The 72,089-nt window shown below is 32.7% G+C and overlaps 1 long non-coding RNA gene across 1 annotated transcript; it reads left to right on the top strand.

The window, feature by feature from the left end:
* Nucleotides 1-56,902: 56,902 nt before the first annotated feature.
* On the top strand, nucleotides 56,903-57,835 carry LOC133039061 (uncharacterized). Its single transcript, XR_009688593.1, has 2 exons — nucleotides 56,903-57,244; nucleotides 57,434-57,835. It is a non-coding gene; the product is annotated as an uncharacterized LOC133039061 (long non-coding RNA).
* The last annotated feature ends 14,254 nt before the right edge of the window (nucleotides 57,836-72,089 follow it).

Raw genomic sequence — 72,089 nt, 5'->3', positions numbered from 1 at the left:
AAGATAAATCAAATAAGAGAGTGACTATGTTTTATGGAACGAGAAGAAACCCAAAAAATTTTCTATGATTTACGGATTTTGAAAAATCATCAAAAATTATTTTTAATAATTTTTTAACTGCATAATTATCATTAAAATAATAATAATTATTAAACGGAGTCAAAAAATTAATTAAAAATCATAGAAAAATCAGAAATTTAATTTTAAGCACGATGCAAAAAAAAAAACGTCGAAAAACGACACCCGACGGTGCCGCACGCGCCCCCACGCGCGGGCTGTGCGAGTGGGCATCGCTGGCTGGGAGTCATCTTCTTCCTCCAGCATGGGTGAAACGGGTCGAGCCCGACCCGGTTGCAGGCGGTCGGGTCTGGACGTGAAATTCCGGCGAAAACCGACGGAAAACTTTGGGATTTTGAGGGGTTTCGATCGGTATTGGATTTCTAGTCCATCTAGACTACTAATTTCGAGTTTTTTAAGGCTCAATGTCTAGATCTCATGGCAAAAACAATCCGAAAAATTAAGAACAAAAAACAATCCGATTTTACAATGTGTGTTATCCAATTCGCAAAATTAAATGGGTAGAAACATTGTAAATTAGTTGGTAATGAGATTTGTACTACCAATTTTAATGTATAAACAATAGAATCAAAAATCCCAAATTGAATTTCATAAAGAAAAAATACATAAACCCTAAAAAAAATTAATCTTAAAATTCTCCTAATTTACTCAATGATTTTATGCAAGTAATATATCAAAAGAAAGAGAATTTAATGAGGAATAAAACCCCTAAACTTTTAAGATCGAAAAATAAAAAATTCAACATAAAATAATAACGAAATTAATATGTAATTGGAAAAAAAAATAACATATACATATTAATTGTTATAAAAATTATAGGTTCTAAATCATATACAATAGGCAATCTGATACCACATGTTAGAAAAATTAATAATGAACCCAAGATCTATTTGTATATAACATAGAACACAATAGTAATATATAATAATTAGGTATGTGTACCTGATTGATCTACCTGATTGATCCATAGCAATTATCTCTGTTTGATCCACAGCAGTTACTCCACTTTGATAGTGCAATACTATCAACTAAGTCTTCCTCCCTAGATCTCTAAATCAGAAGCAGTTTTATTTATCTGATTATCAAAAGGTATACAATTGTGATGAGACAATATGTATTTATAGAGTTGGGGAGGGGACTTAGCTACAAAACCCTAGTTGGGCTGGGCCTGCTCATCAAAGGCTTCAGTCAACTAGAAAAGCCCACACTTCTGCTTCACCTAGACTTTACACACAGATGCTAAGCCCATTAACAATTGATCACCAACAACATGGGCTAACACAACAAAGAACTATCCAATCAACCCAAGTTTTAATAAAACCAATAAAACTTAATGTAAGCCCAAATAAAAAGTCTAACAACTGCAACATTCAACAGCTGGTTGTTGGGGATTTTCACCAGGGGGCAAGAGGGTGAAATGGAGGAAGTGGCGGTGGTAAGTTGGGCTATTTGGCGTGCACAGAATGAATATGTTTGGCAAAGGAAGAGTTTGCTTGCTTTAAATATTGTTACATCAGCTAGAAATATGCTTGATCAATACAAATTTGCTCAAGGAAGGAAGGGTCTTTCGTTGTCTCCTTTAAATGATGGGGGACGGAGTCGTGAGCGCTGGATTGCACATGTGTTAAACAAGATCAAAATTAATATTGATGGGGCTTTATTTGAACAAGAGGGGCGGTTTGGGGTGGGTTGTGTAGCTCGAGATCATCATGGTACTATGTTAGAAGCTTTCAAGAAGGGAAAAATTGGTTGTGTCCAACCCAAAATTGCTGAGATCATAGGCATCAAAGAAGCTTTGAGTTGGATTGCAACTCATTCCTGGGACAATGTCGTGTTGGAAACGGACAGCTTGGTGTGTGTACAAGCTGTTCAAAGCAATGTCACAGTTTGCTCTTCTGGTTCAAGATGTTAGAAATTTGCTTTTGGCTTTATCTTTTGTTGATTTGTATTTTGTAAAACGATTTGCAAACAAGTTTGCTCATTGCTTGGGAAGAGACTCTTGTTTCTCTACAGGTTGTGTGCTTCAGTTGGAGGATTGTTCATCTGAAGTGCCTTCTATTGTTTTGAACGAATTTATTAATTAATAAATTTTATGATTTTTACTCAAAAAAAAAGGGGTTTATTTTATATATATATATATTTGAAACTTTTAATAAATTTTTTGAGTAATTATAAAAAAATACTTAAATTTAATTTTCGGTGATAATAATACTTAAGTTATATTTTTGGAATTTTTATAGGTAACTAGCCATTAAATGTCAAGTTATTATCCTCATGCCATTTTTTATTAGTATATTTAAACTATTTTTTTTCTTAAAAAATAAAAATTTAATGATCTGAACCAATGAGGAATTGTTATGTGACAATTTACTTAACAATTAACAGTCAGTTACCTACATAAGTTCTATAATTATAACTTAAGTATTATTACCATTAAAAATTAAACTTAAGTATTTATACCGTAAACTCATAATTTTTAGAAACTCTTAATATTTTATTGGACTATAAAATCATGTTCAAAAAGCTAGTTGCATGTATATTTTTTATATGCCCTTAAAAGCGTTTGTTTTGAATTTTATTTCAATTTTTTTTTTTTTAAACTTATTGGAGGTTGACTATAATTATAATGTAAATAGTCATAAAATCAAAACTTAAATGCAAAATTATGCTAATTTCGTACAGACCATACCAATAGAGCAGGGTTGGCCTTAAGTATACGCGGGTTAAGTTTGTGCCTAGGGCCCATTCATTTTTCTTTTTAATAATTTTTAAAAATACCATTTATTTTTATAATAAGAGCTTAATTTTTTTTTGCCTATAGCTCATTTCAACTTAAGGCCAGCATCTGGTGCCGTGCAACTCCTTGTTTTCGGTTGATCTCGGTTCAGGCAATCGGGTGAATATATTCGTGGATGCTGCTGTGAGAGACAATTTTGGCTTCTACGCTGTCCTTATTCTTGACTGTTTGGGTAAGGTTTTGGGGGCCTTTGCTGGTAAGGAGGCTGTTGTTTCGCCTCTTGACGCTGAGTCTTGGACCATTCTCAATGCATTATCGAGATGTTTATCTTGTGGCTGGTTCGAGGCTGTGATTTTTTCAGATTGTAAAATGGCGGTGGATGCGATTCTGGCGAGGCAGGTCCCGTCTTGGAGGTTTTTTCCTATTTTTCTGCAACTCTTTGATCTTTTTAATAATAGTAGTTCTTGTAATGTTTGTTGAATTTCTCGTGTGAACAATGATGCAGCTCATAAGCTGGCTGCCTGGGTTGCGTCCTTGAGTTTTTGTAGTTTTTTAACTTGGCGATTGTGTATTCTGTGTTGTAAGACTGCTGTGTGTTGGTTCAGGTTTGCTGATTTTTATAAAAGTTTGCTTTCTATCAAAAAAAAAAAAAAAAAAAAACCTTAGGGCCAGCCCTACAATAGAGCATATAAAAAATTATGGTTCAGAGCATCCTCATGAGATAATGTTTTATAAATGATTAGTAGTTTTTGTATAATTATTATTAATTGATCTAATATTAAATTATACTAATAATATTACATAAAAGTATTGAACACAATGAGTGTTCTTTACCATTGTTCTAAAATACTTCAAAATATTTATATATTTATGAGGATGGTAATTATTTATTTATTTTTAAGTCATCTTCATAAATTTATTTTATCATGACAAAATATTTCACAATAAACTCTCAGTTTTACTCCTATTAAACACTACTAGTTTGTAGTGCTAGTTAAAATTGAGCAGTTAGTTAAAGGTTGTTGTAATTTTGTTACAAAGAGTAACAAATTAGTTACTGATTGCAATCAGTATAAATAATTTGTAATGTTCTTCTTTTTATGAAAACATTTCTTTCATTCCTATCAATTTTGATTGTTACCTATAAAGAGAAATTAGCTACCATGAAAGAAAAAACAGTATAAAGATGTGTACAATATTTCTTAATTTAGTAAGACCCATCAAAAAGTAATATAATTAATTGAAAAAACAGTCACGGGTGTGTTTATTTAGTGCAAAATATTCATGCACATATCTCTATTACTTGTGTAATTTACATGTGTCCTTTTCTTAAAAATAAACACAATAGTAAATTGTAATCATACTTTTACTTACATAGCTAATCACAGTACACCATCTCCTCGTAAAGTTCAAATTCTTCATCCCAATATCAACAAAGAAATCAGATCAAATATATATATATATATATATCATAACAAAAAAATAACAATAAACAATATTACAGACTGACAGTTATCAATGATAATAAGTTATAATTATTGTAAATTGTTTGAAGTAATTTATTATTAATATAAGCACGTGTTGTGTAGTGGTAGAAATTACTTTTACTAGCATTTTTCTTGTTTGGGTCAAGAGTTCGAAACTCACCTTAACTCCTTTTGTAAGGGATTCAAGTTAGACTTGGTCCTTGCTAGAGGTGGTGCTATCTATGTGATGGTAATTTTCGAAGTGACTACCGATGACCCAATTAAATTAAGCTGAGATATAAGACTCTTATAATTGACACGTGATTTCTGAGATTGTCTAAAATGAGCAAAGGAGTGAAGAAAGATCTGGATCCCCTTTTATTTCAGCCAAAAACAAATATATATTATTAATATAGTTAGAAATAGAATGGTGATGTTGATTGAGGAATTTGAAGGGGCAAGTGGAACAGTTGCATGTTATGTTCATCAACGGTTAGTAGTCCCAACAACAATTTATGTTGTTTCCAAGTAATAATAATAAAAAGAAAGAAAGAATTAAAGTTGGTTACTTTACTTAGTTACTTGTGACTCAAATTGAATTTGGATTGGCCTATTTGGGCGGCCTCAGACTGAGAGAGAGTGTCCCAAAACCAATCTTCTTCTCTTTTTCTTGATTTGGTACGCCCAACATAATCCACAAATCGCCTTCATTATCAATGGCACTCAACTCATCAAAAATATGATGGCCGCCATTTCCAGTACAACCTTACCTCCCATTGTTTCCTTTCTCTATTTTTTATTTTATTTTGCTGAATCTCTATTTTTTATTATTACTAATTTCTTATCCTAACTTTCAAATATATAATCAGCAAATAATGCGGGTATTCAAATAAAATAAGAATACTCATTATAGTAGTTATGCGAATACTCACTCAGAATAACAAGTAGTCAAAATTTAAGCTACAAAATAAACAAAAAAACTAGAACAGAAATATAAAGTAGATAAGAATTTTACGTTCAGTCAGAACTCGGTCTGTTTAGTCCAATTTGTACAATAATTTCAACTTAGTTTATTTGATTTGAACTGTTATTACAAGAATAAATTAATTAAGATAAATGTTTAAAGGAATAAATATAAGAACAATTCGTCTGTTCTTGTCTTAATTTAGCAATGTCTACGACTTGCAAAATTGCATATTGTAACGCCCTAATGCTAAGGCACGCTACAGTGCTTTTTCAATTATTGTGCAATCTTTGCTAATCAAAGAAATTTCTTGAAAAACGTGTCAAATTAAAACTTTTGCTTTAAATATTAAACTTTGTAATATAATATAATATTTACAAATCCCGGGATCCCGATTTCAAACTTCGTAAATTTACTTTTTAAACTTTACATTTCTAAATACATAATTCTCAGGTCGCACAGCGACTTTCAAAATATAATTCCCAGATGTCCCGAGACCGAACACTCCAGGTCGCGCCGCTTGACATGTACAATCCCATCTGAGCTCGGGTTCACTCCTGTTCAGTCCTAGCCTTTCCCTGACCTACACATGAAAGTAGAAACTGTGAGTCAACAGACTCAGTAAGAAATGCATATAACACATCATATAATTTCCGACCTGCAAATAGGCGCCCATACACCTATTTCAAGAGCTTAACAGATGAGTATGAACGTTCTAACTAGGATACGACCATGTACCATGTACCACATGCACTCAGTATACCATCGTACTAGTGTAGGTAGGGTATGGACCGCACCTTGAGTACCGTTAAGTGTTGTACCACAGACACCTCGTACCTTTTCGTACAAGTGCTGGTAACACCATAATGTACTCCCAAACATCATACGCCTTACCAATGCACTCTGTACCGCAACCATACAAGTGTTGGTAGTGTATGAATCACAACAAATAAGCATGTATATATATTAACACATACATACATTCGAATATTCATATCACACATTATACACAGTTCTTACCTGCTTTCCGAATTCAAGTATGCTGGCCAACCTGAACGGAAATCACGTGCTAGATGGATGCCCTAGTCACAATAATAGTAATACAGATGAGTGACTCGCTAAATCACTTTCCGGGACTTAAAACTTGAAACTAAAAGTTTCCCTATCGATAAACCTCAAGACAATACCCTAAATATCCCAAAATTGGCCAAAACTAGGGTTTTGGAAAATCCCCCAACAGGTTGACCGGTTCCCAACCAGCATCCCGGTTCTGGGTCACCAACCGGTCGACCGGTTGGTACAGGCCACCCAGAACCGGAATTCCGGTTCTACTGCTGGGAACCAAAAATCATCCCCCTTGATTCAATTCAATCCCAAACTTTACCAAACTCTCCAGTATACCTATACAATGCATAAACATCCATTTCCAACCAACAAATCACAGAACAAACCAATAATTCAATTTATGCCATTAAAGATCAAAGATTTGAACCCAAAGCTTAAACTTGCACAAAACCTAATCCAACCATCAATACCAGTTGCTAGGACCTAAAATCAACTCAAATTAAGCTTAAAATTCGAACTACAACTTAACCTAACTCTAACAGCCACCAATATTCAAAATCACATATTGAAACCAAATAAAACTTCAAGAACTAAGGGGGAAAAGAAGCTAGGGCTTACCTTGTCTTGACTTCTCTTGAATCCCTTGCTGAAACTACCAAATTCAGCAGCAAACCCTCTTGTTCTTGGCTGGGTTCGAAGAGAGAGAGGGAAGGAAAGAGAGAACTTTCTATTTCCTTTGATTTTTCTTAATTGCTTAAGGCTTAGGAAATTAGTTCCTTTGCTGAAATTAAACTAGCCAAGTGTCACAACCTAGGGCAGCCACCTATCTTTAACTAAAAGAAATGACTTAAATGCCCTCCAAGTTATAACATAGGTATTTCTCAAAACTAGGGGTAAAATGGTCAAATTTCATAACCCCGCTCAACCCCGATAATTTATTTTCTCTAAAATATTTCCCACTATGAAATAGGGTTCTAAACTTACTCATGTGATCAATCTAGCCATCCATCGCATTTTCCGTTGTCGCCGAGCAAAAATTACAAAAATAACATATTACACATATAAACTAGATAATACCCCTAGAGTTTAATAAAATCTCCGGAATTGAGAAATTATAACTCTAATATTTATTTCTAAATATTGGGGTCCACAAATAAATTAATTCACAAATAATAATAAAATAATAAAAATTAGTACTAATTGCCTTTTCTAATCCACATTACTAGAGCGGTCATTACACATATTGTCTATTCGTATTCCAAACACCTGAGCTCGAAGGCTCTATAGTGTTGGACTTGCATAATGGGTCTTTGGGCCCATTTGGCTGAAGGAATGTCTGCGATCAGTCTTGATTGCATATTTGGGCATCCTGTATTGACAACTTAAAACATGTGAGTTCAATACGAGTCGTCGAACACTAGTCATTTGGACCAAAGTTATATAAAGAATTGATATTTACTTGTCGCAAGAGAGACATACTTGCTCAACTCATATAAGAGATATGCGCGACTAATATTAACTTCTCTTGGTCTTGCTTATCTTTGAACTATAGCGGGTATAATATGCGACAAGACCCAATTTCAGTCGCATCTTCCCGCAAGTTTGAATCATGCGAGTTTGGCTCTACGGGAGTTATATTATTTAACACATCATCATTTTCTATCAAGAATTACATGTGTCAATTTCTTACGAGGTTGTAACTCGTATTTTTAGGCAAAAAAATCTCACTATAACACACATAATTATCTAATTTAATTCAATTTTACTATTTCAGTGATTGTTTATATACTAAACCATACTCCCTAGACTTTGATATCTACCAAATCATGCCCTCAAACTATGATATGTACTAAATCATGCCTCCTGAACTTTCATCCATGTTAGGATTTTTTTACTAAAATTAGACAAAAGTCCTTAAATTTAACAATCTCAATAGTTCGGGGGAATTTATAACGGTCAAAAAAGTTCAGGGGCATGATTTGGTACATGTCAAAGTTCAGGAAAAAATTACTAATTATTTATTATTTTAACAATGAACTTGGTATTTTTTTATTAAAACATCATTGACTAATAATTTGTTTTCTCTAATAAAAAAGTAAATAATAACAATGCTAATACAAATTACATACAAATCACCACTTAACACATCTTTTAATTACAAATTACATTTTATCTTCAAGAAACAACTCACTGTATTATATATTTATTTGAGAGAATAGATTTGTTTGATGTAATACATGTATCTGCATTTTATGAAATGATTAATATTTCAAAGTAGAGCTCTTTTATTCTCTATTGATAATTATTTTATTTAATAGAAAAAAATTTAAGGGAAAAACAATAATAATTGAAATAATTGAGTTTTTTGTTTATTTTTTTTTTTTTTTGAGGGGGTTAATATAGTCGAGTTTGGAGCATCAAATATCCTACAAGATTTATAATGTTATTCCCAAAAATTAAAGAAAAAACAATGTTATTGGATTCGGTATACAAACCAACAAAATAATTTTTTAATGGATAATTATATAATTTCAATTTTCAATGTAGGAAAAATAAAAAAATGTTTTTGAAAAACAGGTATTAATTGATGAAAAGGAAAGGTTGTAAGCTGACCGGTTCTTTCTAGTTGATGAGGTTAGGCTTCTCAACTCAACTTTTGAGTGGAACGGTGGCAAGAGTGGGGTCCACTAATATTATGAATGATCATTTTTTTTTTAATTAATTTATTTTTTAATTGTAATTAGTATTATTTTTAGGATTTTTTATTTTTATATATATATATATATTTTTTTTTTGTATTTTTATAAAAATGCATATAATAACCAACAGAGCAATGTAAATCGCAATTAAAATTCACACAACAATCCACATAAAAACTACTAGAATAACTGTTAACGTAGATTTTCGTTAACTAAATAATTAATTTTTTTTTTTTTGTAATAAATGATCTTGAGATTTAATTATCTAATAATAATAAAAAGAATAACAATAAATGATAAGAATGTTTTTACGTGATTTAAAATTAAATTTACATAGTTTACGAGTCTATCTTATTTAAAATTAGATATTGTATACAGAATACAATTAACTGTTTGCAAAAATGAACAATAAATACAATATTCTCTATTTTTCCAAAAGTTGGTCGTCCCTTGTGCACTAGGTTCTATGCCTTATTTATAGGAGTTTAGGATGACAATTATTCCCTTGGAGTCTAATCATTTGTAACTGTTTATGAAATGTGAATATTCTCCACGTTTCATATTTAGGCACATGAGAGAATTATAAATAACCGCATAATTACTCTTTGTCGTTATCTATAAACGATTATGTTGAATGTGCTTTGTTGTTCTCATCATTCAATCAATATTTTTTTTAAACATCTCCGTGGAATAATGTCTAAGTGTATAATCATAGTACATCTCGCACTCTTCCTTAAATGTTGAGTGAAGTATATGGGAGATGCTTACTTCAACACGTCAAGAATGAGATGAATAATGTTGAAGTTGTCCTTATTCTGGTTGCATACTCACGAGCATGTGGGTCAATGAGCTGCAAAACTCATTATCTACCCGTTCCAAATAATTTCATAATGTATTCTGTCTATCCCGAAATGGACTTGTTCACCTCGCTGGTCTTATCAGTTTGTAGTTATTACTCATGTCTCGCCATTATCTATGTGATGGCAAGTTCAAGTATTTCTATCAACTGTATTTCTCAAGGCGAGTCATCTGAATGCATTTATTGATGCATAATTTGAGCTGGCTCATATTTTAACTTTGTTACACGTGTTAGCTTCATATTGCTCCTCAAAATATGGGTATAACAATTTCCCCTAAAAAGTGTTTTTTTTTTAAAAAAAAATAAAAAAGATTTTTAATTGTCTTAACAGTACGATCGTATTTTCTCCATTGGAAAATTGCATGGTTTCATTTTGGTAGTTCAAAACTTCGAGGCAAATCATTTCAACATTTAATGTTCTGGCCGTTCTCTTTCCATTAGTTCCCATCCATTCGATCTATGATTTTTGTGATCGAACGAGTATTGCCTTTTGAGTATAAATTTTAATAATCCCTCCACTTTCGCCATTACAGCCCCACAAAGCTTTTAGAATTTAAAAAAATCTCAACCACTTCCATTTCTGAAATTGCATGCCCTCACTGTCTTTCACTTTTTTTTCTTCGTATTTCATCCGATTGTATTCGACTTTGGAATCACCAAGATCTAGATTTCTCAAACCCAGGGTTCTCATTACAAGCTTCTTTGACACCCAGAATTTTTCACCGAACTAGTAAGTGATTTTTCCTTTTGTTGACTTCTTTTACGTTTTTCAATCTTGGTTTCTTTGTTTGTGTTTTATTTTGCAATGTTAATTTTTTGAGTGAGCTTTATATGAATGTTTAAGTAAGCTAGGGCTAGAAAATTTAAGGTTACGTGATTCGCAGGTCTCGAGTTCGCTTTGAAATCGTCCGCCCTGCACCCACCCCCTGAGTATATGCTTCAACAGGAATCACACAAGAGTAGATCGATACAATAGAAACCTCTGGTAAAATGCCCAACCCAGCAGATAAAGTACATTACATAGTCCGTTTTAGGGATTGGCGACTTACCCATTCAGTGACTTTGGCGTTGGACGTTCTATTTATGCTCTATTTTTTCAAGAATTTGGGCATTATTTGTTGGATTTTATGCCCTAAATAAAACTCATTTCAATATAATCAGATTTACTTATTAATATAGATTAGAAATAACATTTAATGTTGCATGGTTCACATGATTTATTTCATGATTATATGTACATAATGTATAAATTTATCTGAAACCCTTTTCACATACTTCATCCTGTTTATTGTGCCGTCAACACATTGGAAAGTAAACATGACTATGTGAATAAAGTTTCCTAGATTTATCAGACATAGGGTTTTACTGATATGATAATCTACAACAGAGTTTACTTGCATTTGGAGAAGTGTTGTGTTCTTTCCAGAGCATTGGTTAAAGTAAAGCTCAGGTTGGATGCATGGAGTATGCATCAGAAGGGACCGATATTAAACTTTGACTTAGATTTATTAAACTTACCGTAATATATATTCAAGTCAATATCGCCTAGTTGATCCTAGATCAAATGATCTTAATCCTGATATGATTAGGCTCAATCTCGAGAGGCTATTCGTGTTCTGTGATTTGTTAGTTAAGCCTACTTTTAGGTCAGGGTGATACGTACATTTTGGGAACACGGTAGTGCAATTGAGTGGGAGCGCTATCATAAACATGGAATCTATAGCTTCTATCTGGCGAATAGTAAGCAAAGGATGATCTCCTTCGAGCTTGACCAAACGAACATAAATGGTGGAGTACTCATTTCACATAAGCTGAAATATCATTTATACGGGGTCAAGTATTTTAAGGAATAAATACATTGTAGGGTGTAACGGTAATTTAATCCCTTTACAGTGTAGATCATTCATATAGAGGATCAGTGATCACATTAGGATTATAACAATGGATAACTAATGATGTGTCTATATGGTGGAACATATAGAGCATTCTATATAACTGAGAGTGCAATTCTAAGTTCTATGCGTGGATTCAACGAAGAATTAATAAGTTAGTGAATTTTAGTGCTAAATTCTTGATCTACTTATTGGAAGCTCGGTTATATAGACCCATGGTCCCCGCACTAGTTGAGATAATATTGCTTGTAAGACTCATATAATTGGTTTTGATTAATCAATTATAATTCTCAAATTAGACTATGTCTATTTGTGAATTTTTCACTAAGTAAGGGTGAAATTGTAAAGAAAGAGTTTTAGGGGCATATTTGTTAATTATGATACTTTGTATGGTTCAATTAATAAATATGATAAATGACAATATTATTTAATAATTATTTATAGTTATTAAATAGTTAGAATTGGCATTTAAATGGTTGCATTTGAAAATTGGCGTTTTTGAGAAAATCAGATGCAGAATTGAGAAAATTGCAAAATCCAAGTAAGGCCCATTACTGTACATGGCCGGCCACTTGGTTTGAATTTTTAAACTGATATTTTCATTATTTTAATGCCAAATAATTCAAACCTAACCCTAGTGGAATGCTATAAATAGATAGTGAAGGCTTCAGGAAAATTACACTTAAATTTTCTACTTTTTCATTCAGAAAAAACTGAGCCTTCTCTCTCCCTATCTTTGGCCGAACCCACTCTCTCTCTTCCTCATTGAGATTTCGAAATAGTGTATGAGTAGTGCCCACACACAGCAAGTGATATCTCAATCATAGTGAGGAAGATCGTGAAGAAAGACTTTCAGCAAGAAGGAGTTTCAGCATCAAAGATTCAGAGAAAGAGATCCAGGTTCAGATATTGATAATGCTCTGCTACAGAAAGGAATCAAGGGCTAGATATCTGAACGGAAGGAGTCATTATATTCCGCTGCACCCAATGTAAGGTTTCCTAAACTTTATATGTGTTTATTTCATCGTTTTAGAAAGTTCATATTTAGGGTGTTAATCAACATACTTGTGAGTAGATCTAAGATCCTGGTAAAATAATTTCCAACATTATTCTCTGTCATCATGTCCTAATTTAACCCAGAATTCGTACTCTCAGATTCCTCAGAATGATACTGTCCTTAATTTCAGGCCATAGTTTTTAAATCTCAAACCATACTTGAAATTAATGACATAAAAATTAAGAATCACCTCATTAGGTTTAACCAGGAGGAAGTCATCTAGGGTAGACACCGTTATCGATGAGAAGAAGCTTGGCTAGAGCCTCATAACTTAGTTGATATTCCCTCGGCAAAGCTATTATTTTTACCACCAGTCACTGTTGCTTTTTCACCAGATGACTTGGAATTTAACCTTATGACTCATAAAGCTCGCAAATCCAAGATGCCTCAGAATCCTTCTGTTATGTTTAAAGTTGAACTAATTGAATCTAGGATAAGGTCGATTGTCCCTATGTGGGGGATGTATTAAGATCTTGTGGGATTAGAAACGAGAAGGGATGTTAAATCCGTTTAGTCGCACCTTGAGAGTTTAACTATTTCCCCCATAATGCATCATTAGAGATGAAGGCTGCGACACCAACGAGTCCTTTAAAATTGGAGCCTAGAGCATGGAACACATTATGGCAGGAGCCGTACTCCCCTTAAGGGATTATTTTAAAGAATTTTGCAGCTATCTCGGGATAGCACCTTTCCAGCTCATCCCAAATTCTTATAGGATCCTCGCTTGTTTGAAGGATCTCCACCACATCTTAAAGTGGGAGTGTCCAACTCCCCTAGATATTTTATACTTTTACTCCGTAAAAGCTTTTCTTGTGAGAAAGCATGGAGCAGGAGGCTTTTACTATTTGGGAACTCGTACTAATGATCGTAAGATCATAGTGAGGCTTCCCAATAAAAAGGAGTTTAGGGAAGACTTCTTTTGGACAAATGGGTTCCATCCAATCTACAACACTAAGTTCAGAATTTTACGTAAGTATTGATAATTCTCAAAATTTTGGTTTTGAGTTTTTTTTTTTATGATTTTAATGCTTTACTAATTCTAATTTTTCTGCTAAGTTTTAGCTATTATAAAGAGACCAATCCCCACTCCTGAAATGAAAAAGAGGCATGAGATTTGACCACACTACTACGAAAATAGATTTTCTCGACATTTTTAAAAAGTCGTTTAAAGTATTCCCGTTAGTTTCTATAACCGTCGCCTATACGACCATCGTAAAATAGGTAGAATAGGCGACAATTCAAAACCGTCGCTAATGTGGGTTTCCTGACGGTTTAAAAGCGTCGCTTATAACTGGGTATGGAAAGCGAAAAGTGAATCCAAAGAAAAGAAAAGGTCGCTGTGAGAAAAGTGAAGTTGTTGCAAATGAACCTCAAGGGCCATGGAAGAAGAAGTCAATATTTTTTGAGCTCGAGTATTGGAAGCATTTGTTGATACGTCATAATCTGGATGTGATGAACATCGAGAAAAATGTGTCAGACAGCTTGCTTAATACCTTGTTCAATATTCCTGGGCCTAGCAAATATGGAATCAAATCCCGCCTAGATTTGAAAGAGTAAAGGATTCGGGCCAATTTACACCCATAAGTTGTTGGTCGACAAACGTTCTTACCACAAGCTTGTCATGCTCTAACTAAACCAGATAAATAATCTTTGTGTGGTTCTATCTCTCGGGTGAAAGTACCTGAAGGGTACTCCTCAAATGTCTCTGATTGGGTAGATATGAACAAATTAATTTTGAGTGGTCTGAAATTTCACGATCATCATATATGGATTCAACATATTCTACCAGTGAGTATCTGTTCTGTGTTGCCAAAGAAAGTTAGATATTGATCCAATTTCCTTAGGGTCTAATCTTTTGCAATCGTTCATGAAGCTTAGACATTCTCCACGTTTCATATATAGGCACATGAGATTATAATAAATAACCGCATAACTACTCTTTGTTGTTATTTATAAATGGCTATGTTGACTGTGCTTTGTTGTTTTCGTCATTCAATTAATATTTTTCTTAAACATCTCCATGGAATAATATCTAAGTGTATAATCATAGTACATCTTGCACTCTTCCTTAAATATTGAGTGAAGTATATTCGAGATGCTTACTTCAACGCGTCAAGAGCGAGATGAATAATATTAAAGTTGTCCTTATTCTGGTTACATACTCACGGGTATGTGGGTCAATGAGCTGCAAAACTCATTATCTATCCTTCCAAACAACTTCATAATGTATTATGTTTATCCCGAGATGGACTTGTTCACCTCGTTGGTCTCATAACTTGGTAGCTTTTACTCATGTCTCCCCATAATCTATGTGATGGCAAGTTCGAGTATTTCTATCAACTGTATTTCTCAAGGCAAGTCATCTGAATGCATTTATTGATGCATAATTTAAGCTGGTTCATATTCTAGCTTTGTTACACGTGTCAGCTTCATATTGCTGCTCGAAACATGGGTATAACACTAATAAATTAAGGAACTTTTATTGGCCTATTTTGTTGCATCGGTAAAAGTCAATAACGCGACAATAAAACGTTTTTTTTTATTTAACCTAAAATGAAACACTGCATTTTGAAACACTTTTATTGATGCATATTTGCGCTGGAAAAAGTCTTCCCCACCAACTGATTCCCCACGCGGGAATTTTCCCTCTTTTGTTTTCGGCGGCTTTTGTCGGTGTATTGTTGGATTTTATGCCCTAAATAAAACCAATTTCAATATAATCAAATTTACTAATTAATAAAAGATCAAAAATTATTTTATGTTTCATGGTTCACATAATTTATTTCATGATTATATATATTTAATGTATAAATTCTATTAAGTCCAGTTTATATAGTTATTCATGATTAGAGTAATGTCACCACACTGGAATATAATCATGATTATATGTTTTAAAGTTTAAGTACTCCCATGATTTGTTAATACACTGGACTTAGACTGACATGATAATCAACAATAAAGTATACTTACACCTTGGATAAGTGTTATGTCCTTTCTAGGACATTAGCAAAGTATGCTAGTATCGGATGTATGGAGTATGCATCGGACTGGACCAATATTGAACTTGGATAGGATATCATAAACTTACCGTTATTTCTTTCTAAGGCAATATCACTGGTTGATCTTAGATCAATAGATTTTAATCTTGAGATGTTTAGGTTCGATCTCAATTGTGTTATTTATGTTCTTAGAGTTAACGTTGTTCGTGAAAGCTAACTAATGGTTTTGGCGAATACTTACATCTTGGGATCATGATAGTATAATTGAGTGGGAGCGTAATCATAGATATGAAATCTATAGTTTCTATAAATATTTAAAAGTGAAACGATGATATTTTTTCGAGCTTGGCTTAATAGAGATAAATGATTGAGATCTCATTTAAGTAATTATATTAGTTTACTAAAATATCATTTATAGGTAGCTAAGTATTTTAAGGGTAAAATATATTGAAGGGTAGAACGGTAAATTTATCCTTATTCAATGTAGATCATCTATAGAGGATCTTTGACTATTTGGATTAGAACGATAAATAATTTATAGTGTATTTATATCTTGGTACATATAGAGCGTTCTATATAATTAACAGTACAATTTCGAATCTATAGTGGCACAAGGAGGAATTAATAAGTTAGAGAATTTACTTGGTAAATTCTAGTTCTACCTATTGGAAGCTTGATTATATAGGTCCATGGTCCCACACTAGTTTAGATGATACTGCTTGCAGACTTAGTTAATTGATTTTAATTAATCAATTATAATTTTAAAATTAGACTATGTCTTACTTATGAATTTTCACTAAGCAAGTGCTTAATTGTGAAGAAAAGAGGTTTTGGAGTTTATTTGTTAATTAAGAGCCTTTGTTAAGTCTAATTAATAAATAAAATAAATGAAAATTTTATTTGATAATTAATTATAATTATTAAATAAATAGTTTGGACATTTATATGATTAAAATTGAAAAATATGACATTATTGAAAGAGAGATAAATAGTTGAAATAAAGTGGCAAAATTATAACTAGTGAAGCATTAAGTGGCCGGCCACTAGAGTGATTTTTGCCCATTATTTTATCTTTTTTAATCTATATATTTAAATCCTAAACCCTAGTTGAAATACTATAAAAGGAACATGATGCTCTCATTCTCATCCAACACCTTCAACCCATCTAAATCTAGTTTTCTAGCTCTGTCAGATAACTAGTAGATGAGAGACTCTTTCGTAGTAATTTTGAACTCCTCATGCTATTCTTCCATCAAATTTAAGCCTTTAGTGATAGAGTACCATGCTCACACATAGCAAGTCTTGTACTCAGTCATAGTGCAGAAGACGGTGATTAACCAAATCGAAGGAGAAAAGGAGATCCAGACTCAGATCTTGTTATGACGCCGCGACAGAAAGGAATAAGGGTTAGAGATCTGAGTGTGAGGAGTCATATTATTCCGCTGCCATCAATCTAAGGTTTTCTGAACTTTATATATGTTTATTTCATTATTTTAAAGAATTCATATTTAGGGTGTTAATCAAACATACATGTTAGTAAATCTAAATCCTGGTAAAATAAGTTCCAACACGTATATTTGTGCCAACAAAACTATAATTTTCCCGTTGAAAAGTTAAAAAAAAATTCTAGTAACCTTTTGTCGACGCATATATGCATCGGCAAAAGTTCTCCTCCCCCAACTTATTTTCTACAAGAAAAAATTTAATCCATTTTTAGACCTTTTGTCAGTGCATTATATGCCGACAAAAGGTTGCTGAACCATTGGAATGGTTCACGCCATTTGGCGGTTAATTCTAAGATTTTTGTCTGCACATTTCATGAACTTTACTGATATAGGTTAGTGCGTCGGTATAAATTTTTCTCAAAATTTTAGATTTTGCCATAGCCACTTTATCTCGTTAAGTTTTGCCAGCGTATTTGACTAATTGCACTGACAAAAGTGGTATTTTTTGGAGTGGCAGGTTCTGTTGTTCTTTTAGCTAGATCTCTACTTGGCGGGTAGCTCTTAATTCTCTTCATATCGTGTTTTAAAGTTTTTGATTTATTGCATAAATTACATAAATTGTGTACTATTATAATTCTCATGAAATAATTTCATGGAAAAAGTAGTTGAGTATTAAACTATAAATTTTTTTACTTTTAGTCACAATAAAATTTATGACTAAAGATAAAAAAGTTGTGGCTAATTATAAATTATTATTATTGTGTTGTGATTAAAAGGTCCGTGACTAAATGTATTTTTAGTCACAATATTTGTTGTGTTTAAAACTAAATTAGTGACAATTTGTAACTAAATACTATATTTTAGCCACAAGTAAGTTTTTATTGTAACTAAAGTCACATTTAGTCACAAAAAATTTATATTATAACTAAAAGATTATCACTAAAAGTAGCAATTTTTTGTAAATATTGAAAATTTATGATTCCTTATTATTAATTTTCAAAATTGAACCCATAAACTATTATTATTGAAAATTCATTAAACACTCATAAAAGCAACATTTAAATTCTGAAAATACTTTGAAAAATCATAACAAACAGACCTATATGGCATGATTGAACTTTGAGAATAATAATATCATGATACTATACACCTTTTATCAACACGTCTTTAAATATGTCATGTTGTCCTCACCAATTGATTAAAATTGATTTTTTTTTTCAGTAAATATAATTTTGGCTAATTAATTTATAGTTTTTTCTTATATACATTTTAAAGTAATTTTTTTTTTATATGTTTACGAAAAATACACGTAGAAATCTACATAGTTACTAATTAGCAGCTCACATAAAAATTACTAAAGTAATTACTTAAGTAACTTAAATCGTAAAAATAAGAACAAAAAAATTAAAAAATAATATATAGCATGACTTCTTTAATTTACTTAGATTTGTGTGACTCAATTACTAGTTATTTGAATGAATGAATTACGACTAGGACCTACCCAAGTTGCAAATTTGGGCTAACTATAGCTAGTAAAAATTGTAAGACTTGCTCTCAAAACTTAATTATTATTAGCTAGCTAGTCAAACTGTCAATTTTTGAGTTGATTATTCTTTTTTTTTTCTTCAGACAAACGAAAACATATTATGTAATGTTGAATTGGTCTCCTATTGCACTTCATGCATTCTTTGAACTTAGTATTAGAAGAGCCGACATATTCTCTAAATAATACTATATATTAAAATAAACTATTATCATATTTAACTCGTGCTAATTAATTTTTATAAAATATTCACTTTTGTATGAAGCTACTACAGCTAATATGTATATCATGTATATGTATTTGTATACTATATATTATTTGAAATTAAATTACTTCATGCATATCCTTATGGAGATAAGATCGTAGGATAATTCTATCTTTCCCTAAAGAAAAATATAGTTGAAAATTGAAGATAATGGAAATGGAACAGTAGATCACAAATTAATGTTTATTTTTAACATATATAATTGTATTTTTTATTTCTTCAAAAAAAAAAAAAAATTGTAGTTTTATCGATTAGCTCATACATCATACGTCAATGTCCTAACAATATTGTGATCAATACTACTTATTTATTATTATTATTGTTATTATTAATTATATTTATAGCACATAGTGAGGCCAAATCATAGTGGGCATGTTATAGTACTAATAATATTTTAGTGCACTGATTAAGTTTATCATTGGCAATTTTTTTTTAAACTCAGAAATTTCATTAAAAGGCATCAAACCAAAAGATCGGAATACAAAAGATATCATGAGAAGGGGGCTGGGTCGGACGTGGTGCGGCGTTTGGGTGATTTGGTGCGGGTGGTCGGAGGTGGTGGTGAGGGTTGGGGGCGATTTGGGTTGGGCGGTTGTGGGATGCCGAGATAGAGAGAGATAGATGCAGAGAGAGTTTGAGGGAAGGAGAGAGAAAGAGTTTGAATTATGAGAGGGGTATTTTTGGGGTTTTGAAAAAAATATCACAGTTTTTTTAGTTTAAAATGTATTGATTTAAGAATAATTTTTTTTAGTTTTTTAAGTATATAAAATCAAATTTTCCTTGGCAATTGGCATGTCATTTAATTTGTAAATATATTTTTTTGTTAGTTATTAATTTTTATGTGTGTAAAAAGCATAGAGTAACCCTGAAAAAGAGAAAGAAACAAGAAGCATATATTAACACAAATCACTTTCTCTAAATTGATTAATTAAATGATTAGTTTTAGATCTATGCAGTGATGGACTCAAATTTTTTTACTTTGTGGAGGCTTATTTATCGTTAAAAAAATATTTATACTTACATTATAATCACTCTTAATAAATTTATTTAATTTTGTGGAGTTTTTTTTTTTTTTTACTATTTTAGTCTATAATTATCAAATTAAAAAAATTACATTTAATATATCTTTTAAAAGACAATATTTTTATTAGTGGGACTATAGCCCCACATGATTACTAGTGGGTCCATCCCTGGATCTATGATATGCCACTATCTCAAAAATGTCTTTTTGCGTTAGTTTACACTTTGATCAATCCCTAAAATTAACACAATTGATTACTTCAAAATTCGACACAAACTAATATAGAATCCCATCACAAAACTCTAATATTTATCTAATATATATATTTATATTTGTAGGAGAATGACCATCCGCCCTAGACCCCCTCCCCTCCCTCGACTTACCAGTGCCCTAGACCCTAACCTAGTCTAATGACAATCGTCCCAGTTTGTTGAAGTTTCTAGCCATTGAAGATAGCAAAATAGAGAAAACAGAGAGGAAAAAAAGGAAGAGTAAAGAGAAAGCAAGGATTGAAGAAAGAGTATTATTGATTAACAATGAGTGTTACAACTTATATAGTAGCTCCTTACAATTGATTCAATAATAGAATTCATAACAAATTGAGCTAGCTAATTGACACGTGCTAACTAACTCTAACAACCTTCAACTGTATTAACCGTCTTCAATACCTCCCTTCAAACTCATAATTGAATGATTTTTAATTTTGGCTTTGTGTTTGAACTCAAAATATCTTTGGCTCGATATGGCTTTAGTTAGCCCATCTGCGAACTCATCATAGGTAGAGAGGTGTTTGATCTAAGCAGTTTTATTAAGCACCTTTTCTTTGATGAAATACAAGTTGAGCTCAATATGTTTTGTTCTTTGGTGAAGAACAAGATTCTGAGTGAGCATGATGGTACTTAGATTATCACACCATATAGTAAGAGGTTGAGAGAGTTGAATTCAAAGTTCAAAGAATAGGTACTACAACTAAGTCAATTCAACTGTAGCAATAACATCACTTCTATACTTAGATTTAGTGCTAGATCGAGAGATGGTCTGTTGCTTTTTTACTTTTCCAAGTAATCAAATTCGAGCCAAGGAAGATAGCAAACCCTGTAGTTGATCTTCTAACATCGGGGTCTAAGGCCCTATTTGCATCACAGTAGGCTACAAGATCAGGAGTATTTGGTTTCTACAGATTAAGCCCATACTCTGTTGTACCACTTATGTAGCAAAGTATTCATTTAACAGCTGACCAATGTGCAAACAAAGGTTTTTGCATATATTGGCAAGCCTTATTTACACTGAAGGAAAGTTCAGGCCTTGTGATGGTCAGATATTGCAAGGCTCTAACAACTAACCTATACGGTTGAACATCTTCCAATAGTTCCCTCTGGTAAGCTGATAAACGAATACCACTAGTCATTGGAGTAGGTGCAGGCTTGGCATTACTCATTTGAGCCTTAACAAGCAGATCTTTAGCATATTTGGCTTGTGACAGGTGAATACCTACATCATTTTGTGTCACTTCAATTCCAAGGAAGTATGTGAGAGGGCCTAGATTTTTTTACAACAAATTGTCGACTAAGAGCTATAATAACAACTTCCACTGCAGTTTGATCACTTCCTGTGATTATTATATCATCAACATAGACTAATATAAGTGTAACAGAATTAGAAGTATGTTGAATAAAACGTGAATGGCTAGACTTGGATGAAGTGAAGCCAAAAGACAGCAGATAGTGTTTTTGTTGGGTTTTGTGCCCTAAATAAAGCCCCTTTTAATATAATCAGATTTATTAATTAATAAAAGATCAAAAATCATTTTATGTTGCATGATTCACATGATTTATTTCATGATTATATGTTTAATGTATAAATTCTATTAAATCCAGAACATATAGTTATTCATGATTATAGTGTTGTCAACACAGTGAAATATACTCATGATTATATGTTTCAAAGTTTAAGTCCCATGATTTGTCAGTACACTAGATTTAGACTGACATGATAATCAGCGATAAAGTATACTTACACATTGGATAAGTGTTATGTCCTTTCCAAGACATTGGCAAAGTATGCTAGTATCGGATGTATGGAGTATACATCGAATTGGACCGATATTAAACTTGGATAAGATATCATAAACTTACCGTTATATCTTTCTAAGTTAATATTACTGGTTGATCTTAGGTCAATAGATCTTAATCTTGAGATGGTTAGGTTCGATCTAAATTGTATTATTTATGTTCTTAGAGTTGTTCGTGAAAGCTAACCAATGGTTCAGGTAGAAAATTATATCTTGGGAACATGATAGGGCAATTAAGTGGGAGCGCTAATCATAGATATGGAATCTATAGCTTCTATAAGTATTTAAAAGTGAAACGATGATTTCATTCGAGCTTGACTTAATAGAGTTAAATGATTGAGATCTTATTTCACAATTATATGAGTTTACTAAAATATCATTTATAAGTAGCTAAGTATTTTAAGAAACTAGCTCACCTTGCCAAACCTTTGAGGTAGAGGTGTGCATAAATCGATCCAATCCAATGAGAACCGACTGTCAAGAGAAGAAGAGTTAGTTGGTTTATACAACTAACTTTCTGTTGTTCTGTTATTTGTTTCAACCAATTCTGTTATGGTTGTTATATTGCCTCTGTTAGTTTTAAGTCCTTTCTCCTCTTGTATATAAACAGTGTGATTGGCTTTTCAATACATACAGAGAATACATTTCTTTCTTTCCTTTTCTCTATTGTTTACATGGTATCATAGCTAATTCTTTCTCTCTTTCCTTTTCTGGTTTTTTGCTTTCGTCTGTCGTCTTCAAGCTCGTGCCTTCGTTCATGGCTGTCAATGGAGGTTCGTCTCAGACTTCTGGTTCCACTCTTCCTAGATCCGCACCTGTTACTTTCTCGCATTCTCTCTCTGTTCGATTGGATGAGCACAATTATCTCCCCTGGCGCCATCAAGTATTTGCAGCTATTAAAGGTAGCAGACTTCAGCATCATCTCGATCATACAAGTGCTCCTCTAAAATTCCTCACCAATGAGGATCGGATCCTCAATCGACCTTCTCCTGAATATGAAATCTGGGATCAGCAAGATAGCATCCTTGTTTCTTGGTTGCTTTCATCGATGTCAGAGAAAACACTCACTCGCATGGTTGGATGTGACTCAGCTGCACAAATTTGGGAGACTCTCAGCACCTACTACACGGCTTTGAACAGAGCAAATGTTGGTAAATACAAAACTCAACTTAGAAATTCCAAAATGAAGGGCTCACTCAATGATTTCTTGCTGAAAATCAAGAGCACTGTCGATCTTCTTGCCTCTATTGGACATCCAATGTCTGCTCAAGATCACATAGAAGCAATCTTTAATGGTCTTTCTAGTGAGTATAATGTGTTTATTACCTCTGTCAACACCAGATTGGACAATTATACAGTTGCTGAAATTGAGGCATTACTAATGGCTCAAGAAGTTAGATTGGATAAAGATTCAGAGGATCTTGATATCAATAAACCAGAAGCCAATTTGGCTCACACAAAACCTTTTACAGGTGGTAGAGGTACATTTTCATCTCCTTATTATCCTTCCTCTAACTCTTCATCTCAATCTGGTGTGTTCAGGGGTGCATCGGGCTCTTACTCGGCTAATCATCCTCCACCTGGTTTTGGTTCTCATCCACAAGTTCCAACTCGAGGAACCATGGCTGGCCGTGGACAGATGCATTCCAACAGGTCTGGACAAGTGCAAGGCCGTGGTCAATACACAGCATGGGGTCAGAAAATGCAATGCCAATTATGTGGCAAGTTAGGCCATACTGTACACAAGTGCTTTTACAGGTTTGATAAGTCATTCACGGGTCCAGAAACTTTCCAAGGATTCTCGGGTAGTGTCAATCTTGCTGAATGTTCTCATCTCTATGCCTCTCTTGAAGTGGTTCAAGACAATAGTTGGTATCCTGATTCTGGAGCCACTCATCACCTTACTCCTAATGCCCACAACTTGATGTATTCTACTGAATATGCAGGAGATCAACAAATACACATGGGTGATGGATCTGGTCTCAACATCCACAACATTGGTAAAACCTTTATCCTTTCTCCCTTTCATTCACACCAACTTGTCTTAAATAATCTTTTGCATGTGCCTCACATAACCAAGAATCTTCTTAGTGTGTCTCAATTTGCCCAAGATAACAATGTTTATTTTGAATTTCACCCTTCTCATTGTTGTGTCAAAGATCAGGCAACTCAGAAGACCTTGTTGGTTGGGAAGCTTGATCAAGGTCTTTACAAGTTTGACTCCCTTCAACTTCAAAGTCTTGCCACAACCAAAAGCTGTACCAACTCCCAAACCGAGTCAACCTCTCTACTTGACCAACACAATAAAGTTCAATGTAACAGTACCTCCATCCCACCTAGAAATTCTCTTTTTTCACTTTGGCATAATAGACTAGGGCACCCTACTGCTCAAATTGTACAAAGTGCTCTATCAACTTGTAATATCAAAATAAGCAATAAAATTGATCCAAATTTTTCTGATCTTTGTGCCTCTTGCTGTTTAGGTAAACATCATAAGTTTCCTTTTCCTATTTCCACTACTGAATATAATGAATCTTTACAGCTTTTGCACTCTGATTTGTGGGGCCCTGCCCCTATTGTATCATCTAGTGGATACAAGTATTACATCAGTTTTATAGATGCTTATTCAAGACACACTTGGATTTACATGTTGAGAACAAAATGTGAGGCCTTACCAACCTTGTAAAGCCCGCTTAGTTAATTTGGAAATTAGCTGTTATTTATGTTAATCAGGAAATTATTTATAGCTATTTAAATAATTTATCATTGTTATTTACGGAATTCAGATATGCATAATTATGTCTTCAGCAGTTTTTATATTTCGCATTTCCGGTGTCCGGTATTTGGAACGCGGCGTTTGGCTCATTAGAAATCACAACTTAGTATGTTAGTATTTTGGGGACGGGTTTTAGACATTGGGAATGTCGGGAATGGCCGGGAATTTTGAATGTCCCAAAAATACCCCTTTAGTATGATTTTAGTGATTTTTTTGGTGGAGGGGCAAAATGGTCTTTTTGCCCCATTAGTGTTTTGTCTTTTAGTGACTTTTAATTGGAATTAAATGTTTATTTATTTAATTGCTTTGGCTGAAAAAGGATTTATTAAATGATAATATATGGCTTTATTCTTTAATTTCCTTCATTTTACACTTAGCCAAAAATTAGAAAGTTTTAAAAAAATAGAAAACTCTCTCTCTCTTTTCCTCTCTTTCGGCTGAGCTTGGGGGTTCAAAAAGGCTGGATTTTCTTGGTGATTCAAGCCCTAATTGGCAACCTATTGATCTCTTGTTGTGGTATGTGTTTTATAGTTCTTTTCTCTTTAAATTCCTTGAAGAAAATGATGAAAATGGATGATAATGCATGTGATTTTTGAGAGATGTTTCTGCTGTGTTTTGTTGTTGATTTAAGTTGTTCAAAGCATGATTAATTGAGTTGTTTGAAGCATGAGTAGCTAGGTTGTTCAAGCTTTTAGTTTATATGTGAAAATAGGTGATTTTTGTGAGAAAATGCTATGTTTGGTTTCTGTGAATTGCTGAAGGTTGCTGTATGTTTTCAGAAGTGTTATAATGCTTAGTTAAGTAGAATTAACTAGGCTAGGATGCATGTTGGTGGATTTAACCAAGTTTGAGTTCTTGAACTCAAAGCTTGGTCTTTAATGGTGAATTTTGTGTATGTGGTTTCTGGGTAGGTTTGATGCTTTGGTTTTGTTATTTGGGACCTATAGAGGAGGTCTGGAAAGTTTGGGATCAATTGGGTTCGAATTGGTCAAGATATGTGATTTTTAGTTGGCTGCCTGCGAGGAACCGGAATTCCGGTTGAGCATCCGAATCTCGGATGGGGGTTCAGATTTTTCCAGAACCGGAATTCCGGTTGGGCAACCGGTCTTCCGGTTGGGGATTTTTCAGAACCCAAGTTTTCCTCATTTTTGGGTTTTTAGGGGTATTGCCATGCTTTTTATCGATAGGGAAACTTTTAGTTTCGAGTTTTAGTCCCCGGGAAGTGATTTAGCGTGTCACTTATAGCGTTGTGATTTTTATGGTTTAGGAGCCGATGTCCGTAGTTCGGCTTCGATTCAGGTCGGGTTGACGGCACACACGAAATCGGAATCCAGGTAAGATTAGTATAACAGTATGCATATGTAGTTTACATGTTTAGCGTGCATGTAGGAAGCCTGTTAGATTACATTAGATATGTATTTAGGCTTCGAACCATCCAACCCTGTCACGTCGGTACAGGCTGGAGTATGACCGGTTCGACCGATCAGGCTGACACTGGTTGGTGGTTCGATCTTATTGACCTATCCCGTCGGTACAGTGGAGTATGACCGGCGGCGGAGTATGACCGGTTCGGCCGATCGGGAGGATACTTGTCAATAGTACCGTCCCCCGAACGTTCAAAACTCGGTACCATGTTGGACATGGCGGTAGTGCTCGCACCATGTTGGACATGGCGGTAGCGGGACTCGGTATCGTGTTGGACACGGCGATCGGTTTTATGTATGATATTATTATGCTTTTCTTGCGAGTCCGTCGACTCACGGTTTATGTTCATGTGTAGGTAAAGGCAAGGTCATGTAGGCGATGGACCGTGACCGAGCATATGAGATTGTACATGTCGGGGCGGTTAGGCTGAGCGTACGATCCTCGGGACGACAGGCCGAGATTTTGTAAATGTCGTTAGACGACTTTATTTTGATGTAAAAGTTGAACAGTAAAAACGTTTGTAAATATTTTTATAAATCGGGATCCCGAGACTTTTTGGTAAAATGGTTTATAAGTTTAATGAAAAAGCAAAATTTTAATTAATCACGTTTTTCCATAAACCTCGTTGATTAGCAACGAGTACACAAGACGTTTAAAAATCACGTAATACGCCTAAAATAGTTAGGGTGTTACAATTTGGTATCGTAGCCGCGGTGTTGTCTTCCGAAGATCGTCACGACATGTACAATCATCATCGGCAGTTAGCTCGGTTCACGGTTCGGTAAGCCTTTATTGCTTTAGTAGTTTATTTTATTCGGTTATGAAAAAAAAAAAAAAGAAAAAAAGAAAAGCCCTGTTAGGAAGCATGTTAGTAGCACGATAGTAGAATAGGCGCATGTTTCATTTCTAATTTCCAAATTAAGCGGCATTAGTAAGCTCGCCTTGAATACGACACCGATATGCCAACTCTTGGTTTCGCGGGCGGTTCTAACTAGATGGACGCCGGGCGGACTACCGGGAGTCGAGGCAACTCCGTGGGGTCGAATCGGGGAGAGGGAGCTCGGTTTCCCCACCGCCAGGGGCCGAGGTAGAGGTCCCCGAGGCGGGGCTCGTGGTCGGGGTGATGAGAACCCGCCACAGCCGCCCAGTGCTCCCCTAGCCGATCGGGGAGCCCCGAATCGGGAGTTACGGTTTGCGGAAATGCAAGCCGGGATCGAAGAGCAAGACCTCGAGATTCGAGAGGTTGAGACGACGGGGTGCTCCCCGGTTCCGGTGCCCGGTAGTTCCGGTGGCACCCCCGCTTGCCCGCCTGTGCCGAGATGGTAGTGGCGGCCCATAGATTGGAACCTTTGTATGAGCGGTTCGAAGCAAGCACCTCCGGTATTCTGGGAGGTCCGGATGTGTCAAAAGCCGAGCGGTGGCTTACGGTGATCACCGGAATCTTGAACTTCATGGGTGTCACCGCAACGACGCAGTGGTGTGCGCCACATTTCAGTTCCAGGAGGATGCCCTGGTATGGTGGGACATGGTGTCTCAGATTCACGATGTCGCCACCATGACTTGGGAGAGGTTCCAAGAACTCTTCAACGCGAAGTACTACAATGAGGCGGTTAGAAGCGCCAAGAGGAAAGAGTTCGTTCACCTGACCCAGCGGGAGAACATGAGTGTCACTGAGTATACTACTCAGTTTGACCGGTTGGCGAGGTTAGCCTCGGGAATTGTGCCGACCGACTTCAGCAGGAAGGAGAAGTACCTGGGCGGGTTGAATCCCAAGATCAGGCATGACCTGATGATTACCACAGACGACAGCACCACCTACGCTCAGATGGTGGAGAAGGCACTGCGAGCTGAGGGCGCAGTGGGGTGCATGTCAGAGTCAGCTAGTACTCCGATTAGTGGCGGAGCTCCTACCCCTCCTGCATCAGGATTTAGCAGGGGGAGTAGTGGTTCGGCCATTGATCGAGGAAGAGGGCACCCATCGCTTCGGCGGCTCGAGCCGAACAAGAGGTTCGGGGGAACCGAACGGAGGGAGTCGTCTGGTGGTAATGAGACTCGGCTTCTCCTATCCCGAGTGCCCTAGGCACGAGAGGCACCATCGGGGAGAGTGCAAGGGGCGGGGATGCTTTCATTGTGGCATGCCCGGGCACTTCAAGAGGGAATGTCCCCGGCTCGGCCGGAGGCACCGAGAGCTCCGGCGATACCCACTCCGGCCCGGGGTATTCGCGATCACGCGGGCGATGCGGATGCCGGCCCATCGGTTGTTACAGTCGATTCTTATTAACGACTCGTTTTATTCGGTCTTGTTTGATTCGCAGGGCTACCCGTTCTTATGTGGCGGCCAGAGTCTTTAGTAAGTTGGGTAGACCCTTTGATAGATATGAATCAGGGTTTGGGACCCTGTTACCTGGCGGAGAATTGGTTATCTCCAATAGGTGGATTAGGTCTATGCCGATCAGGATAGATGGTAGGGAGTTAAGCGCTGATCTGATAGAGATGAGGTTAGTCGAATTTGATATTATTTTAGGAATGGATTTCCTATCTAAATATTCGGCGAGCATTGATTGCAAGAGGAAGATGGTGGTCTTCCAACCGGAAAGTGAAGAACCGTTCGTATTTGTGGGTTCGGTTCAGGGATCTCGGATCCCGGTGATCTCGGCTATGTCAGCGAGAGAATTATTGCACGGTGGGTGCTTAGGGTTTCTGGCCGTGGTGGTGGACACCACTCGGCCAGACACCATTCGGCCAGAGGACATCAGAGTGGTTCGGGAATTTTTGGACGTTTTTCCCGAAGAACTTCCAGGGTTACCACCTCATCGGGAGATTGACTTCGTGATTGACTTGGCACCAGGGGTGGATCCGGTTTCTAAAGCCCCGTATAGGATGGCTCCAAAGTCGAACTTAAGGAATTGAAGATTCAGCTCCAAGGGTTGCTTGACATAGGGTTCATTCGGCCCAGTGTGTCACCTTGGGGAGCCCCGGTTTTGTTCGTGAAGAAGAAGGATGGATCTATGAGAATGTGCATCGACTACAGAGAGTTGAACAAGCTGACGGTGAAGAATAAATATCCATTACCTAGGATCGATGACTTGTTCGATCAGCTTCAGGGGAAGACGGTCTTTTCTAAGATTGATCTCCGTTCGGGTTATCATCAGTTGAGGATCCGAGAGGAGGACATTCCAAAGACGGCTTTCCGCACTAGGTATGGACACTACGAGTTCCTGGTTATGTCATTCGGACTAACCAACGCTCCTGCAGCATTCATGGACCTGATGAATAGAGTATTCAAGGATTTCCTCGATATCTGTGTGATTGTGTTTATCGACGACATCCTCGTGTACTCTCAGTCAGAAGAGGAGCATGAGTTACATCTTCAGATGGTACTGCAACGACTTCGAGAACATAGACTCTACGCCAAGTTCAAGAAATGTGAGTTCTGGTTGTCTCAGGTGTCCTTCCTAGGGCACATTGTGAGTAAAGATGGGATCAAGGTGGATCCCGGGAAGATCGAATCCGTCAGGGATTGGCCGAGACCGAAGACGATGACAGAGATCAGAAGCTTCTTGGGATTAGCTGGGTACTACCGTAGGTTCGTGGAGGGGTTCTCCAAAATTTCAATGCCCCTAACCGAGCTTACAAAGAAGAATCAGCGATTTATCTGGTCAGATAAATGCGAAGCTAGTTTTCAGGAACTGAAGCAGAGGTTGATTACTGCTCCGGTACTAGCTTTGCCTTCGGACGAGGAGAAGTTTGTGGTCTATTGTGACGCATCCAAACAGGGTTTGGGGTGCGTATTGATGCAAGCCGATCGGGTTATCGCTTACGCCTCCCGTCAGTTAAAGGATTATGAACAGCGATACCCGACTCATGATTTAGAATTGGCCGCAGTGGTTTTTGCACTGAAGATTTGGCGGCATTACTTGTATGGGGAGAAGTGCGAGATCTATACCGACCATAAAAGTCTCAAGTATTTCTTTACTCAGAAAGATTTGAACATGAGACAAAGGCGTTGGTTGGAATTAGTGAAGGACTATGATTGTGAGATCCTTTACCATCCCGGGAAAGCCAATGTAGTGGCCGATGCCCTGAGCAGAAAAGGTCCCGGGCAAGTAGCTAGCATGGTTCAGATCTCACCTCAGCTAGCAGAGGATATGGTTAGATCCAGCATTGAGTTTGTGGTAGGTCAGCTTCACAACTTAACGCTGCAATCTGATCTGTTAGAAAGAATAAAGGTTGCTCAGACGACAGATCCGGAGTTAGTGAAGATCCGAGAAGAGGTATTGGCTGGTCAGGCCAAAGACTTTTCAGTGTCAGATAGTGGGATGCTTTTGTATAAAGCCAGGGTTTGTGTCCCGAACAGTGTGGACTTGAGAAACGAGATCTTTGAGGAGGCTCATTCTACTCCATATTCTCTACATCCCGGCACCACCAAGATGTACCAAGATTTGAAACCGTACTTCTGGTGGAGCGGTATGAAGAAGAATTTGGTAGAATTCGTTTCGAGATGCCTCACGTGCCAGCAGATCAAGGCTGAACATCAGAGACCAGCAGGGTTGTTGCAGCCTCTAACCCTACCAGAATGGAAATGGGAGGATATTACGATGGATTTTGTGGTCGGGTTACCTAGGACCACGGGTTTGTATGACTCCATCTGGGTAGTGGTGGATCGATTTACGAAATCTGCTCATTTTCTGCCGGTCAGAACAACATTTACAGTGGATCAGTTGGCAGAGCTATACGTCAGGGAAATAGTGAGACTTCACGGGGTACCGAAGTCTATAGTTTCGGACAGGGATCCGAAATTCACCTCCAAATTTTGGCAGAGTTTGCAACGGGCAATGGGTACGAAGTTAAAATTCAGTACAGCATTTCATCCTCAGACAGACGGTCAGTCCGAAAGGACAATTCAGATATTGGAGGATATGCTGAGAGCCTGTGTTATGGACTTTGAGGGTTCATGGAATAAATACCTACCGTTAATAGAGTTTTCATACAACAACAGTTACCAGAGTACGATAGGGATGGCACCCTACGAACTGTTGTACGGTAGGAAATGTAGATCCCCTATCCACTGGGATGAGACAGGGGAGAGGAAATACCTAGGTCCAGAGTCAGTTCAGCGGACCACTGAGGCAATAGAGAAGATTAAAAATAGAATGCTTGCCTCACAGAGCAGACAGAAGAGTTACGCAGATCCGAAACGTAGGGATGTTGAGTTCCGAGTAGGGGACCATGTGTTTTTACGAGTATCTCCGATGAAGGGGATTAAACGTTTCGGGAAAAGAGGCAAGTTATGCCCTAGGTTTACAGGACCATTCGAGATTCTCGAGAAGATAGGTCAAGTGGCATATCGGTTAGCATTGCCTCCAGCTTTATCAGCAGTGCACAACGTATTTCATGTCTCAATGTTGAGAAAATACGTTTCAGACCCCTCTTATATACTCAGTTATGAGGGCCTTCAGCTTCAGTCAGATATGTCTTACGAGGAACAGCCAGTGCAGATCCTGGATAGAAAGGATAAAGTCCTCCGGAATAAGACCATAGCGTTGGTCAAGGTTCTCTGGAGAAACAGTAAGGTGGAAGAAGCCACCTGGGAGCTTGAATCAGATATGCGAGCTCAATATCCAGAGTTATTCAGGTTAGATTTCGGGGACGAAATCCTTTTAAGGGGGGGATAGTTGTAAAGCCCGCTTAGTTAATTTGGAAATTAGCTGTTATTTATGTTAATCAGGAAATTATTTATAGCTATTTAAATAATTTATCATTGTTATTTACGGAATTCAGATATGCATAATTATGTCTTCAGCAGTTTTTATATTTCGCATTTCCGGTGTCCGGTATTTGGAACGCGGCGTTTGGCTCAGTAGAAATCACAACTTAGTATGTTAGTATTTTGGGGACGGGTTTTAGACATTGGGAATGTCGGGAATGGCCGGGAATTTTGAATGTCCCAAAAATACCCCTTTAGTATGATTTTAGTGATTTTTTTGGTGGAGGGGCAAAATGGTCTTTTTGCCCCATTAGTGTTTTGTCTTTTAGTGACTTTTAATTGGAATTAAATGTTTATTTATTTAATTGCTTTGGCTGAAAAAGGATTTATTAAATGATAATATATGGCTTTATTCTTTAATTTCCTTCATTTTACACTTAGCCAAAAATTAGAAAGTTTTAAAAAAATAGAAAACTCTCTCTCTCTTTTCCTCTCTTTCGGCTGAGCTTGGGGGTTCAAAAAGGCTGGATTTTCTTGGTGATTCAAGCCCTAATTGGCAACCTATTGATCTCTTGTTGTGGTATGTGTTTTATAGTTCTTTTCTCTTTAAATTCCTTGAAGAAAATGATGAAAATGGATGATAATGCATGTGATTTTTGAGAGATGTTTCTGCTGTGTTTTGTTGTTGATTTAAGTTGTTCAAAGCATGATTAATTGAGTTGTTTGAAGCATGAGTAGCTAGGTTGTTCAAGCTTTTAGTTTATATGTGAAAATAGGTGATTTTTGTGAGAAAATGCTATGTTTGGTTTCTGTGAATTGCTGAAGGTTGCTGTATGTTTTCAGAAGTGTTATAATGCTTAGTTAAGTAGAATTAACTAGGCTAGGATGCATGTTGGTGGATTTAACCAAGTTTGAGTTCTTGAACTCAAAGCTTGGTCTTTAATGGTGAATTTTGTGTATGTGGTTTCTGGGTAGGTTTGATGCTTTGGTTTTGTTATTTGGGACCTATAGAGGAGGTCTGGAAAGTTTGGGATCAATTGGGTTCGAATTGGTCAAGATATGTGATTTTTAGTTGGCTGCCTGCGAGGAACCGGAATTCCGGTTGAGCATCCGGAATTCCGGATGGGGGTTCAAATTTTTCCAGAACCGGAATTCCGGTTGGGCAACCGGTCTTCCGGTTGGGGATTTTTCAGAACCCAAGTTTTCCTCATTTTTGGGTTTTTAGGGGTATTGCCATGCTTTTTATCGATAGGGAAACTTTTAGTTTCGAGTTTTAGTCCCCGGGAAGTGATTTAGCGTGTCACTTATAGCGTTGTGATTTTTATGGTTTAGGAGCCGATGTCCGCCGTTCGGCTTCAGTTCCAGTCAGGTTGACCGGCACACCTGAAATCGGAATCCAGGTAAGATTAGTATAACAGTATGCATATGTAGTTTACATGTTTAGCGTGCATGTAGGAAGCCTGTTAGATTACATTAGATATGTATTTAGGCTTCGAACCATCCAACCCTGTCACGTCGGTACAGGCTGGAGTATGACCAGCAGCCGGAGTATGACCGGTTCGACCGATCAGCCGACACCGGTTGGTGGTTCGGTGCTATTGACCTATCCGTCGGTACAGTGGAGTATGACCGGCGGCGGAGTATGACCGGTTCGACCGATCAGGAGGATACTTGTCAATAGTACCGTCCCCTGAACGTTCAAAACTCAGTACCATGTTGGACATGGCAGTAGTGCTCAGTACCATGTTGGACATGGCAGTAGCGGGACTCAGTATCGTGTTGGACACGGCAGTCAGTTTTATGTATGATATTATTATGCTTTTCTTACTGAGTCTGTCGACTCACAGTTTATGTTCATGTGTAGGTAAAGGCAAGGCTGTAGCTGATGGACCGTGACCGAGCATATGAGATTGTACATGTCGGGGCGGTTAGGCCTGGAGCGTACGATCCTCGGGACAGCAGGGCTGAGATTTTGTAACTGTCGTTAGACGACTTTATTTTGATGTAAAAGTTGAACAGTAAAAACGTTTGTAAATATTTTTATAAATCGGGATCCCGAGACTTTTTGGTAAAATGGTTTATAAGTTTAATGAAAAAGCAAAATTTTAATTAATCACGTTTTTCCATAAACCTCGTTGATTAGCAACGAGCTGCACAGTACGTTTAAAAATCACGTAATACGCCTAAAATAGTTAGGGTGTTACAAACCTTCATTACCTTTAAGGCACAAGTTGAATTACAACTTGGTTTTAAAATCAAAAAGCTTCAATCTGACTGGGGTGGGGAATATCAAGCTTTTACCAATCTTTTAAAAGAACATGGGATTATTCACAAGTTGTCTTGTCCTCATACACATGAGCAAAATGGGGTAGCTGAACGAAAACATAGACATATAGTAGAGAGTGGTTTAACCCTTTTAGCTCAAGCATCCTTACCTCTTAAGTATTGGGATGAGGCTTATCGCACTGCTGTTTTTCTTATCAATAGAATGCCTACACCCAAGTTCAATTTTAGCACACCTTTGGAATTACTATTCCATGTCAAACCAGATTACACAATGTTAAGAGTTTTTGGGTGCTTGTGTTATCCTAATCTTAGGCCTTATAATAAAGTCAAACTCAATTATAGGTCTACTCCTTGTGTCTTTCTTGGGTATAGCTTGTCCCACAAAGGGTACAAGTGTCTCTCCAAGGATGGGAGATTATACATATCACGTGATGTACTATTTGATGAACATGTTTTTCCATTTGCTATTTCAGCATTACACTCTACCTTACCTACAAATAGTGCAATGGTACAAACGGCTCCTTCCTCACTTTACTTTACTACTCCCAATGGCACGGTTCAACCACTTTCTCCCAATGTCACCACTCCCAATGTCAGTCCTTCATCTATCCCTATCCCACCTATTGTAGCTTTTGTCCCATCCACACAACCATCATCCATTCCTTCATCTATGCAGCCCACACTTCCACCCGTTACACAACCTACAGATATAGACCATTCATCTTTTGTCCCCACCAATGCAACAGTACCATCAAATAGTACAAACACTATTTCTACAACACCTACCACCACTACAAACAATGCTCCACCTGCCACTGTTGCATCGGGTTCCCACATTAACCCACCTTTGATCAATCAACATCCCACGTGTACTAGAGCCAAGTCAGGAATTAGAAAACCAAAGGTTTTAATGGCTTCTCTTTATCCCAAAACCATGAATGCAGCCATGAAAAATGAAAAATGGCTTAAAGCCATGGATGTTGAAAGACTTGCATTACTCAAGAATAAAACTTGGATTCTAGTTCATCTTCCAGAGGGCAGAGAACCTATAGGGTGCAAGTGGGTTTATAGGATTAAAGAAGATGAAGAAGGCAATGTTGTGCAATACAAAGCAAGGCTAGTGGCAAAAGGTTATCATCAACAAGAAGGCTATGATTTCAATGAAACTTTTAGCCCTGTTATTAAGCCAGTTACTATCCGAATTGTGCTCACTCTAGCTATCACAAAAGGTTGGACAGTGAGGCAATTAGATGTCAATAATGCTTTTCTGAATGGTGATTTACAAGAAGAAATTTATATGGTACAACCACCTGGTTTTGTTGATCCTTCAGCTCCTACCAAAGTGTGCAAGCTTCAAAAGGCTATCTATGGCCTCAAGCAGGCCCCAAGATCATGGTTTGATAAGTTGTCTTCTGTCTTACTCTCTCTTGGTTTTAATTCAGCCAAAACCGATCATTCCCTTTTTGTCAAAATAGATTCTTCATGTTGCTTGTATGTTCTAGTATATGTTGATGATATTTTGATAACAGGGTCTAATGAAGCTTTAGTCTCCACTTTGATAACCAGGTTACACAAGTCATTTGCTCTAAAGGATCTTGGCAAATTGAACTACTTTCTTGGCATTAAGGCTATTCCAACAGCCACTGGTATTCTTCTTTCTCAAAAGAAGTATCTCCAAGATTTACTTTGCAAAGCTGAGATGCAAGGTGCCAAAACTCATAGCACTCCAATGAATAGTGGTCTCAAATTGTCAAACTATGGCAGTGATCCTGTGCTTGATCCTACTGCATATAGGTCCATTGTTGGTGCTTTGCAATATGCTACCATCACTAGACCTGATATTGCTTTTTTTTTTTTTTTTTTTTTTGAATAAGACCTGATATTGCTTTTAGTGTCAATAAAGTTTGTCAATTTATGCATAATCCTCTTCAATCTCATTGGGTTGCTGTGAAACGAATCCTTAGATATTTGGCAGACACTCTTGACTATGGTCTTCAACTAAACAAAGTCTCTAATTTGCAATTGTGATCGGATATCCAATTGTGATCGGATCGGATTGGATGTTACTTTTAAATATCCAATTGGATCGGATCGGATGGTAGATGGGGTGTCTAAAATCCAATACATCCAACATCCAATTGAACTAATTTGTATTTTCATTTAGTTTGGATGAGTAATTAAATTTTATATTGTTATACGTCAAATCTATATGTATATATGAAAATTAACATTAAAATTTTACTCTTTTTTCTTGGATTGGATGTATTCAGTCCAATCCAATACATACTAGACCTAAAATATTGGATGGATCCGATCTGATCCAAAAAATACTAGGTCTAAAATATTGGATAAAACCAAATTAAACCAATAAATATATATGAAATACATCCAATAGATAGAACTGATCCAATCCAACATCCAATGGATGTTGGATCGATTGGATGACTGAAATCGATTGGATCAGATCGGATGGTAAAATCTAACATCCAATATATGATTGGATTGGATCTAGATGGGCCTAAAAACATTAGATGTGATCCAATGAACACCCCTAGTTCCAAGTAGCATGGCCAAAACGTGATGGTCGACCAGCCAAGTTTGGATTGGTCACGACAGGTGGAACTTGGAAATTAAGATCCGCAGCCATAGTCTCGTGGTTCAACTGAATTCTTATGTCTTGTGATAGCCATGCAAAATGGAGGTCAAGAAAAATATGAAAGCTTCTTGAATGAGAATTTTGAGCTCTCAATGAAAGCACCAAAAGGTTGATTGTGGATTTAGCCAACCAATGCAGAGTCTGACTACGATCAGATTTTTTTTATGACAGTCACGTGAGAATAATAATAAATGTAAAGGACACATAGATTTATGGAAGTTCGAGTACCCCTTTGTTCAAGTAAAAACCTACTCCCCTTTTATTGTATTCAACTTTGAGATAATACCAAGCAGATTATAGGCTGAAACCTTGTAATTTTTACCTAAGCTTTCTTCAGTATTACAATAAGAATGTATTTTGCAGGTGAGAAGTATGAGAAAAGAGAGAAAACTTATTACTTAGTTCTTCTGAGTGTATTTACATCGTACCGTCAGATTGAAGTTATTGTTAGATAAATTAACAATTAACCCAAGATCTATTTGTATATAACATAGAACACAATAATAAGATATAATAATTAGGTATGTGTACCTGATTGATCCATAGCAATTATCTCTGATTGATCCACAGCAGTTACTCCAATTTGATAGTGCAATACTATCAACTAAGTCTTCCTCCCTAGATCTCTAAATCAGAAGCAGATTATTTTTATCTGATTATCAAAAGGTATACAATTGTGATGAGACAATATGTATTTATAGAGTTAGGGAGGGGACTTAGCTACAAAACCCTAGTTGGGCTGGGCCTGCTCATCAAAGGCTTCAGTCAACTAGAAAAGCCCACACTTCTGCTTCACCTAGACTTTACTCACAGATGCTAAGCCCATTAACAATTGATCACCAACAACATGGGCTAATACAGCAAAGAACTATCCAATCAACCCAAGTTTTAATAAAACCAATAAAATATAATGTAAGCCCAAATAAAAGTCTAACATTCTCCCACTTGGGCTACATTGATTTTAATACATATATATTATATATCAAAATAATTTTGTTTGAAAACGACTCATGGGTTGAACAACAGGAAAACATTTGTGGCCACTTTAAAAACTGATAGTTCTCTGATAGCATCTCAACATACCGGTCCAATTCAACCTTTGATAATGAACTATGACAGTCATATTGTTTTTAGCTCAACAAAAGACATTCATAATCACAAATACCAAAGTATTAAATCGACATGGTCAATAAGTCTAGTAGTGTGGTAAGGAATTATGTTCAACATGTGATCAATATAAAATAACATAATATCCTTATCAGTCCTCAATTTCACTGATACCGTGATGCTTAATAAATAAGCCAGTGAAATTAAACATACACCACTTAAAATAAGTAAGTGTCACTAAACTTGCTTAAAGAATTAAGCCAACAACATATCATTGTCAATAAGCAAATAAATTTAAAAGACAATGATCACAACAATATGAACCACATGCTTTCAATTCAATCATTCTCGAGAATACAACAAAACATAATTGAAAACATATCCATTCAATAATAAAAATATTGAAACATAAAATGTAGTTCATAACTTTATTGAGAAAATTATAAATAATAATTTCTAAAAACAAACAGAAAACAAAACTCCCACTAACCCAAAAGATCAAAAGATTCTAAAATGCCCATATTAACAACATGTTTATTAAACAACACGGCACTTAACCCTTTGGTTAGAGGATCTGCTAACATCGACTCGGTCTTGCAATTTTCAATAACAATGTCTCCTTTCTTGACCAAGTCTCTGACAGTGAGATACTTTATTTCCATGTGTTTAGAAGCACTACTAATCTTGTTATTCTTTGTAAAGAAAACAGCAGCATTATTATCACAATAGATTAGCATAGGTGTGGAAATAGAATCAACCACTCGTATCTCCGAAATAAAATTTTTCAGCCACAAAGCTTGCAAAGATGCCCCATAACATGCAACAAACTCAGCATACATAGTAGATGATGTGATCAAAGTCTGTTTGACACTCTTCCAAGAAATAGCAGCACCTGCCAAGGTGAAAATATAGCCAGAAGTTGACTTTAAATCATCTACACAACCACCAAAATCCGAATCTGAATAACCAACAACTCGAAGATTGTCAACATGCTTATACACAAGCATAAAACTCTTCGTTCTTTGCAAATATCTCAAAACTTTCTTGGCTGCAACCCAATGATCAAGGCCAGGATCAGATAAATATCTCCCAAGAACATTTACTACGAAAGCTATGTCAGGTCGAGTGCAAACCTGAGCATACATCAAACTCCCTACTACACTTGCATAAGGGATGTTCTTCATTGCTCCTCTTTCCAAGTCGTTCTTAGGACATTGCTGCTTAGTGAACTTGTCCCCTTTCAGAATAGGAACAGAACCAGCTTTACACAAATCCATGTTGAACCTTTTGAGCACACGATTAATGTAAGCTTCTTGAGATAAGCCAAGAACTTTTCGATTCCTGTCACGATGGATCTCAATCCCCAAAACATAGGATGCCTCTCCAAGATCTTTCATATCAAAATTGGAAGACAGAAAATTTTTGGTCTCATTTAGTAGTGACAAATCACTGCTGGCAAGTAAAATATCATCTACATAAAGAACAAGAAAAATATAACGACTCCCACTGATCTTCATATAAATACACTGATCAAACTTGTTCTCTACGAAACCAAACGATGTCACAACCTTGTCAAACTTCAAGTACCACTGGCGAGATGCCTGTTTGAGACCATAAATGGATCGTTTCAACTTGCAAACTAAGTGTTCTTTTCCTTTCTCCTTGTAGCCTTCAGGTTGAGACATATAGACTTCCTCATTCAATTCTCCATTCAGAAAAGCAGTTTTAACATCCATTTGATGCAACTCTAAATCAAAATGCGCAACTAAGGCCATAATAATTCTGAATGAATCTTTAGTGGAAACGAGGTGAGAAAGTTTCGGTGTAATCAATACCTTCTCTTTGAGTAAAGCCTTTAGCCACTAAACGCGCTTTAAACCTTTCAATCTTTGTCCCTTTTTATCCCTTTTAGCCTTTAAAATCCACTTACAACCTATTGGTTTAAAACCATCGAGTAATAAAACTAGCTCCCATACACCATTTTTCTTCATGGAGTCGATCTCATCATCCGTAGCTAACCATTTTGAAGATTGTGGACTATTAAGTGCTTCACTAAAAGTGACGGGATCCACAAAATGATCAATATCATATTCTCCTTCTCCAAGATAAACAAAATTATCATGACACTTTGTTGACTTCTTTTGTCTACGAGATCTTCTTAGAGGAGGTACTTCGGAATAACTTCTCTTTGTTGATCATTGTTTTGAATAACATCTTCCACAACCGGAATTTCTTCAATAACGGGATTCTCATTAACAATAGGAGCTTCATCATTAATAGGCCCTTCATCAATAATAGGACCTTCATCATCTTCGATATCGGGAGCAATATATTCATCAACAATGGGAGCATTACCAATTTGGAGTAGGATGGAGACTACTATTATCATCTCTTGAAAATGACATAGGAATACAAATTCCTTTAGAGGACTCCCTCATTTCAAGAGATGTTGAAGGAATTTTTTCAACAACATCAAATTCCGTAAATTTAGCGATCGAGATTCAACAATTCGCGAACCACGAGTAGGACAGTAAAAGCGATAGCCTTTCGAGCGCATTGGATAACCAATGAAATAACAGCGATTTGTTCTCGGATCTAACTTTTTCAAATTAGGATCATAAATCTTTACTTCAATTTGGACAACCCCATACTCGAAGATGATTAAGACTAGGCTTCCGCCCGGTCCATAACTCAAAAGGGGTCTTGGGAGCATTTACCGGGAACACGATTTAAAATATAAGTTGCGGTCATAAGTGCTTCACCCCATAAAAACTCCGGAAGATTTGTTTTACTCATCATACTTCTAACCATATCCATGAGAGTGCGATTTCTCCTTTCGGCAACGCCATTTTGCTGCGTGAACTGGGCATAGTGTATTGAGCAACTATACCATTTTCTTGTAAGTACTGCAAAAAACCCCATGTGTTGTCCAGATTATGTATAACGACCATAATATTCTCCTCCACGATCTGAATGAACAACTTTGATGACTCTTCCTAATTGTTTCTCAACCTCATTTCGAAAAATTTTGAGTTTATCAAGGGCGTCGATTTTTCTTTAATTAAATAGGTGAATCCATAACGAGAAAAATCATCAATAAAAGTGATAAAATACTTATTTACGCACAACGTGGTGGAATAAGGACCAACGATGTCCGTGTGGATAATTTCCAATAAAGATTGATTGCGGTTTGCGGTCTTCTTTCTTGTTTTAGTCAATTTTCCACGAGTACAATCAACACAAGTATCCCAATCGAAGCATCAAGAGGAGGAAGTATTTCGATTTAATTAAACGATCAACCCTTTCTCCGGAAATATGACCCAATCTTTTGTGCCATAACAATAAGGATGTTTCCTTAATATGGGGTCTTTTACCCACGGTATTCACAACATTAAAAGAGGAATCTAAAGGAGCCAATGACAACTTGTAAAGACCATCGGAATAAAAGCAATTTCCAATAATTCGAGAGTCGAAGCATAATGTCAACATTATCATTTGCAAAATGAAAAGAATATCCTTGTTTAACCAAAAGCGGAAGCGAAACTAAATTCCTTTTAAAAGTAGGAACATAAAAAGTATTGTTCGAATAATCTTATCACGAGACTGTAATTCAAGAATAAATGTTCCAACATAGATAACGTCAACTCCAACATCATTGCCCACTTTAAGCTTGGACTCCCTCTCACTTGGCTTCCCGAGATCCCTTAGCCCACTGTAAGGAAGCGAAACATGAACAGTAGCACCACCGTCTAACCACCAAGAATCAATAGGAACATCAACTAGATTAGATTCAAAACAAACACATGCCAATGGATTACCCGATTGTGCTTGCTTCTTTTCTAACCAAGTCTTAAATTTGTGACGATCGTTCTCCGATGCCCCAATTTTTCACAAAAGTAACACTTCACATTAGAGTATTTGGACTTTCCATTGTTATTCTTCTGTTTATTCTTATGCTCCTTACCATTACCATTCTGTTTTGTAGCACCATCATTTTTATTCTTGAATTTTCCTTTTCCTTTGTTGGGCTTCGAGGTGAGAAACATAGTTAGCGATTCATTCTTCTCCCTTTTAAGCTTGCTTTCTTCAGCTACACACTGAGAAATTAGGTCGCTGATAGTCCATGTTTGATTGTATGTGTTGTAGGCTGTCTTGATAAGGCTGAAAGAGGCAGGAAGAGCATGAAGAGCTCGATGAATAATGAAAGAGTCAGGAAGAGGAATATTATGATCTTTCAACTTGGACTGAACATTCACCAATTTCAGAATAAAATCTCGCACTCCTTTTAATTCATCATACTTAATGGTTGTCATTTCATCCATAAGATGCCCAGCTTCAGCGTTTTCACCAGTGTCGTATAATTTTTCTACAGCATTGAAAAACTCTTTGGCATTTGTAGTGTCTGGCAAACCACTCAATAGATGTTCAGGAATGGATCTTTTCATAGTAAGAAGACTAAGTCGACTTGACTTTTCCCATTGTGCATGATGAGTTCTCTCGGCAGTTGTACTGGAGTCAGTAAGATCAGCAGGTTTTTCTTCTCGTAGGCACAAGTCCAAATCCATTATGCCTAAAGTAAATTCCACATCTCGTTTCCATGTCTTGTAGTTGGAAGCATTCAAAATATGGATGGAAGCATTATTGTTGTTCACAGAAAGGGAGACTGAAAAAAATTCAAAAAATTAAAACTTGAATAAGCAATATGAGCAATGTATTAGAAAATATTGTAGAATCAACTGGTCATTATAAACTCCCCTTTGGGGTGAGAATATAACACACACATGATCTACCTTCATGAAGTTAACAACAAAGAAAAAATACATATCATTTAAGAATTTTATTACCTTTGGGCAAATAAATTTCTTAAAAAATATGTATTAATTCAAGCAAAAATAATAATAAATTTATATATTTAAATTATTACCTTTGGACAAATAATTAAAATATATATATATTTAATATTAACTCACTTCATGGAATGTGAACTAATATATGTAAATACTACCTTTGGGCAAATAATTACACATATAGTCAACCAAAAATATAATATTTTCTTCAACATGTGAAATTTGGTGATAAAACAATCATTGAAAATTAATAATTTTCAACCAAATTTCCAAAAGAGATTTTTAATTGCTTTTATTATATTGATAAGCAAAAAATAAAGTGTCCACCATAACACATTATTTTTGTATCAAATAATCAAGTTTTATAACTTTAGAACAACAAATAATTAAAAGATGTGAATATAAGAAAATTGGTGGAGACTACATAGTCAAGATAAATTAAACAAGAGAGTGACTATGTCTTATGGAACGAGAAGAAACTCAAAAAATTTTCTATGATTTACGGATTTTGAAAAATCATCAAAAATTATTTTTAATAATTTTTTAACTGCATAATTATCATTAAAATAATAATAATTATTAAACGGAGTCAAAAAATTAATTAAAAATCATAGAAAAATCAGAAATTTAATTTTAAGCACGTTGGAAAAAAAACGTCGAAAAACGACACCCGAGAGTGCCGCACGCGCCCCCACGCGCGGGCTGTGCGAGCGGGCATTGCGGCTGGGAGTCATCTTCAAGCTCCAGCCGGATCCAGATGCGGGTCAGACGACCCGGTTCGGCCCCAGTCGGGTCTGTCCCGTTTTCCGGCCAAAAAATCGACGAAAACACGCGATTCTTGATGGGTTTTGTTCGGGAATCGATTTCTAATCAATCTAAGTGTCTAATTTCGGCTATTAATTGCTAAAAAACAATAGATCTAAAGAAAAGCTATCCAAAAATAAAGAACATAAAAAAAAAAATTGATTTGGAATATCAATCTTAATCAAAATACAAAATTAATCATTTAAGAACATTCATAAACAATTAATAATGAGATATCTATAATCAATTTTAGATTAAAAACAATAAAATCAAAATACACAATTATAATTTCACATTATAATCATATAAACCCTAAAACTTTAAAATTAAAATTCTCTTAATATACACAATGATTTCATGTATATAATATATCAATTGAAAGAGAATTTAACGATCAATAAAACCCCTAAAGTTTTAAGATTTATAAACAAAAAATTACACATAAAATAATAACGAAATTGATATGTAATTTTAGATAATTAACATATACAAATTAATTATACTAATTATAGGTTCTAAATCATATACAATAGGCAATCTGATACCACATGTTAGATAAATTAACAATTAACCCAAGATCTATTTGTATATAACATAGAACACAATAATAAGATATAATAATTAGGTATGGGTACCTGATTGATCCATAGCAATTATCTCTGATTGATCCACAGCAGTTACTCCAATTTGATAGTGCAATACTATCAACTAAGTCTTCCTCCCTAGATCTCTAAATCAGAAGCAGATTATTTTTATCTGATTATCAAAAGGTATACAATTGTGATGAGACAATATGTATTTATAGAGTTAGGGAGGGGACTTAGCTACAAAACCCTAGTTGGCCGGGCTCGCTCATCAAAGGCTTCAGTCAACTAGAAAAGCCCACACTTCTGCTTCACCTAGACTTTACTCACAGATGCTAAGCCCATTAACAATTGATCACCAACAACATGGGCTAATACAGCAAAGAACTATCCAATCAACCCAAGTTTTAATAAAACCAATAAAATATAATGTAAGCCCAAATCAAAGTCTAACAGTTATGACCCTTTATATAGTATTAGGATTTATAAGTTGCACATAGAAATATTCTTAGAGAATAGAGAAGTTACAATGTAATGTTGTGTAAGTTATATTTTCATAAATAAATTATTAATTAATATTTGTCATATTTCTTGGTTTTTTTTTTATATCTTATTTTATATTGAAAAGAATTCATTATAAGCATTTGTGGTGGGACTATTTTATGTATGTACTACTTTGTTCATTGTAATTGATCATGCACAAGTTACTAATAATAATATTAATTATTAATTGTTTATTGTTTTGACACTTTTGCTATATTATCTTTTCTAGTGGATTAGTCGATTAATTGAAAATTGCATCTTCTTTATTATTATATATATAATATATATTTTGTACTAGTTGCAAAATAGATAACAAATCAAATATTTCCACCACTTGTATAAATAAACTATTTGTAATTAAATCACTTTTTGTTGTATGAATTAAAATGGTATTAAAAATTAAGTAGTTTTGAAAATCTAGCTGATGATTATGTTAAAAGTATGATATTTAATTTAATGCTTGGTACTTTTAGTGTAATCTTTTTTCTTTTATATCAATATTATTTCAAAAAGGACATTCAGATATGCATTATGTAATATATCTAGTTTTAAATAATTACAAGTTATGATTATTTATAAATTATAATCCAAGTAGTATGTATAACTTGAAGAAGATACTGCTCATGATGATGATCATGATAACCCAAATGTTAATTATTATTAAATTGTTATTATTTTAACTGGGAAAATGATTAATTATTAGCTATATATATATAGGGGTGAGACTCTCATGTGGTGAACAGAGAAATATCCAAGTAGCTTCCAAAAATGTAAGAATGGGCATGAAATGGATTCTAGGTGATATATACCTCACATGGGTCATCACAAGATTCTTTTTCTCTAATATTATACAAAATTAATAAACAAAATATTATATCTCATGATCGATCTTCATGTCTCTTTGCCATGCATGATCATATATATATACATATATAAATATAAATATCAAAGGTTCTGATGCTCTATTAATTAAATAAATCAAAGATGTATATAGCTCTCCCTTTGTAATTTTTGTCTCAATGATCAATCAATTATAAGTTAGCTAGGTTATATATACATAATATGTATATTTATATATGTTAGTGTACATAACTACATATGTTACCACTGGAATAGCATGTGGGCAAGTCAATATATGCTCACGTGATACCCACCCAACTCCAATAAATTAACTTGTATATGTGCTTGAAATTTTGTTTTATTATAATTTATTAATTTTTTTTAGGTAGCTATAGCTGTTATTGTTGAATATTGTTATGCATTATATATCACACATTCTTTCAAATTGATTTGCTTAGAGAATACCTAGTTTCAGCGTGAATTTAATTTATTGTTAATTGTTATTGTTAAATAACTATGTAATACTGATTACTTATAAAAAAAAATTAAATTCATATTGATAGCGCATGAAAAATATACGTATATATACATACATATAGGTTATTAATTTGTGACTAGAATAATGTATTACTTTTGAAATGAATGTGAATATAAATGGTTAATATAATTGTAACATCTTCGCTTCAAGTTTTTATTGGGCCTTTTACACACCCACCAAACTATGTTTTTTATACACGGGTACATTACTTTTGGCTGCTTCATAGAGTGATGACTGGCCCTACAAACTAACACGAATGTTTCTAGCATGCTTTTTCTTCACTCGCACGCTTTTTGAGAAAACTTTCGAGGAGTTCACCTATCGTGAAATTACCCCATAACTATATGAATTTTTTTCGTGATGGGCTACTGAAAAACAAGATGCACCTTGTTGATATAGGTAGTACCAATCAATCCATTTGAGCCCTCTTCAACTATGTAGTACTATATCAATCCATTTGAGTGTACTATGTACACTCAGTATTTCCTCTTACGGATCACGAGACTATTGACTGTCACAATCACCCCACCCCTTTACGGGATCCGACGTCCTCATCGACCACACTTCTGGATGGGTCAAGGCTCTAGTATCATATTGTAACGTCCCCGCTTCAAGCCTCCATTGGACCTTTTACACCCACAAAATGATGACTCTTATACATGGGTACATAACCTTTGGCTGCTTCATGGAGTGATGACTGACTCTACAAACCAACATGAGTGTTTCTAGCATGCTTTGTCCTCATTCACACGCTTCTTGGAAAAACTTCCTAAGAGGTCACCCATCCTGAAATTATCCTATGGTCAAGCAAGCACGCTTAACTATGGAGTTTTTTCGTGATGGGCTACCTAAAAAAAAGATGCACATTTTTGATATAGGTAGTACCAATCAATCAATTTGAGTCCTCTTCAACTATGTAGTACTATACCTAAACAGTTTTAAAATCATATCACACTACTTGACTTTCCCTAGGCGATGTGGGATTGCACAGCTTACTTAGTATTTCTCCTTACGGATCACGGAACTACTGACTATCACAATAATATTTTAGATTTTTTTTTCAAATCACATGCATTTATTAAATTACCAAAATTCGATTATGAAATTATGGTTTAGTAGCTACTATAATATAAACACTATAAATTATTCACACACCAGCAATATTTTAGAGCACTCTTTTCAAGTGATCATCTATATTGTTTCAAATCTTTAAATGAGGCAAACACCATACCAGAAACAAGATTTTGTTCATTCAACGTTTTTGTGCCCGTTTTGAGTGATTATCGATTTGCATAATGTTAGAGTATATTGATTGCTTGAATTAGTTAGAAACTGGTTATAAGTTGGTTGGTTGTTATTGTCTAGCTATCTGTTCTTAACTAACTTGTATAGTCTCATTGTAACGGTTTCTGTTATTCTTGATCTAAGTGTAAGCTTGTATGTAAGTCATGATTAATGGCTTTGTTAATCAATGAATCAATTCATTCTCTTTGTTCATCTTTCTTCTCTCTTTTCTTTCCTGTTTCTGATTTGTTTTCTTTTGGTTCAATAATGTCGAGAAGGTCTAATACAAAATAATATATATATAAATATATATATATATATATACTAGTAAAAAACTACGTGCGAGGCACGTATACAAAATTTATGCTAGTTTTTTTTCTATGTTATTTGAAAGTGATACAATTAAAAATTAAAGAAAAAATATTATTAATTATTAGGTGAGATTATTATTATGTGTATCTAAATATTATATTTTATAATATTATCAATTAAAAGTGAATACCGAATACAATATATTAGTGTTTAAGAAAGCTTGATGATTTAAATACGTTCTTAAGTTAATCTAAAAATAAATTAAAAATTGATGTTCCAATACTTAAAGAAACATTACTTAAATGGGTGTAAGATAAAAAGAAAATTAAAAATCAATCTCTAAATTATTGATAATTGAAGATAGCATTTGTCTAAAAATTGTAGATAAGAAAACTAATGATAGTCCTTGGTGGATTTCAATCTTCATTTGCTTCGATAGAGACAAAAGTGTAATTTTTGTATTTTGCACTTTTCATTCTACCCGGGTCCGCATATATCTGGATTGTCCATTACTTCGTTGATAAATTGAATATGGTAGTGTCGACAAAAAGTGAAAACCATGTTTAACAAAAAATGATAGTATTCTATAACAAAATACTATTAAATTATTTTAAAATACTATATTTTATTAAAATGAAACTCTATACGATTAAAATTTCATATTTATCTTTACTCAAAAAGAAAAAAAAAATTGATAAATAAAAAAAGAAAAAAAATGAAAAGTTTCTATTATTATCTCCACTGTCTTTCTAGATGTGAATAATAGTCTCTTCTTTCTTCCATATTCTTCTTTATTTTTTGTATATTGTGTTTGCAACATATATGTAAATTATTACGTAACTTTAAAAAACTTTGCTCCTGGAAACTAATGCATATGCCGAGCACTTAGAATCATTTATTAGCTGTAAACTTTGTTGGGTTTTTTTCGCCAGTGATGCTTGGTTTTGTGAACTTTGATAAAAGTCACGCTTCCTTTTTATTATTATTATTACTTATATATTTTGTTATTAATTTGTGAAGAAGAAAAAAGAGAAGTGCGGATTGGAATATTATGTGTAATCTCATGGGAATGTCCAAATTGTAATAGGAAAAGGAATACAATAAATAATTAAAGAAAACCTAATCGTAGATGTACAATAGCAAAAACCCAATCATATATTTTTGGATTAAATGGGATTTATTTTATTATATATAAATGAAAAGTGACCCATGAATTAAAAGAAAATTAAAAATTAAAAAGAAACACAATGTGTGTAAGATAAAAAGAAAATTAAAAATTAATCTCTAAATTGTTGATAATTGAAGATAATATTTGCTTCGACAGAGACAATAGTATAATTTTTTATTTTGCACTTTTCATTATAACCGAGTCTGCATATAACTGGATTGTCCATTTTTTTTGTGTATAAATCAAATATGGTAGTGTCGACAAAGCGGCGGTGTTCCTGCAAATAGTTATTTATTTTCAGTTAAGATGATTAGACATGGTGTGCATAATTAATTTAATTAAAAAAATTTACTTATGAAAGACAAGTAAAGTTATTTTATTTCTTTAAAACTACACCTCTGCAGTATAATCTATTAATTGGACACCAGTCCACGAAAATATTTTTTCCTGTGAAAAAAAAAAATAATTAGAAAATTAATTTTCTTTTTTCTTAAGATAAAACGAAATTAGGGTAAGTAATTTTTTATGTTTTGATATTATTTTTATAATATTTTTTAAGATCATCAAAAAAAAAATTTAAAAAATATCAGTGTATATTTTTGTAAAGGATAATTTTATAATTTTTTTGACTCATGTGGACCCAACGCGCATGGATAATTCAGTTTTTTTTTTGTTATTTCATATTAGAGAGAGTGAAAAAAAGCTATATATTATTTCAGAAAAAAAAAAGCTATATATTATATTTATTAACTATCCTTTCGAAGATTGAAAAGAAAAAGGACTGTATATGAATATACAAATGGCATAGTTTAGTCTCCGTATAACACAACAACGATGTGAGCTCATTAATTTTGATGGAAACAATGCAAATTTGAAAAGATTCAATAAGGAGACAAAAATCCCAAAATGTTAGAAAATGAAAAATTAATCCTAAAAATTGGGGGATGATTTACGAATAAAAAGAAGACCCAATTGGATCAGAACCTGAAATTGGGGGACGATTTTTTTGAATTTCTCACAGCGAATTTGCGTCAGATCCTCCATTTTTCCCAGATTCACTCATCCATCTAGACAGCAATAAGAATTTGCTTGCTCTGTTCATTGAATAGTGGGAGTGGACTGCGATTGAAAAAAAATATATAAATGAAGATAAATACCTACAGAAAACCTAAACGATTTGGTAAAAAAAAATTCCATATATAATTCGTTCTTTTCCTGATCTCTCTCAACAAACTAATTGTATATGCAGTTTAAGGTTCAATTTATTTTATATATATATATATATATATATTTAATTTCTAGAGTTATAGTTGTGAATTATATATAGAGTTGAAATATGCTAAATATCAATTCAAATATTAATAGGATTTGTTTTATTATTATTTTATTATATATAAATAATATTTTATTATTTTATTAGATAAAAATAAAAAGTCACCCATGAATTTCTCATAAATCAATAATTTTAGTTATATAGGCACACTTTATATAAAATAGATAGATATATATATATATCCTCTCGGCAGAATTCTTACAGAGCCCAAAAAAGCAAGTAGAGCCTGAATGAGAGAAATACAAAAGTAAGACGCAATGAACGCCTAAAGTTCCAAAAACCTTCAATGCACCGAAAGCAATGTAATAGTTAGAGTACTCATAACAATTTTTTTAAAATTGAGAAACTTTAAAAAATCTAAATAACCGTACTAAAAACACGCTATTACAGATGTTCTAAACTTATTTTTCATTTTAAAATTTCTTTAAAATTTACTAAGTATGTTCTACATTTATAAAAATTATTATTGCTCTAAATATATTTAATTAATTGTTTTGGGTTTTAATAATTATTTTTGTATTGAGATATGTGTATATATTAATATAACATATTTGAAATGAATAAAATATATTAAAATTTTAAAAATGTGAGATTTTAGTAATGTATTTTAAATTAAGGAGTTGTGTATGGTGTAATATAAAAATATACTATAAAAACAAAATTAGTTATGTTTTTAAAATAAAGTATAATAATTGTTTTTTTTTTTTTTGAAAAATGCGTTTATAAATAAAATTGAAGTTAGATCTCATGGTCATCACAAAAGATATTAACAGGTATAGTAGATATGTCTACCATGCCCATGACATTGTTGGCAGACGCCCACGCCCATTTAGCCACATTATGGGCCGCGAAGTTACAGTTTTTAGCTATTAGGAGTGCCCTAATGATAGAAAAATAAAATATATTTTTTATATTGTTTTTAAGGAAGATAAATTTATATTTATATTTATTTTTTTTTAGTATTTCATAATGTTTTTCTCGATATTTTGATGAAACAATAAAATATTATGTATGCTTTGTCTCGGGCACAATCTCCCCAATGAGTCCCTAATATTGTGAAGATATAATTTGTTTTGAAAATAAATTATTTAAATTGATGGGATAATTAATTATTGATCAGATTATGTTTTGGCTTTTGTTGGGTACTTTTTCAACATTTGACACCTAATAAGGATTATTGGTTGTACAACTTATATTATTCAGTGACAACAGTACACTATGTAAAAAGGTATTTCAATAAATCTCTTATTTATTTTTGTATTGAAAAAAAAAATTTAATTTTTTTTTATGATTGTATATATTATAATTATTTAAGATTATATATAAATTTTTAAATAATTTACAATACTAATTAAAAATAAAATTTATATATTTTATTATACACAAATTTATTTTTTATACTCATAATAAGTAATTATTTAAATTTAAATCTTATTTTTCACATTATAAATTATTTAAAAATATATTAGTGATCCAAAATTACTACAACAAATGCAATTATAAAAAAAATTTCAAAATACAATAACAAATAAAAAATCTACCAAAATACTTTTTAAAAAGTCTACCACATAAGTTTCCAATACAGCCATAATATTAATGATATTTTTGCTTTTACATCTATAATTGAATAAAGCAATTTAGTTCATATAAAATTAATCTTATCTCCAAAATTATTTTTCAAAAAAGTATTACATTATTTGAGTATGCCATTTTTGAAAAAGATTCTTGCCACCATAATTGTGCCAAATCGCACGCTGAAACTAGCTATTATTATTATTATTATTATTATTATTATTATTATTATTATTATTATTATTATTATTATTATTATTATTATTAAAGGGGTTGGGGCAAAAATACAAACATTATATTGAACAGTACTACTACATTGTCTGAAAAAATATTCCATGTTTCTTATCAACCATCCACACGACTCCACACTAAACTGTCTTTTTTGTATTTTTTATTTATTATTTTAGAAAAAAAATGTTTCTATATGTCAAATTAATTGTTCTTCTAAGGGATTAATTAATTGTTAATTTTTCTCTAATCTTAGTTTGAATATTGCATATGTTATGATTAATGAAACAAATGTAGCTAGTACTTAATTAGTATGATAAATTATTAAATAATAATGTGCAATATAGCTGGGTTAATAAAGGTGTTTATAAGTGATTTATATGAGATGAATGTATTTATCAAACATCATTTGAGATCTTAATCATAAATTTATGGTTTCTAATAATAATGAATTTAAATGATGACTTCCCTTTCAAAGAATAATAATAAAAGAGATTGAATGGGCTGTTCATATAGTGAGCTTACACGAGGAAACAAAATAGTCATAATTAACCAAAAAAAATTGATATTATATTAAGTTTGAGCATATGTAGTTTAGACCAAGGTTGGTATGTTTTTATTAATGGTTTCGATTTTTTATTGCTCAAATAATTAATCCGAATTAAAAAGTTCCCCAACATAAGCCATATGTGGTGAAGTGAATTAAAATATACTAATGATATATCATATTTATTATGGCGAAAAAAGAGTGGCTCTCTTGGTCAATATTCTCTCTATTAAATGTATAATGAGCACTTTTTTTTTTTTTTTTTTTTTTTTGTATAATTTACATTAATCTAGATATCTAATTCAAACCCTTCCATGTGAAAGAGTTCTTGTCCTTCCATAGGACTTCTTTGTTTGTTTGTTTTTTTTTTTTCTTCAATTTTGTAGGAGGGGATTTGAACTTGGAACTTTCTTTTCGTGAGAAGAAGTGTGGAACTACTTTATAGGGCTTATTATTGCCTATCCTTTTCATATACACATTAGATTGCACAACTTAACAACTTCTTTACTACATTTTTTAAAATATATCACGAAAATATTAAAAATTCCATAGAAGATAAATCCAATAATTAGGGTAAAATTACCATTTTGCTTTTGTTTTTGCCCTTAAGTAATCTAAATATCTAGGGATAAATGGTCAAAAACTATTATCTTGCATAATCTTGATATTCTAAATGTATAGCAAAGTTGCCCCACTAATTTCAAGAGAACAGTATCTAAGTGACTTTAATGGCTAAATCGTCGCATTCCACTGTTATTGGGCATGAAAAATAGAAAGCATAGAAATTCATATATAACATATAAAATACATATAGAATTCAATAAAATCTATATAATTGAAAAATTATTTCTCTAAGGCCTATTTTTGACAATAGATCCTATTTTCTACTAATAAACATATAGTCGTAAAATAACAATTAAATCAATAATTGTCTGCTAATTCTCATGTTTAAACTATGCGGTCATTACGTGAGTGTAGGGATAGATTGGCTTACGGTTGTACAAGTTTTATGGAGCTCCTTTGTTATGCTTTTTTTTTTTTATTTGGTTGTTTGATTCAAGATTGTCAAGCCTTACTTTGAGAGTTGAGTAATGTTTTAATTTAGTTTATCAAACAATCAACTAATAGAGTGATTCATAATTTTGCTAAAACCTCTATTATTTACCCGGTTGTCGTTTTAGTTTGAAGTCTATTCTAACTAATTTATTATTTAGTTTAGTAACAAAGTTTAACGATCAATAAAGATAATTTTTCCCTTAGAAAAATATCATTCATACTATTTTATGAATTCTTGTAACTTTTTGCCCTTTCATCTACTTGAAAAGATATTTAATTCTTTTTGCCCTTTCTATTTAACTTATTACCTATTTGTATCTTTCGAGCAAGTGTTAAAATTTAAAATTATATTTCTTATAACATGAAAACTATGTTTTAAGTTGAAATACAATATATTCAGTTTTAATATATACAACAATACTCTTATGATACTCTCTTACATATCAATATTGTTATTGATACAATTAAGTATCAGGTCTCATATGAATTCTATTATATATATACAAATTACTAGTGAATATCGCCTGAGGCTCAGCGCAAATGGAGATCCGCCGTTGCTCTTGTCAGAAACCCTCGCCGAAGGTTTCGACACGTCGCTGATCTCGTTAAGCGTTCCGAAGCTCAGAAGAAGAGGAAGAGTATCCAGGTTCAGTTCTTACTCTCTCTTTCTCTCTCTCATGAATGATTGTATTGTTGATTTTGTGTGATTGAGTATTGTTAGATCTGCAATTGTGTCCTCTTATAAAAAATTTGAGTTCCTTTTCTTGTGTGGCTGAGAAAAAGCGGGAAAATCGAAAGCTAATAAAGCTTCCTTTTTTTTTTGGCTATGGAAAAGATTATTTAATCTTTGTTAATTTAGCTTATAGGAGAATGACATCGATTCGAAATTGTTACCTAACAATTTTAGTAGTTTTGATGCTCTTTTGGCGTTTTCTTTTTGATTCTTACAGTAAGGAAAAAAACAATGGAGAAGATTTCTGTGCTCTCCTTTTTATTAGATCTGAGCTTTACATTCTTTATTATTTTCTCGGTACCCAAACAGTGAGGAAGGATAGTCTCTGATGATGAGTAAAAGTTTCTCTGTATTTTTTTTTGGGCGAGTTTCTTAAACTAGGAAAATCGTGAAATATAGCAGTAAATGGATGTTCGGCATTGAAAAAGTACGGAGAAAACTATGAAGTTTTTTCAAAGAACTTGTTGGTCGAAAATTTTTTATTTCTGTAAAGTTAATTTGTTATAATGGGATATATTGTAATCTTTTTGTTATTGGTTTGTTCTATATTTGTGCCATTTTTATGGCTTTGGCGCCTTACAAGGCTATAGCGCCTATTATATGGCTGACCCCTAATTATTTAGGGTAGTTTGTTTAAAATTTTCACGGCTTCTTGTATTGAAAATATAATAAAATGTTCACACAATAAAATGGCAAAATAAACAAGTTATGCACTAGACAAATTTTACTAGTTGGAATATAAGGGTTATTTAAGTTAAAGTATGATGTAAAGAAAATTTTAAAATGATATTTTAAAAATATTTTCAAGTGAAATAAGGTTTAAGGAGGATTAAGTTTAAACGATAATAGCTTTTAGCTATGGTTGGTTCATATTTTTAGGAATTATTAGCAAAAAGGGAAAGTGGTGGAATTTAGTTTTCAGATTCTAATATTATTATTTAAAATTAATCAAGTAATTTAAAGAATAATAACTACAAAGATATTGTATTAAAAGGAGGTGGGAATACTAATTGTCAAATGCGAATTTATTGTATTCAGATATATTTGAGAAGTCAAATTTTATGGAATTTGGTTTGTAATCTATGTCGTATAGGAATGTATCATTATAAATGTTTTTATGGTAACTTAAAAGGATACAATTTTTGGAAGTTTTACAACTTTTCTATTGGAAATTAAAATAGGAATAATTATGTCATAATAATTAAATTGGATTATTTTAAGTAATTTCAATTCAATATAGATTGATTTGATTATAATAAAGTTTTACCATAAATAAATATGTATAAAAATTACTTTTTTGGGATAAGTACAATAAAGGAATTTGTAATATTTTAAAATGGGGACATTAATAATGAATTAATATGGTTGATTTCGTTTATTTAGGGAAAGATTATGGAATTAATGGGTCATTAATGCTTAATAATCAAGGTTATTTTGTTTCATTGTATTGAATTACACTAATCATTGATAATCAAGGTTATTGAAGTACATTATTCGTTGCTTACTTTATTATTGCGATAATTTTCAAAGTAAATTTTTGATATTCTATGGATGGGAGCATTGCAGGATTTTGTTATTACTAGATTACATATCAAAATTTTTAGGTTTTAGGGTCTTAGTAAGGGATAGTAATCCTAAGATAATGATGAAATAAAATACAAGAGTTGAGTTGCTACTAGCCAAAGGGTCTCCCTTTGGCTAGTTATAGTATTTTATATGGGGATCTAGTTTTTCAATTTTTGAGTTTTGAGTTTTGATCGGATTGATTATTTTCTAATAAAAATTTTTGGTTTTTTGATTTGTTTTCAGTTTATTCATATTCGTTAACTTTGGTGACGGCTATCACCAATGGGGAGGTGTATTTCAACAAGTTAGGAGCGTTGTTTGAAGATGTTATAGCTTTATTGTCTAAATTTTCGGGGGCAGTTTTGTCTCATGTGGCCCGCTCTGAGAATTTAGCGGCCCATGGCTTGGCAAAGCATGCTCTGCGGTTAGACGATGAGCTATCCTGGTTCGAGGAGGTTCCAGCGCCGGTGGCGGACGTGGGCGTCGTAAATTCAAGAGTGATTTTAATCACTTTGTCAAAAAAAAAAAAAAAAAAAACAATACTCTTATGATAATATGTAATTTAATGATGGTTTTATATTATTATTGGTGTAATTAAGTATTGAGTCACATATAACTTAAGAAAATAGCTTTTAAAAAATATCGTTAATCAATTATATAAAACATTACCTATAAAAAATACTAGACATCTAATACCTGATAACAATACCCTTAATTAATTAATATAATATTAATGATATTATACTTATACTACTTACATAGTGTACAGTATAATTCATCTAATAGTATATATATAAATATGAAAATTTCATTTAATATACTTAAAAAAAATTCTGATTTCATAAAAAAACTTTTTAATTATTTTATACACCATTCTATAAACTTCTTACTTTACCCAAAGTACTTTTTTTTTTTCAAAACCTAAAAAAAAATTAAATCTCTCTCTACATCCCCATCAGCCATGATAGCCAAGTCCTCCCCCTTTCGTATCCCCATCAATGGATCCTCCCCATTTTTTTTTCAAAAAATAATAATAATAATAAAACCCTCCTCCCTTCTCTCTAGCTTTGCCGCCTACACCCCTTGAGGATGTCCGCCCAACCAACTCGCACCAGCCCAACCACTGTGTCGCCCCTCCTCTACCTCCCTTTCATTCTGGATTAATGGGCCGGTAAGTATTTTTTAAAAATATTTGTTAAATAATTGTAAAAGTATAATATATTTCGGTAGATTTATGGGGTTGTTCGTAGAATTTTTGCCAAAATTGCGAGATCTCTCTCTCTTTTTTTTTCCAGAGTATTCTGTATTTGTATTTTTCTCGACTGATTATCGATAAGTTCTTGAATGGTTCTCGAAGCAGATGTCCCAAGGTCAAGGAAGACCTTTCTCGAAGGCTTTTGATAGATTCTCGAGGCTAATCTTTATCGATATGATATCGATAATATGTTGACAGTTATGTTGAGTGTCTCAACTGCTTCAATGTCAAGACATTATATCAATAGAATATCGATACTTTGACAATTTTTCTCACTGCTCGAAATCATGACACGTCTTCTCGATGGAATATCGATGGGATATTGATATGTTGTCGATTATATTAAATTTCTTAATTTTTAGTTTTTTATATTTTTTGAGTATTGTTCCCTAACAAACCTTTTGTTGTTTCAAATTGCAAGATTAATTGTATTTGTTGTTATTATCGTACGATGGTGTTTTGTTGATATTTTATTAATGTAAAGGCCAATGTTTTGTGATTCTTTCATGTTGAGATTTGTCGATATTTTGTAGAGGTTGAGGTTTGTATTTGAAATTCTTGCATCTTGAATTTTGTCGACATATTATCGATATTTTGTAGAGCAAAATAAAAAATAATAATGTACCTCTGGGTGGTTATCTCATCATTAATTAATTCATCACTTTGCATATTTTTCTTTGATTTTTTTTTAAATATATATATATAAATATATATACATTTAATACAGAAAAAAAATACATCAACAAAATTAAAAGATTATCATAATTTTTTATTTGATAGAAACTAAATGATAAAGCTAAATGGTTCTCTATATGGATAAGAACAAATAGTTGTACGCATGAAAAGAAAATAGTAGCTGGCCTAAATTAGTATTGGTAGCAAAATAGATAACGATAAGTTCACAAATGGGATTAATGTCAATTAAGTTGGCAAACTCTAGCCACTAATATATAACTTTTTTTGAGACAAAACTAATGTATAACTTTAAACCAAATAATAGAACATAGTTATTAATTAAATAAAAGAAAAGCACCCAAAAATAATTAATAAACTTGACATCATTTTCTTTCAACAATATGCATATAATGTCAAATTAAAAATATATAAATGCATATATACTAGTTGTCATTAAATATTGTAATAGTGGCAAAGTTTTAGTCCACACCTTATTTTATTTTGTCGTTTGCTTTTAGTATTGATCTAAGGTAAATATACTCAACAAGAGAAACGTTGAAGGTGAGTAGTAGTACCTACCATCTTCTTACGTGTTTATATCGTTATTGATTCAACTAAGTATTAGTCTCATATAATTTAATATAATTATGAACATTACTATTAGACACTAGTAGTGCCTAACACCTTCTCGACATGTCGTACGTGTTACGATTGACTAACGATACTCTCTAAGGACTCATTTGGAACGTCGTATTAAGTCGTATTGTATTGTATTGTATTATATTAAATTGGATTATATACCATAAAAAATTGTGTTTTTGCAAATGTCAGTTGTATATAAGAAAATATAAAAACTGTAAACGTTTGCGAAAAGTAATTGCTACAAAGAAATCGAACGGGCGAGAATATAAAATATTTGTAGAAAAATAAATAACTTGACACAAGAGATTTATACGTGGTATCAGTGTTCTCACGAACACTCCTAGTCCACGGGGCCACGCCCAGAGAATGAAATCAATTAATAAAGTATCAAAATTACAAAGACAATTGACTTAAACAAGTTTAGACTCCCTCTAAAGTATTGCCGCAATCCTTTGTAATCCACTTTATGAATCTAACTTCTTGAAACACCTTCAAGCCCGAACTCCCTTCGTCTTTGAAGTGTGAGTGCTTACTTCCTCCCGAAGTAAGGCTTTAGCAAGTCTTCTCCCGAAGACCAAGTGCTTACTTCCTCCCGAAGTAAGGCTTCAACAAGTCTTCTCCCGAAGACCAAGTGCTTACTTCCTCCCGAAGTAAGGCTTTATCAAGTCTTCTCCCGAAGACCAATCTCTTGTTCAGTCAAGTAGTTCTTCACAACCTCTAGGATAGAGTAAGAACAGAAATAGAACAACTAGAACCTAGATGAACAACTAGGCTCTCACAAAACAAAGAAAGACTCTCTTCTCTCAAAAGATAAATGTAGAAAATGAATAATGGAAGAGGTAATTCGAATGGTTGCTCTCTAGGCTCTATTTATAGATCATAGAAACCAAAGAGGCAACCACAAGTTCGAATTAGCAGCTGTACAAAAACTTTCCAAAAGAAACACGATCTGCTACATCAGATTCGGTTGCTGACGAAGCAGATACGCGAAACGGGAAACTTACTAAAATCGGGTCCGATCTTCTTTCAATGCTTGATTCCTGCCAAAAACAGATTAGACATTCTGATTGTATCAAGATACAATCGAAATCAATAAGGAAAAGGCAATAAACAAGGTTTCCCTAAAAAAGACAACTTTCCAAAAGAGAATTCCTTCTCTTTTGAGAAGTTTTCAACAAAGGAAAGTTCAGCTGAAAGTGCAACTTTCCAAACAAGGAAAATGGCAGCTAATAACCGAATAAAAGAGGTAAGATTTCGAAAATGAATGCATAGCAATCTTACCATAAAAAGGAAAAATTATTTTGTCACCTAACTTGCTAAAAAAGGACTTTACATACCATATTTTTATATAATACTATATTAAATTTTAATTTATACTAAAATATTATATATTTAGATGTCCATAAAAGTTAATATCACATATAGTTTTACATAAATATATTACATAAAATACAATTCAATATAATACAATACAATACAATATGACTTAATACGGCGTTCCAAACGAGCCCTAAAAGTTATATTAAATTATGTGGGACCCGATATTTAATTGAACCAATAGCGATATTAACACATAAAAGAGTGCTAAACACCACTGGTGTCATTTAGCATTTCTCTTTAAATACACATATACATTAATCATATGTATACAACACTTGATTTTTAGGGGGTGCTCATGAAAATGTATTATATTTTTTTTCTCTTTTAAATTTTTATATACATATATAACATTTTGAATATAGTATTGCTTTATCTTGGAGCACCACCAACATATAACATTTTTTTAATCAAACTTAAAACTTGTTATCAAATTTAATAAACTCAACAAACAATTTCGGCCTATATAGCGTGTTAATTAAAGAAAAAAAAAAAAAAACAAGGTCCCAAAAATTAATATATATTGGAAGATAATTTAAAAATTAGTATATAATATTTTTTTACATGACTTTTACGCATATAGAGTTCCAATTATATATGGCGATCTAATTTTTTAATTGTATACAAAGAATTAATTATTATATTTTTATTGACATAAAATTAATTATTATATTTAAAACCAACGAAATGACAATATTATTACGAATTATATTAAATTTTACCATATATCTTTATTAAAAACCATATTTATATTATATTTAAATCCTAATATATACGTATATATATTTTTCATTATTCATCCCATGCAGTCTAATTAATTTTCTTGGCTAATTAGTAATTTTTCCCCCCGAAGTTTGACAATATGTACTAAATCGTGCCCACTGAACTTTTTTGGCCGTTAAAAATTTCTCCCGAACTATTGAAATCGTTAAATTTAAGGACTTTTGTCTAATTTTAGTAAACAAATTCTAACATGGATGAAAGTTCAAGGGGCATGATATAGTACATATCAAAGTTTGAGGGGCATGATTTGGTAAGAGCATGGTTTAGTACATAAACAATCACTGAAACAGTAAAATTGAATGAAATTAGACAAAAGTCCTTGAATTTAACAATCTCAATAGTTCAGGGAGAATTTCTAACGGCCAAAAAGGTTCAGGGGGCACGATTTAGTACATGTCAAAGTTCGGGGGGAAAAATTACTACTCTCTGGACCTTATCAAAACTATTTTGAAATCCTTTGAAATTCCGTATTTTAATATTCCGAGTTAGATTATTTAATTAAGTGATTAATTAAATGCGGAATAATGAAACTGGTACTGAAAACAGTTTTTCCGTAGTTACATAATACAACTTTGTAATTCCAGAGAAACCCAGAAAAACAAACAGTACATAAAAGTAAAAACACACAAGATTTTTGTACGTGGTTTCAACAATCCTTTCAGATTGTTACAAGTCCACCGGGCCACGCCCAGAGATAAGATTCATTAGATCGGTATCAAAAATACAAAGTAATTGACTTATGCATAAATAGACTCCCTCTTATTGTATGCCGCAAGCTTGATGTATTCCATCTACTAACCGAATCTTGATAAAACTCCAAGAGCTCGAACTCCCTTCGATCACCTTGAAGAGTGCTTGAATCCTCTATTAGAATATTTCTAATTAAGGAAATAAAATAATATTATTGATTCTGATAAATGAATATTTTATATTCATTGAATCTGGACAGAATCAATTACGTAATATTCTATATATGGTCAGATTTCTATATTCATTACCTGATTTGATTTCCTGAATTAATTGTCAAAATATTCTGACAATTAATGTGGCACAGAATCGATGGAGTATCTCACCTATAAATATAGGGTCTCGGTCCCGAGCTCCTCACTCATTACGTTCATAACGGCAAAAAATCCATCTAAAGAGAATTGAGAGAGCGAGGAAGCCCGATTACCCACATCAACCAGTTTCCCTTGCAGATCAAAGCTTATGTGGGTTTGAAGCTCAAGAATCAATGGCTGGAGGTATTTCGATCCTTAAATTATAGTGCATATATGATTTATTAATTCCGCACTTTATTCATAATCATGTATGTTTTAGTCTATACAAATAAATGTCTAACAGTTGGTATCAGAGCAGATTATATATCTCTGCCTTGATTTAGTTTGAGTTTAATATATATATACGTATATACGGTATTCATATATATATATATATATTATATATTCGTTTTCGGGTTCATATATACATTCATATTATATATATTCATATTATATATATACATTTTCATACGTATATACTTATATACATTCAGTTTATATATATGTGTATATTCATATACATTCTGTTTATACATACATTCAGTTTATATATATATTCATATACAGTTTATACATATATATAGATATTTTCTTCATTTCATTAGGTATATATATTGTATATATATATATATATATTCATATATTCATTATATCATATTGTTTATATACCTAAATGTTATATATAAATATATACATATATACATTTCATGATTATATATATATACATACGGTACATTATTTTATTTTCTGTATATATATATGTATATATGTTTATATATACATTATACATTATGAATCAATACATTCATATATTAATATAGATTGTTCTAATGCATGAAAATTCATTTTGAAAAACAAAGAAATCTCCAAAAAAAAAAAAAAAATTCGGACCCGAAATTTTTGGTGATTTTAAAGTCTTTGTTTTACGTGTTTTCGATGCATGAAATCTATATGAATGGCTTAATTTTTTCATTTAGATCATTTTGGAATTGATTTCATGAATTTTGATCGTCGGTGTCGTTTTTCAAGACAGTGCATTTTTCCAAAAAAAAAGAAGGAAATATTCCGAATTTTTTATAAATTTTTTATTTATTTGGAATATTAATTAGTTTCCTATTTTGTGTTAATTTAGTCCATAAATTGCATTTAGTCAATTTTCTATTTTTGTTTAATACATATATCTAGTATAAATTGAAAATAAAAATTTGTTTTAATTTGGTAATTAATTACATGATTTATTTAGGTATGTAATAATTGTGCAATTTGTATAATTGTGCATCTAATTATTTATTACCAAATTTATGTAATTTATTGTTTAAATTAATAAAATTTGAAAAATCTGCCATTAAGTACATTCTTTAATTTTGCATTTAATTCATTTCATATAATTAATTGTACTAATTTGTATATTTACCTTATTTATACAAATTAATTATTAGTGCAAATATTTAAGATATTATATGGTCATAAATGCATAATTAATTATATATTATGGAATTAAGCATTTAATTTCTTATCATACAATAATTGTATTAATTTGTATTTATTTGGCAAATTTATGTTTAATGCAATTAATTTAGATTTGTATGATTTAAATGCTATACATAAATTCTTTTTATAGTGCTAGATATATTTAGAAATATTCAAACATTAAGATAGGTTGAATATTTTATATAGCACATTAAGTTTCATAAAACTTCATAAAATTATTCATAAAATATTCATAAAACTTCCTAAAATGAATAAAATATGAATAAAATGTAAGTAATTTTGTGGTTTGACATAAGAAAACATGAATTTGGGACAAATGCTCATATCTAGAACGGTTTTTAATGATCTTCGGACGACCACACTAGGAGCATTAATCTCAGTGATTGTCTACTATGTTAATAACGAAATTACTTTTAGGTAGAGCCCAATACCTAATGTCAAAGTGAAAATATAATTTTATATAATTAGGGAGTAGCCACAGCATCCTTATTTGTATAAAATTATATATTAATTAAAATTCACCTTAATAGACATAACTTGTAATTAATTATATAGGTATAATAATTTTACCCCACAGGGATTTTATTATATTTGTATAATTAATTAAGATAATATGTTAAATTAAGTTCTCTTAATTTACCCCACAGGGAGTTATGGGGATTTAATTTAATAGTGTTATCACAAATTTAATTAAAGATAGATAATAAACCTTCATTTTCCAAAACTAATTGTTTAATTAAATCTATCATAAAGTTCATCTAATTTTATTAAATTTAAAATTTAGCCCACAGACAATTTTGGATTTAGTAAAATATTAATCTTCAGTTTATACTTTGGTGTCTATTGAACCACATAATTTTAAATAATTAGGGAGTAGCCACAGCATCCTTAATTATATAAAATTATATATATTAAGTGGATTAAGATCACATAATGGATATGAATTATGTGAACATAATAATCTTACCCTACAGGGATTTTATTATATTCACATGATTAATATGTTAAATTAAATTCTCTTAATTTATCCCACAGGAAATTATGTAGATTTAATTTAATAATTTTATCATAAAGTATAAAATTTTGAAACATTTATAAATAATTAAGTGTTTCATACCTTTCATTAAGATAGAAATATTAAACTTTAAGTTTTTCATAAATTGTGTAAATCTATCATAATCTACATCTAAATCTAATCTTATTAAATTAAAAATTTAGCCCACAGGCAATTTTTGTTTAATAAGATTTCATATTTAAGCATGTTTATTCATTGGTAAAAACATGATTCATTTAAACCTCAAAACTATATATGTAATTTTATTACATCACTATTCATAAATTTCTTTCATACTAGTAGAAAATTTCTTCCATAACAGTAGAAATTTTCAAAATTTTTTCTGATAACTTCATCTAGCATATACAGTTTTTACTGTATAATTAAGAAAAATAAATCACACTTTATTATCACCAATAAATTTTAATTTATTGTGTATGAATTCATTCTAATATAGTTAATGTGATTATTAACACATAGTGGATTATTTTAGATTGTTATTCCACATTCATAATTTCTTGCAAGGTTTACAAATAAACCTAAGAAAGTCGATGCTTGTGAGCAAATCTTATCCACAGACAAGATAAGTTCTCACATTTAGAAGTTTAAGGAACAAGCAATATAGTAGTGGCTTTGTTTTAAAATTGGCAAAGATCTTTATGTTCCAAGATTCTATTGAAACTTGATTTAGACACATTTAGAGGTCTTTACTACAAATGATGTCACTCATAAAGATATGCAAGTTCAATCTGACAATAAGAAATGTGTTATTAATAAGAATTCTTCTACATTATAGCACCAAATAAAATTATGGAACATATCTCCATAAATAGAATAAATGTTAGTAAATGGTGGGGATCTTCATTACACTTGATTTTACTAACTTTATTTAGAACTTGTGTGAATTTCATTAAGAATATGTATTCCAACAAGTCAAAATCGGTGCATACTAGAATTCTATCATATTAGAAATCATACAAGTCAATTAATTTTGAAGACATGGACTCAAATTTTGCATCTCCTTTTTAACGATTACTCACATAAATAATTTTTCTACAAAAGTATAGATTTATATGTTTCAAAGACATTTTAAGTAGAGAAATGGTGCATTTTGCATATTAAGATAGTGAGATCAAATATAAAATGGAGAATACTACATTAAAATTCGTGAGTATGGATAAACTCCCAGTCTATTTGTAAAGTTTCTTTAAAAGCATGGGTTCATTGCCCGATACATATGCTTGGTACACCCAAATTATAGTGTGTAACAGATTTAAGAAACTAAGCATTTTTTTGGACATGGGGTGGAGCCTACATAGCAAACTCCAATCTTTCTTAAATCTTTGTCTATTGATACTCAACAATGGGGTGTACATATCGAATCGTGTTCTAACCAAAGTTGTTTCTCAAACATATTTTGAGTTGTGATAAGGTTGAAAACCGACTTGATGACATGTACACATTTTATAAATACCCATATATAGTTAGAGTACAATTGTTAAAGAAAAGATCTGAGCCCTAAACCATAAATGAGCATATTTCATTTGAAAAGCTATAAGGTTTAAGGGTTACATATTTTATTATCCATCTCACAACAATAGAATTGTGGAATTAAGAATTGACTTGATCAGTGGGAGTGATCAATCTAGGAACCTAGTTTCCGAGAAAGATCATTCATATTTTCTCAAACTTCCACCTCAAGTGTTAGATTAATTATGATTCACAACAACCCTTAAGATTAATGGTTATTGAGAATTCATAACTAATCATTAATAATATACAAGTCATTGGTAAAATTCTAATAAGTTATGTTATTTAGTAATTGCTTACAATTTCTAAAATAACATGTTATTGAACCATTTGCTCTTTTAAGAGTTTGTTGGTCCATCCTTAAGATGGCTTATTAGAACAGTAAGATCAATGTTTTCTAGTGATTACATTTTGTACAATAAGAGTTCAACTACAATATTAATTTGAGACACAAATTAAATTATAGAATGATAAAGAATTGAAGTTGTAGTACAACATGCCATGAATGAAGAAATGAATATCTTAAAGAGCAATAAAGTTTATCTTTAGTAAAGTTGCCTAATGGGGTGGAGAACATTAATTAAGCATAAGTTTTTTCACCAATAATATTCATTAGGCAACATTGAGAAACATAAAGATATAAACGAATATTCATTGCTAAGAAGTTCATTTTGAACTAAGAATCAATAACAAAAGAGATTTACATTCTCACTTGTTTTTATAAATGATTCTATTATAGACCTTGACATTTGTTGCTCGTTTCAATTCATTAATCAGTTCCAAACAGTGAACTAGAGGAGAATATACAGATTGCCATAAAGATTTTCCTCTAATAGTGGTGAACATATGCAAGCTTAAGGTGTCTACCTATAGATTAAAACAAACATCTCACAAATTGGTATTATATCATCTTTTCATTTAGACTTGAAAAGAGAATTATGGAAATAATTATATACCAGAAGGTTAGTGGGAGTAATATTTGTTTTATACGTACACAATATGTTACTTGCAAATGATGATAAAAGTTTTCTATATGAGGTGAAATAATTCATATCTCAAATTATTATTTTGAGATAATGAATATAAATAACATGTATAATTTTAATTAATTAGAGAGTAGCCACAGCATCTCTGATTAAATAAAATTATGTATTTATTCATTTGATATAACTTTTATCTTTAAGTGTGATAAATTCAACTCAAACCAACATCTGAAAAATGATTTGGAATGAGAATAAATTAAGAGCATTCATTTGCTTCTATTTTAGAAGCCTAATGTATGCCTAAGAGTCTGAATAAGACTTTGCATTACATTTGTTTCAGGATCGTTAAGTAGTATCAGAATAACTAAAGTTAAGACCACTTTATTCTTCATACAAAGTGATGAGGTGTCTTTAAGATACTAAAAAAAAAAAATTATATTCATGCATATTTTGTTAAGATGAATTGACCATCTGGAATTATAGTTAACCAATTAGATTCTAATGTACTTCACTGGTTGTATTGATTCACGTAAATCAATATTTTATTACGTCCTTAAGATTACCAGTAAGTTATATTGTAGAGAATCTTGATTGTTATTTCCACTATAGAAGTCACATTCATTTATTGTTTTGAGGATACATCTCGTATGATGTATTATAGAGTTTCATAGTAGGCCTAGAGTTCAGAATTACAGTTTCATTAGGCCATTAAGAAAATTTTGCGATAAATTCAGCTACAATATTTATGGCTAATAACTCTAAGAGTACTGGTCGAAGCTAGCATATCGACATTAAGTATTTAGCCATAAAAAGGCGTGATAAGTGGTCATTAATCACGCAAACTGAATTGGGTGATCGCATAGATCCTTGACTAAAGGCATGCCGCAACACAAATTCAAGGATCATAAAGTAAATATGGGATTCAGTTAACCCATATGCAGTTTTTTTTATTTGTACAACCAAAAATTATTTAATGAAACTCTAATTTCGATATTTTCTCATATTTATGTGCACCTTAATTTCATCTGAGAAAATTATCGTAAGAGGACCTGAATAAACATAAGGGTTAGGGTTTATTCACTTAAGTACATTGCCACATAAAGTACATTGTTATATAATAAATATATCGTAATACATGGAAGATAATACTCGACTATGATTCGTATGTTTATTATATAATGAGGAACGTTTGGGTTTGAATGTTTTAGTTTAAATGCTGACCAAGTGGGAGAATATTAGAATATTTCTAATTAAGGAAATAAAATAATATTATTGATTCTGATAAATGAATATTTTATATTCATTGAATCTGGACAGAATCAATTACGTAATATTCTGTATATGGTCAGATTTGTATATTCATTACCTGATTTGATTTCCTGAATTAATTGTCAAAATATTCTGACAATTAATGTGGCACAGATACTGATGGAGTATCTCACCTATAAATATAGGGTCTCGGTCCCTGAGCTCCTCACTCATTCTGTTCATAACAGCAAAATCCATCTAAAGAGAGTTGAGAGAGCGAGGAAGCCCGATTACCCACATCAACCAGTTTCCCTTGCAGATCAAAGCTTATGTGGGTTTGAAGCTCAAGAATCAATGGCTGGAGGTATTTCGATCCTTAAATTATAGTGCATATATGATTTATTAATTCCGCACTTTATTCATAATCATGTATGTTTTAATCTATGCAAATAAATGTCTAACATCCTCTCGATTCAAGGCTTAAAGGCTATCTCCCGAAAGCCTATACAACCATCTCCCGAAGGTTGTGTGCTTGTATCATCCCGATGCAAGACTTCAAAAGCAATCTCCCGAAAGCTTGTAAATACCCTTCTCCCGAAGGTGCACTAATGTTCTTCTTCATTGTAGACTTGAATAAGACTCAAGACAATACAAACAACAAATAAACAGAGTAAGAGTAGAACAACTCTTCTCTACATAACAAAGACACTCTTTTCTTAAGATATGCAAGTGAATAAAAGAGTTAACAAAACCTAGCTGCTATAAGATGTATTTATAATGAATATACATCTTATTGACAGCTTACATTCGGTCTGAACAAGACCTCAGCCCACTAGAAACTTCTCTAAAATAATTCTTCAATCAGTCCAGGAATTTCCGTTTCTATACCTACAGAATCGTGGGCAGTAACTACAACTTTCCTTTTATAGAAAAGGAAAGTTTAGCTCCGGTTTTCTCTTCAAGAAATCTGATCTGAGAAAATGGGAAACTCAACACAAGATCAGATTACATAGCTGGTTAGATAAAAACGAAATGGGTAACCAAACTTACCATTTTTACCTTTTTTCCAAAAATAGGAAAGCTAGACAACTTTCCTTCTAAGTTTGAATACATAAAATTGGAAACCATATTAAACACATACCAGCCGAAATTAATAGGTAATAATAAAATATTTTTGTCAATTAAATATGCCAAAAATAGAATTAACATCCTTAAATACCTTTTTTTTTTTAATATTCTCCCATTAGTTTTTTTAAAATACACATTCTATTTTATTTATTAATGCAGTTGACCTTTATTATTTTTCATAGCGTTTAATGAATTCATTGTATTTTTATTCCATGATCGACTGAGCTGAACATGTATCTCTATATAATTAAGTACAATATCTTTATATACATTATGTGTAAGTTTCAAATTGAGTACGAGCTTTTCTCATTTGTATGTATAATAATACTTTGGAAATTCATTCTATTATTTTATTTAGTTTATGTGCATTTTATAGTTGAATTATAAAAATATGATTCTCAATTCAATAATATTCTTCTTTTTTTTTTTAAAAAAAAAAAAAAAAACTAGCAAGCAGGTAACATATTATTAGTGTATGTAGCTCATCATAATAATTAATTAAACAGTAAAATGTGCAAATAATATTGTAATTTACAAAAAAGCAACAATAAAAAAAAAAAACCATGAAAATTAACGAATAATAAACTTGTAGAAAACATTCAAATGAGAAAAAAAATCTCATATAGAGATATATGAGACATTTATTCATCATGAATTAATTAATTAGCCATATTATATAAGACGTAGAGCTAAATAGTTTTCAGTTTATAAATATATTATGTTTGTATGGTATATATTTGAGATTATTCGTTATGATACTAACTAATACCTAAATTTATATAGTTACAATAATATTTACCTCAACAATATTATAACAATATTATATGATGAACATGAAAACAATAGTTGGCGTCGAGATTTCTTGTTATATGATGTACAAGCCCTTTTGGCCTACACATATAACAACATCAATAATTTACTTTAGTGGATAGTAATCTTTACAATTATTTAAAAGTAAAATCTCAACTAGTTGTGAAGACGTGACATTATCATTATGGTTAAAATCCTCAGTTGCCACATAGTTGGAAGAAAATGAGTATATTTTTTGAATTACCTTATTGGAAGGATAATTTATTACGACACAATCTCGATGTGATGCATATTGAAAAATATGTATGCGAAAGTTTAGTTGGGACATTATTGAGTTTAGACACAAAAAACAAAGATAATTTGAATGCACGTCTTGATTTAAAATTTATGGGCATTAGATCTGAACTTCATCCAAAGGAGAGCGAATCTAAGAGAACTGTCATACCACCTGCTTGTTTTACTTTAAGCAAAGATGAAAAAAATTATATTTTATCAATTTGTGAAGACAATTAAAGTTCTAGATGGATATACTGCTAATATTTCAAGATGTGTTGATGAAAAATAACGAAAAATTCATGGCCTCAAAAATCATGATTTTCATATTATTATGACTCAACTACTACCACTAGCATTGAGGGGAATGTCAAGTCCGCATGTTCGTCTACATATAACTACTTTAAGTAACTATTTTTCGAATGATGTATTCGAAAGTTGCTCAACAACAAGATTTTATACAATTTGAACATGAAATATCAGTTATTCTTTGCAATCTTGAAAAATTGTTTCCCCATTATTTTTTTGATATAATGGTTCATTTGGTGATCCACTTAGCATATGAGGCGAGAATTGTTGGACCATCAATTTATCGTTGCATGTATCCCATTGAAAGGTAAGTAATATATAATAATTTATTGATTTTCATTTTATTAATTGTAACAAGTTTCAATACTGCTTCTAATATTCCTATAACAATTATAGGTACTTATTTAAGTTGAAGTCATACGTTCGAAACAAAAGTAAACCAGAAGGTTATATTGCTAAAGGATATCTAGCTATGAATGCTTAACATTTTTGCTCAAGATATATGGAAGGTGTGGAGATAAAATTTAATTGTCAACCTAGAAATTACAATAACCCGGAACGAAATAGAGAAATGCTACCTATTTTCCAAACGACAGATTGACATTTGAGAAAAATTGATACTAAGACTTTAGATGAGGATACAAAAACTAAGGCACATCGATATGTATTATCTAATTGTGATGCCGTGGACTCGTTTATTGAGTAAGTGTTATGAAATATATATCTAATAATAATAAAATATTGAAACATCAAGTAATTATGTTTAATGATTATTCATTTTGTAGGGAGCATCACAATATCATTACACAAGGAAATTCTCGTCAAAGAGCAATGACTGTGGATCAGATTCATAGCCAATTATTTCCTTCCTGGTTTGCTGGTAAGTTTATTTTAAATTCATAATTTTGCATTAACTTAATGAGTTCACAAGCACATTGAATGTAGTCATTTATTATATTTTATTTATTTTTTGTCAAATTAGGTAGAAGAATTATATGATAATGGTGATAATTGAGTTTTTGAAGATCTACGTTATTTGGCTAAAGGACTGAACCATATTTTCTTTCGATCTAAAAAATATTTAATAAATGGTTTAAAGTTTCATACAAAGAAAGTCGAAAAGAAGTTAATAACTCAAAATAATGGGGTTATTATGACTGCCAAAACTCAAAGATTTTCAAGTACTAGAGATCCAAACCCTATTTTTTAAGATGTTACATTTTATGAGATATTAACAGTTATTATATAACTAGATTATTGTTCAGCAAATTGTGTTGTATTATTTAAGTATGATTGGATTTCAACAAGTGGCATTAAGAAAGAAGAAGATTGCACAAGATTAAACTTATCAAAATTGATGCGTGAAGATGAACCATTTATATTAGCTTCGCAAGCAGAACAAGTAATGTATGTGGAAG

This window comes from Cannabis sativa, chromosome 6, assembly GCF_029168945.1.
Source record: "Cannabis sativa cultivar Pink pepper isolate KNU-18-1 chromosome 6, ASM2916894v1, whole genome shotgun sequence".
Taxonomy (NCBI): domain Eukaryota; kingdom Viridiplantae; phylum Streptophyta; class Magnoliopsida; order Rosales; family Cannabaceae; genus Cannabis; species Cannabis sativa.
Note: the sequence above shows the minus strand (reverse complement) of the source record. Positions and strands in the feature narration are given on the sequence as shown.